This window comes from Pituophis catenifer, unplaced genomic scaffold (assembly GCF_029215685.1).
Source record: "Pituophis catenifer annectens isolate HBS135680 unplaced genomic scaffold, rPitCat1.0.hap2 SCAF_3, whole genome shotgun sequence".
Taxonomy (NCBI): domain Eukaryota; kingdom Metazoa; phylum Chordata; class Lepidosauria; order Squamata; family Colubridae; genus Pituophis; species Pituophis catenifer.
The window spans coordinates 170,884,327-170,956,415 of NW_027256883.1; the positions used below are offsets into that span (position 1 = coordinate 170,884,327).

At 37.6% G+C, this 72,089-nt stretch overlaps 1 protein-coding gene across 1 annotated transcript; it reads right to left on the reverse strand.

Moving 5' to 3' along the window:
* Positions 1-32,553: 32,553 nt before the first annotated feature.
* Positions 32,554-43,113, reverse strand: KLHDC8A (kelch domain containing 8A). The gene is made up of 5 exons (XM_070939782.1): positions 42,723-43,113; positions 41,217-41,381; positions 36,970-37,185; positions 34,074-34,175; positions 32,554-32,747 (listed from the first exon to the last, which is right to left on the reverse strand). Exons 1-5 carry the CDS (start codon positions 43,096-43,098, stop codon positions 32,554-32,556), a joined length of 1,053 nt encoding a protein of 350 aa, XP_070795883.1. The 5' UTR covers positions 43,099-43,113.
* Positions 43,114-72,089: the final 28,976 nt, after the last annotated feature.

Genomic DNA, 72,089 nt, shown 5'->3' on the forward strand with positions numbered 1-72,089 from the left:
TCCTACGGCTGAGAGAAAGGACTAGCCCAAGGTCACCCAGATGACTCTTGCCCAAGGTGGGACTAGAACTCACAGTTTTCTTCCTATGGCATTGAAACCCCACAATGTTCCATATGTTATTAAGCCGAACATAGCTCATTGCTATGCTTATAAACTTAAGCAGAATACTTCTTGTCTACCTGCCATAACATAAAGTTAGTCTTAATCAGAATTCCTTGATGATTCTAATGCAAAACAAGTCTGTGGTATATTTCTAGTAGAAATTTTGAAATCATGCATTGAAAATATCTGCTTCAGTTCCACTGAGACAAGGCCATGTTCCTTGTATTTCAGATGAAATTTTTGTGCCCACTTCTTCTGGATTGCAAAACTCAGGACTTTCACCCCTAAGAATGCTCTTTTCAAAACAGAAACTGCTTGATTGAACTCCCCAACAAAATTCTTATTTCAAGCCACTAAGCTAAAAATTAAATATTGAATGCTAGGAGTTATATAAAAGGGAACTTCAAAGGGGTAGCACCTGTGTCCCATTAGGAACAGATTACACTGGCAGATTGTGGTAGGAAAACAAACAAACATCCCAGCCGGTACCATCTGCTCATAGACTCACTGTGAGCTAGTGGAGACAGAATGACAAACCAGCTCTTGAAATCTCTGGGTGCAGTTGTAACTGCAAGTTGCATCTTGATTTGGCAATACTAAGGATTCTATCTGAAGTCTGTTTGGGCTCTAATTGTGTTTGTCTGTTCCAAAGCCATTCTCTGTTTCTATTAAAGTTGAAATAAAAGACAGGTTTTGTTTGTAACCTTATGTATTATAGTTACAGTCCACTGGAATGAACAAACCTATAAAAACCCATAATTGTTAAATTCAGTCCGTGAATCACAATCAGCCATCTGCATGAGAGGTCAATTACCTCAGCACTGTATCCAGCCAATGCTGTCTGTTCCCAAACTCATCATATATCAATCAACTTCCTGTGTAAGCAGAAGCTATCAGGATGTACAGGATAGCAGGAATCTTCATATCAGATTTTTCTTTGGGACCTTGATCATGTTTGTTGTGGAGAAGCCATGTTTCTATTACTTGCTTTCTTGGGGAAAAAAGTTTTACAAATCTTCAATCCCAGAGAATTGCTTCCAGTTAATAATGAGAGTCTTTCTCCTGTCCTAGACAAAAGCATTTCTTCTATTTTGGATCATGGGAGATAGAAGTTTCTCATTTCTTAAAAATTTTAAACATACTATACCATTGGTCACATTTAATGACATTGTGCCAATATACTTTCTCACACCTGTTGACACTGCCTATGATTCTTTAGCTAGGGTTAGCATGAGATATGAAGATAGGACTTTTGTATCATCTGACACTATAAAATTACAGAACAAGCCCACTGTTCATTTTCAATGTCTTCACGCTCCGTCTTAGTCCAGGCAGATTAAGCCAGAGTCCATTTACATATACTACTTTTGGTTACAGGAATCCTTGACTTAACAACTGTAAAGGAACCCACAATTATAGTTGAGGGTTGTGTCAGTCGTTAATTGGTCATTATGTGACTGTGACTGATTTTAGGACCATTTTTGTGGTGGTCATTAGGCAAACACAGCAGTCATAAACTGATCACCATGGTCATTAAGAAATGCTGCAGTTATTTAGAAATCAAATTATATGAAGTAAATACTGTAAAAATAGGTACACTACATATACTAAACACAAGCACAAGTATGGAAGCACACTCAAGCACAAAGGCCATTCCATATTTATGTGTAAATACATTCTGTCAATACATGAAGTCCAGAGATTTTGCAGAAGCACAATTAGACTATAATCTATCAAATCATCATATCCCAGGTCTTTATGGGTGAGACTTCAGAAGCAACTAGATATGCTTATATCTATATTTTTGGCAGACAGAAGGTTTTTATTTTAATGTTTTATCCTGACAAGCAGTTTCCCATCAACTTCGCAAAGATAACTAACTCTGCCACAATTAGTAATTACGATCAAAGACCCTGTGCAATAGAGCTGGTTTGATCACCAGCTTAAATTGCCTGGTTTATGTTTTCTCCTGTCGCCTTGGGCCTGGTGAGATCCATCAAGTATCATTTTCAAAGATAGGAAATTTCTCTGATCCCACTGCTGAAAAATAGACTTAATTTTCCTCATGGACTTGCAAAAAAGACTCATATAATTTGCCTTAGACATCACCAGCAAGAGGTATATCACTTGTTGGCACTGACAATCATTTATATCAGGTTCCCTCCTGGAGAAAGGCTAGTTGAGCCTCTGTTTGCTATTCCTCTCCAGGATATTCCCACATTTTGTCCTATTTTTACTTTCCGATAAAAGATAAAATTCTATTTATAAAATGAGTCTGAGAGAAAAACTATCAAAGAAAAACCCATTCTACTCTATAAACTTCAATATATAAATTTCAGTGTATGAAGATCCAGGAAACTAAACTGGTTTGCAATAGCATGTGGAAGTGCTTTTATTTAATATATACCTCTCTTACCAACTCTTTCTACCTCATGTATAATTTTATATAATACCCTAATCCTTAATCATTTTCCAAGCTTAATAGCTATATTTTTTTCCTTTGGTTTAATTATGTCTGATTTTCAGAGACTGCCTGCTTGGACAAATTTACAGGTAGCTTTATGCCTACAATGGGACTAGCATTCACCATCTCCCAGTTTCTAGTGGTATTTATTTATTTATTAAACTTATAAGCTGCTTTATTCAACTTACAGTATATACCAGTGGTCCCCAACCTTTTTATCGCCGCGGACCAATCAGCCTTTGATAATTTTACCGTGGCCCGCTGAGCGCGCGCATGCTTCAAGTTATAACAAGGGTGGCGCAGGACTGGAGGCTCAACGTTAAAGAAGCACTAATTATTCTGCACTCACTCCAGACGCCGTCCCCCCCACAACCTCTCTGCTTCACCTGGTCTCCCCAGCGTTCAAAATGCCCTGAAAACTCTTCCAAGCGTCAGCTGAAAGTCCCTGGAGACAGACTCAGCCTACTCTCCCCTCCCTTGTTGTCCCCCTGAAAGCAAGTGGCTCTTACGGGACTTCTGGAGAAAAGATACCCACAAGACCGCACGCAAAGTTAAAGGGCAGATTTTCTCTCTCTCTCTCTCTCTCTCTCAACCCCCCGCTAGAAAACAAACACAGCGCCGCCGGGGTCGGCCAAGCAGCGGCAGCAGCAAGCAGCGGGGTCCGCCTTTTCCCATCCCCGTACTTCTAAAGGGGCACCCCCAGCGACTCCGTCTTGCCGCGGGTGCCTCAGATGCAAGAAACAAGGTCAAGATTCCAAAGCTGCAAGGGGGAAAAGGGAGGTGGGTCGGTGGGAGAGAAGCGGGGGGGGGTTGCTTGCCCCTCTCCTCTCGCGCCCCCGGCCAATAGAACTTACCCCAGGCAGCCTTTCGGCTGTAAGGCAAACGCGCTTCTTTCCAGCGCACGCGCGCGTGCTCAAGGGCCAAGGCGGCACCGCTCTCGGCTCGCCGAATTTACCGGACCCCCCGCAGGGGGCGGCGGAGGCGGAGCAGGGCAACAGGGAGCGAGTTGCGACCCCCCGAAAGCAGCGGCGGCGGCGGCTGTAGCCGCGGCAGGTCCGCCAGCCAAGCCCGTGCAATGGAAAGGAAAAGCGGCGCGCGCGCGCCCTGCAAAAGATCATGGCCCCCGGCCGCTGCATCGATCATGGCCCCCGGCCGCTGCGCGGCCCGGTGCCAGGTACTCCACGGCCCGGCACCGGTCCGTGGACCGGGGGTTGGGGACCACTGGTATATACCACCCATCTTGTCTGGACGTGACTCAGTGCCTTAACCACTATGCCAAACTGGCTCTCTAATACCTGTATACTTTATCCATTTCTCATAGGAAAGCCACTCTTGATCATTTTCATGGCCCTTTTTTGCACCCTGCATTAAAACAATGACACGTTTCCTTTCTCCTCTTTGTAATCATTGTTGAGTAGATATGAAGCAAGATAGCTCTGAGGAGGAAAAGTGGAATTTTTTCTAGCTCCTGCCAAATGAGGCAATCTAAAATCCGCTTCATCATAGATCTGGAGAGCATCAGGTTGGAGAAGGCTGATAATTGCTTGAGTTTTCACTTCATGCTAAACCAGAATCTTGTTTATTTGGATAGGTATGATGTATGATGCCAGACTTTGTGGTTAGCAAGTTATGATTTCTGACTTCACACTGTGTGACCCAGTTCATTGTGGTACTGTATATTCAGTTGTTCAGAAATAAACAATGGCTTATGGTTTAGTGATGGATTAAGGTTTTTATTCCCCTTCAATAAAGGGTAGGTGCAAAGAGAAACAATTATTATGGAATGATCTGAATATAACAAGTTCTTCCTGTTCAAGGTACTGTAGTAAGTGAACCATAGATGTTTACATTGTAATAGGTAAACCTGCATTTGTGATAAGGAACTGGAAACAATGGCCAGGCATAATTACCAGCTGCTGAAATGAACTTAATTCAACTTGGCATGAACCTATAATATGTGAAAGAGCAATAAAAGCATCTCCCCCTAAGCATGTGCAGAGTATCATTCCTATACTGCTAAATTTAAGGAGTCAACTAGTTTAAACATGTTAGACCAGTTTAAAGCTCTTCTCATTGTCAAAAAATTAACAACAGAATGCTGCCATGCGATTCTTATACTATCCTTAAGCCAATTTATTGAAAATAATCTGAGCTGAGGGATTTCCTTGTGTATTTAGTTTAGAGCATACTCGTGAATAAATTCATCTCCTGATTCACTGGATAACAATATTTTTTCAAAAGTTTTGCTTCCTGAAAAACTTTTGGTGATTATGATAAACTCCTTCAAACTGAATACAAATATAGTTTCAGATGGCTAGATAATAAAACATGGAAATGAAATATGAAACATGAAATGAATGTTATAAATATAATATTCAAAAATAATTTTTGAAGCGATAAAGCCATACTTAAATAAATGATAAATGAGGATGTTTATTTGTTTGACAATATGAGAAATTAGATAATTAGTAAACTTTGAATATGGGAATGAAGCACAAAAGATTTGTAACCGACAGACACACTGTTTGCAATTGTAATGGATGATGAATTTATATTTTATCTTTTGTTTAAAAATAAAAAAAATTCAAATATATATATATATATATATATATATATATATATATATATATATATATATATATATATATATTTTTCTCCGGTTTTCGCGGGTGTTTGTATGTAGGTCTTTGGTTATTCGGGTCTTCTCCCACGTAAAATTGGAAGTGTCTTGGCGACGTTTCGACGAAGTCTCATTCGTCATCTTCAGGCTGGTGTTCTCGGCTTCGTGCTTCCAGGAGCGCCCACACAGCATGAACAAACGAGACGATACCTCCCGCCTACCAGCCATTTGGAAACCCGCCCTTATTGACAAACGAGTCCCTAACACGACAAATGACACCAGACCCACACTCACGAGAGCCACACAGGATGTCACCACCACACATCCACGCAGAAAGCAGACTCAAACCCACACTGATAATGAGCCACGACCAAGGACCAGAAGCCAGACCGCAGCTGCATCATTAGCCACTTTAAACCCCTCCAATCCATACATGAAGCAGACTGACACCCACCATGAAGAGCTCGCACGGCCACAAACACGAAGCCAAACAACAACAACGCAGCTCACCAGCTCAAATCCCCCTGCAACTCAGACTAAGCTGAGCACAACCAAGCCCCCACCCAAACAGAACACACCCCCATCCAATCAGAGCACAACCAACCCCCCATCCAATCAGAGCACAGCCAAGCCCCTAACCAATCAGAACACACCTCCACCCAATCAGAACACAGCCAAGTCCCCACCCAATCAGCTCACACACCCACTAGCAGTTAAAAGGAAGAGACAGCTGAGATCTCACATTGCTCCTGGAAGCACGAAGCCGAGAACACCAGCCTGAAGATGACGAATGAGACTTCGTCGAAACGTCGCCAAGACACTTCCAATTTTACGTGGGAGAAGACCCAAATAACCAAAGACTTACATACAAACACCCGCGAAAACCTGAGAAAACAAATATATATATATATATAATATATATATATATATATATATATATATATATATATATATATATATATATATATATATTTTCAGAATGACAGTATCACACAGGAATCAGTGAAATGAACTATTAATGACTATAATGTATAATGTTTTCAACATGCTGCATGAGTTCCACAGGGCCATCCTTGAATGCATGGTGTCAATACATTCCAGGCAATTTTCTCTGACCCCAGTAACAGATCTTGTCACAACTTGGTGACATATTGGATCTGTAGACCAACTAAAATGCCTTCCTTAATCTTGGCATCAGTTATTCTTGGAAATATTTGTCTCAAATAATGAAAGCCTTCGTTTTCCTTGTAGGTGGAGGTTTTCACAATTTTTTTTCACCAAATTTTTCATCAGTCTGAGTTTTATATGAACTGGAGGCAAAAATATCTTTGTTGGGTTTATATGTCATATTTTTCTGTCCCGGAACCAAAGTCTTTCAGAATGGCCATTTTTTTTTCTAATGTGATGTTACTTTCTTGCACGGCTGCTCTATCTGCATATTCAACAAACGTCAGGGTTCCAAGCAATAATCCCATATCAAGTAAAACTCAAGTAAAAAAGGTAGGTGAAGTCCTCAAGGAATAGCTTTAATGGAAAGATCATATTAGCACAGATGTGGTGAAACCGACTCTAAAAGTTCCCATGGTTTTCACCTAATTAAAAGTGAAAGTTTGTCACTTCCCCCAACCCCTCAGTCACATGGTCCAATCAGCATACGGCCCAGTTGCTAGACGACCTCAGTCTCCTCTTCCTGAACACCTGCGGGAATATCCTTGGTTTCCAAGGGAAAGCATTTTGTTTTGGCTACAGCATCCCAGCTACCTCTGTTCCCCCTTCCCTATCCCTCAGCTCCAGTATGTGTCAGCACTGAAGCGGAAAAATAAAAATGGCCTCAGTTCAGCCAACTTCAGGGTTGACAACAATACTACTTGGTATATCCAAGCTGCATTCCAATCAGTGGAACCACTACTTTTAGATCTCCACAGATATTCCAATTGTAGTTAATGTAGTAGATGTGCTTCAACAGCAGTTCCATGTTTTTATATGTTTAAAATTAGTAAATTTAGTAAATTAGTCAAATTTAGTGTTTATACACACATGCACAGACATACTAATGTGACTAATTTACTAAGTATATATACATACATATACATACATACAAACAAACAAACAAATGTGTGTGTGTGATTAGCAGCCAAAAATCTATAATATACACCTAAAAGTTTTCAGGAAGGAAAATCTTAGTGTTCTAATATACTTTCAAGGTGAAGTATGGAAGAATCTAGTCCCCTGTAAATTATAGGGCAATGAAATTTAGGCAGCAAAACCTTGAGAATCATTAAATGGCAGCTAGAGCAGGAGAAGGTGGTGGTGATAGGGATTTTGTATCGCTGAGATAGGGTTAGGGTTCACCCAGATTTTTCCATCTGAGATCTGGTATCCTTAGTAATCTGAATGCATAGATACATTGAATACATAGAGACTGAGGGGTTTAAAAATAGTTGTGAAAGGATTCTAGAAGCTGACATGAAAAACTTAATGTAAAGGCTTCTAATTTTCCTATTGGATATCTGGTGCCCTCTGCTGTCCATGCTAGATAGACCTTGTCTATTCATTTAACACATTTTATGCTGCTTCTGTTCAAGATGTTCCAAAACGCACATCAGTGTTAGAAGGAACTTCAAATGTACCATTAGAAATGTTTTTTTTTAAAAAAAATCTTGTTACTGATTTCTTTATGGTTTTGATTATAAATCCAAGCATACTATCCAGGATGGCTAAGACACTAATTCAGGAATGAATTCCAGAAGTGTCTGAGGAGATTCTCAATTATCCAGATCAAAGTTGTCTCAAAGGTGCTTTTTTTCTTCAAAAGGCTACTGGACTGTTTTTCTTTGAGGAAGAAGAAGAAATAAAACACTACCTATCAGTTTACAATGCAGACTTTGCAGTAGTTCCAAGAAGATTCCACAACCAATTGCACCCTGATTCAGGTGAACCGAAGTGCCCTCAACAGTTCTCAGAGAGTGCTAAGGACCAGATGACTGCAAAGAAATACAATCCTTCCATCCCCACTCCATACTATCAGAACCTATTCTTTCATCCCCCATCAGAACTATCCTTTCACGACATCCCCTCGTCCCCCACCCGGCCAGTCTCAACTGCCAGAACCTATCCTTCCATTCCCCACCCCTAACACCATCAGAACTAATGAAGCTTCTTGGATGAGAAGTGAAACATTTACTTCCTCTTTCTCAAGGAAAAAACAATCCAGTTGCCTTTAGTGGGGGAAAAAAGCACTTTTGAGAATTCCAGAGGTGAGATTGTGTGAATTTTTCTTATAATTTTGTGAATTATATATAGCCACTTAAGCACACATACACATATATATAGCCACTTAAGCACATATATCAAATATAGAAATTGTTGCTATCAGATATGATACCACTGATGTAGCTACTATTTTAAAAGGAGACCAGAAGTTCACAAAGAATCAATCTATCAATTGGCTGCTACTACAATGACATTTACATCTAAGTTTTACATGGCAGCGAATCAGCAAAATTGTATATTAAACATATCAGCATAACAATGATTGAAGAACTTCTGAATGTAGGTCACCTTATATTGCTCTCTATAGGATGCCTCACTAAGCTGCACAATATGTCTATCAAAAGCTTGTATAAAGAAGCACAAATACAGTTGAAATATACACTATTCGCCCTGGTTTGCTGCTTTAGTCTTAAATTATATTCATTTAGATGAAAACACACTATAGTGTTCCATATTCCTGGTTGGTTGCTTGCTTGAATAGTAGTAAGGGTAGAACTTTGATTCTTCTTCCTCAGCAGGAAGTCTATAATAGCTTTAACAGCTGATTGAAATTTCCCTATCATTGTCCCCTTGGTACCTTGTAAAAACTTACTGATTGCCACTTGTAATAAAACTGCGTGAAAGCTACCGTACAGGACCTCTGATAAAGAAATGGACATTTATAATACAGCCCATTCAAATCAGTGTGAAATCCAAGCCGACACAATAATTTTATTAGTATCAACAATTTGTTATTTTTTTTCCAGATATTCAGCTCTCTTTAACAACCACATTATTACAAACAAGATTGTAGAATAGAAAAAGTCAGAAAAAGAAGGAAAGGCAACTTGCTATTAAGTTCATAAATTGCCAAAGGGAAATATTTGTAGAGGAAGGCAAATATTAGTATACTGTTGCTTATGTGAGACTCAGTCTGGTGTAGTGGTTAAGACATTAGGCTAGAAATGGAACCTGAGTTATAATCCTGCCTTAGGTACAAAGCCAGCTAAGTGACTTTAGGCCATTCACTTTCTCTCAGCCCTAGAAAGGAGGCAATGCAAACCACGTCTGAAAAATCTTGCCAAGAAAACTGCAGGGACTTGTCCAGGACATCTCAGAGAATTAGATATGACCAAACAGAAGGGGGGAAAAAAGCCTTAAGATTCTAAGAGTCACAATGTCAGAAAGTTTAATTTAAAATCCTATGAAAGATGTATACATTAAAAGGGATACTAAATGTAAATACTGTTAAGGAAAAGTCAGAGGGACGTAAGATGAATAATGGAGAGGAAAATGCAAAAGGGCAGCTCTATCACATTATTACATAATTATGACATATTTGGATCTGTGGCTGTTTGATTCCTATAAATGACCTTCATGCTACATATGTGTATAAAAGAAGGGATGGACATGGATGAAGGACAAAATGTTTGCAATCCACTCAAAATAGGAAAGAAGACAGAAGGGTTCCTTCAAGAAGATTTTGGAATATGTTACATGTATCTGAATTAAATATCTGAATTAAAATTTCTAAGAAGTTCCTAGAGGCAGCTCTCAAAACAAGCAATCACTTGGGATTTTGAACCAATTATTCTCTCTCAGCCCAACCTATTTCACAGAGCTGTATAGAAAATATGGGAGGGGGAAGATTTTCATCTTGAGCTCTTGAAGAAAAGGTGCAATGTGAATAGAATATATAAATCTGGATAAATAAGAACAAAGGACAACATTGGAACTGTTATAAACACCTCTTCTTTTGAACCTCTGCATGAAACCTCTGTGTCAGTAATTACAACAAAATGTTTAAGTATGTAGATCATGCATGATCTATATAGTCAAACATTTTGTTGTAATCAATGAAGCGGCGTTTCAGAGGGTCAAAAGAAGAGGTTATGAGAATGGCATGGTTGGAAGAAATGATAGCTGGATTCAGAGCTGGGGGCTGAAACACTAATAATGGGAAAAATGGAGATGAAACTGTTGGCAGAAGTAAAAGGGACATGCAAGAGCTCATGAAAATAAAAAGGGAAAGAGAAAATATCAGGTTAATGTTAACTATTAAGCAAAAGGAATGTCATGCTGCATGGTTGTTGAATTTACAATTGCAAGTGAAGAAGTGAATGTGATAGTTTTGTTTTCTTGGGCTCAAGAACAGATGTTTTCTTGGGCTCTTGACTGACAGTGTGCTGAAGAAATAGAGAGGGTATTAATCCTAGGAAAAGATAATGACAAATTTAGACATGGCCATGAAAGATGTGGATATTTCTATAACAACAAACATCAGAATAGTTAAAGCAATATTTTGTCATATTAGTATAGTGTATCACACTGAGAAAGAACAAAAGAAAGCTGCCTTCTAATTATGGGACCAAGATAGTTGCCAGGAACACCAATGACTGCAAGAAGAACTAGTCAGTCAGTCTTGGGTCAAGTAGAGACTTAAAGTTCCCTAATACTATGATCAATGCATACTGTATTTTGGGTATGTGATGCAAGTGGGTGATAGCTTAAAAACAATTATTACACTTGGTAAGGATGAAGGGAGTAGCAAGTAAAGACAACAAGTAATACGGAAGAACAGATCAAAGAAATAATACTAGAATTTGATCAACAACTACAACTTCTAGAGACAGATTCAGAAGTGATCCATCTCTATAAAATCATGAAAAATTAAACCTAACTATACAATGCCTATCTTTAAAAAAAAAAACTTAAAATATTAAAAGTATATGATGTTCCATTTTGTGTGTACATGTATGTGTGCATGCACATCCATTTTCATGTTTGTGCCTTATTTTGTTTACACCATCATTTTTATTTTTTATTATGGATATATATCTCAAGAGTTAAAAGTAGTCTGCCTCCAACCTGAATATTAACACCTATATTATATAGGGGGAAATGCATTGGAATGGAACAGAAGCCTGAAGTTGCACCACTGCCTGACTCCTAATCTGGAGAGCAGCCTTAGAGCCTCTGCAAGAATTTCATTCATTTCTGTGGATGCCAAGTACAGACTTTACTAATTGCAAAGAACCACAATCGGCTCTTCTAAAACTGAATCACAAGAGGGGTAAAAAGTAATTCAAGTTTGGTTGATGAAAATGATAAGAACATAGAAAACTGACACCACTTTGGATAATCAGGATACAACTGGGAGGTCTTATCTGAGAAAGAGAGCAAAATTTTGTTCTTTATAAGGTACAGAAGGTAAATGTTTATTCTTTCTCATTTAGGCTCCTTTTTTGCAGATAGGCAACAGATATTGCACAGGCATGGTTTGCTTTAAGGCCACCCACAGAGTTCAAGGGAATCTGAATTCCAAGTCCAACGCTATCTGCTAGACAACATACTTTCTCAGTGCTGGCCTGAGTATGGATTATCAGATTTATAGATGGAAGATCAAAGAAAATTTAACTTTGAAGTTTGGCATGGCCCAGGTATTCTGTTTATAGGTCATAGGTCTTATACAGGTCATAGACATTCTCTCAAATAAACACTGAAATGTCGTAGGATTTGCAGAAAAAAAAACCAATTAACCTACATTGTGAAGGCATTTCAAAAGCAGACATTGGTCTCATCATACCATTCAAGACAATATGACCATATCACTAGAACTGTTTTGAGGACTTACCACTGGAGAATATTTATTGCTGATATGTGATTTCTGGGTCATTCCTGTCCTCCTCTAAGGAGTCTAAGCAGTTCCCATTGCTTAGATAACTGTTCTCTGAAGAATGATTCTATTTTTCCACCAGTCTTATATTTCATATTCTAAACCACCATGCTGAGCAAAAATTTTTAGTACTGTAACATAGCTTTTTAAAAGGCACTGGATCTTACCAAGAAGAGAATAAATCTCCACAGTCTAAAAAAATCATATCAGATTTTATGTGATAATTTTATATTATATGTGGTGTAATGATAATATGGGACCACAAAGCTCTGCAGTGCTAAAACATAATATGGTATAGTGGTGAAGGTTATGACCAAAATGGGGAAGACCCAGATTCGTAGCACCACCTGCCTGTAAGGTTTTTGGGAAATTTTGGGTCAATCCTTCCTTTTCAGCTCAGCCTACCTTTCAACATTATCGTTGTGGGGAAAAGTTGAGATGGAAGTGCTATTTATACCACCCTGAGTTCCCATAGAGAAGGTGAGATATGAATCTAATCAAAGTAATATAAGATTCTCTGTTGTATTTGCTGCAAAAGTCTAACAGGACTAACCCTCGAGGCAAAATGGATGAAAATCATCAGATGCAGAATGAGAACGAGTATCATGGATTTTGGTGCCTGAGTTGCGTAAAAAAAAAAAAAAAACCATTTCTCAACCCCAGTTCTCTATCTGTAGAAAACAGGATTGTTAGAACTCTAACAATGTAATCAGCAAGAGTCATTTGGTGAGGCCTATCCTGGGAATGAAATGAGGCTTGTCCAAGTTCTCTGAGAACTGGACACAAGTGAATGGAAAGGAAGGGGGTGGGGAAACCCCCTGATAATACCAGGGCTAAGGCTACAAAGATTTAGAGAGAGGGTGGATTTTAATCCATTTTCTATTTTGCAAGTTTTTCAATATTTCTAATGATTTAAAAACATTTTTACACAAATGTAACATTGATATGAAATAGTCATTTTTTTAAAAAAGTAATGCTCCATTTCAGAGTTTAATTGCAATTTGTGTAAACTGTTTTGAGGTATGTGCATATTATTATATATGATTTATAATTGGATTTTTAAAATGTCATTTAAAACAAACAATGTAATAAAGCACCCGTTGAATACTTTCTTTCTAAGAAATGATCTCTGCATATGATGCATAAGAAACAGACACCAGGTACTATTTCAATTTACCATAATTGAGCCCAACATTTCCTTTGCTAAGTAAGACAGTTATTAAGTGAGTTGCACCCCATTTTATGACCTTTTTGGCCACAGTTATTAAGCAAATTAGTGGAGTTGTTAAGTGAATCATGCAGTTGTTCAGTGAATCTGGCTTCCTCCATTGACTTTGCTTGGTGGAAGCCAGCTGGGAGGGTTATGGTGATAATATAACCCCAGGACAGTGCAAGGGTCATAATTACATGCTAATTACAAAACTCCCAAATTTTGATCATGTAAGCATGACGATACTGCAACAGTTGTAAATGTAAAAACTGTCGTAAATCACTTTTTTCAATACTTTTGTAACTCTGGTCACTAAATGAATGGTTGTAAGTTGAGGACTAGCTCTCTCTCTCTATATATATATACTTACACTTGTGATGTATTCTATTATAAATATTTATATCTTCCTCCCCTTCACAAATAAAAAAAATGTTGGACACAATCAAGCAAAATCCAGAGTTTGGTATTCTTCATAATAGAAAGACATCACTTAAATAAATACTTATTCAATTACTTGTGCAATTCCAGATAATTGATGAATACTGAAAAACTGCTAAAAATATGAAATAGTGGACATACACGACTAGTCCCTTTTTAATCCACTTTTTATCTCAATACAATTTTTTCCTTTTCCAAGTTTTACCAACATTAGCAGTAGTCTGATCAGATTTTTGAAATATGTGTCTTTCCTAGGAGATGAATTCAGATAGGTAGTGGCTGAGGATTATTATAATTATGGTGCAACTTTCCTGAAGGATTACGGGTTAGGGGAATGGATTACATTCTTCTGATGTGTGCCTTGGCCTTAGATATCAACAGTTGTATTTCTTTGTTGACAAATGTGTATCAGCATCAGACAGTTTTCTTCTCTCTCTCTCTTGGTATGTTTTACTGATAGGTCTCCTGCTGCTGAACAAACTGACCAGATTGTTGTGATAAGAAGAAGTAGATCAACCTTGGGGGCAGGATAGCTACCTTGAAGGCAGGAGAAAGGATCTGGTTGCCTCTTGTTATTATGAATTGTTCTTTACCAAATATAATGTGGCAATTTCTTTCAGACCTTGACTTATTTTGGGGAGACTACTGTTCAAAGACTTTTTGATCACTTAACCAATTTGCTGTTGATTTGCTGTTGATTGCTTGCCCTTCACAAAGCTAATGGAAAGAAACATTTTGATACATCTTTTGATCTAGGAACATTCCTGTGGAGGGTTTTTTTTTTTTTTTTTAGCGTCTGATCTTTTATTTCTTTTCTCTCCTTTTTGATCCTTTCCTTTCATTCTTAAATTTCAAGGGATAATTTATTTGCCATCCATAGTGCTTGCTGAATTCATGCCTACACTTATTTGTGTCTGGCAATGACACAAATCTCAGTCTTGCTTACTTTTGGTTTTTATTGATAATCTCGTTTTTTTAAAAATGGTGCTTTCACAATTAAAGTTTTGCTACATTAAGTAAAAATCAGCAAAGTCTTGCAGCACCTTTTCTGGCTAACACATTTTACTAAAATGGCATATGCTTTTGTGAGCCATAGTTTCATCAGCTGCATGGAGTGCCATCAGGGAGGACCAATTAAAACCACAAAAATAGATCACACAAGAATCAGAGGTGGCTTCACATATTCTTTGTCTAATGATGTATGACAGTACTGTCCCTCTGGATTCCACATAAGATTCTATTTAAGATATATGGGCCAAATTTTGGGGAAAAAAAATTAATGGACTGAAGTTTGACTCAAAACAAGGACAAAATAATATCAGAGCTTTTGAATTTCCTCAGGACACTCGATTGCACTATTTCACAGTGAATATTTTGGAAAAATTAGACTGCTAGAACCATTAACCATTCTCCAGTCACTTTGCCAAGAAAAGCATCTATATAAATTGAAACTGAAACTGAGTGAGAGATTGCTGAATTCACATCCCTCAAAAGGTTTCAGGCTATCTAAACAAACACAACAGGCTTTTAGCACATTACATTTGTTAATTCATAAAGTACTTGTAATCTGTCTCACATGTACCTTGCATCCACATAACCAATCTTCCCTTCCTCCCACTGTAAAACCCACATCAGTCAAGCTACTCTAGGCATCTGATGAAGTGAGCTACAGATCCTGAAAGCTTAAAAAAAGTTAATAAAAAAAGATGCCACCAGTCTCCTGATTTTTTGCTATCATAGACTAATATGGTTCTCTTCCTACAATGCCTCTAGAAGCAAATGTCTTTGTTTCTAGAAGGATTTGTTGTGCTTTTAACATTTTTGTAGCACTTGCACAATGTTGAATAGGTGATGCTTCTCCATGGAGAAGAATAGTTAGTGAAAGAGATCACATACTGCTGTTAAAACATAAGGAAGCCTTCCTAGAAAAACAATGTTGATCTTACTAGATTTTGATCTACTGGCTTTATTTATTGCACATTTGGGAAATTTAATCTGACACTTAATCCGGAACACATCCTTTCTTGCTTTTATTATGTTCACCTATATGAATGCAATTTTTGCATATTTTTACCATTTTTACGCATACACTTAATCTTATTCTCATACACATACACTATTCATCTCTGCAGACTATTCCCTCCCAGAGGATAAACAGATCTTGAAATGGACATCATCAGCACTAATGGAGGCTAGTCAGAGCCTGATTGTAGAAGAACCAAACAAAAACCAAGTTTGCCAGAACTGTTGTAGAACTGTCAGCAAAGACATTGTATGACTGTTTTGTGTTTCTATTCTTAATTGATCTTAGTAAGTAAAGAGGGAAGAAGCAATGAAAAATATGAATATTTATTCATGAACTATGATCTGTCCTGTCCCCTTTTCAGCTTCCATGAATGTTGGAAAAAGTGCATAATAGAAGATCTATTTGGTAACACCCCTGGAGAAAAACAACATAGAAACATTTGGGGAAATACGTACATGGAGAAGCTTGACAAAAGAGTGTCTAAACAGCCTTTTTCAGTTTGTTGTGCAGTTGCTATCATAATTTTTAAATCATCACAGTAATTTCAAAGTTCCTAAGGATCTAATAAAGCTGAAGTAAGATAGTTTTGTTAGTAGACATGCTATCATATGAATAACCATCACAGCCATTGTTAAAATATACTCTTCTTAGACCAAAAAAATATTGCAGCTCTCTGCACATTATAAAAAAATTAAAATAAGGGAATTGATGATATGCATAAGATTTTCACAATAAATAATGTATTAGTTTATTTTGATTTTGCTAATGAGAAGGAATGCATCCAAGCTGTTCACTGAGTCTCCAACTTTATAGCAGTTCAATTAATTATATTTCAGTAATTGCCTTCAAGCATATCTTTCAAACATAATTCCATCAACCCTGGGATAGCTTCATTGAAAGACCAGAGGATATACAGCAGGTGTCCCTGTTCAGAGATGGAATGCGAGATTTCCATATGGTCCAGTGGGAGGGAAGATTTTTTTTAAAAAAAATTTGATTTATATGCCGCCTTTCTCCGGAGACTCAGGGCGGCTTACAATGCGTTAAACAATAGCCTTCATACTTTTGTATATTTATACAAAGTCAGCTTATTGCCCCCACAAACTGGGTCCTCAATTGATCAATGAGATGGAAGCATAGCTGTGTTGGTTACTATCAGATGATCTAATAGAATTTATTTTTTTTAAAAAAGAAAATACCATGCTACTACTAAACTCTATGATTTCTTTTTGTGTTTCCATCTGCATGCAACACTAGAAGCAGAACAGCCTAGTACTATTATTTATTAATAAGTACAGAAGCCTTCTATCACATCATGTGTATATTCTTCTGTCCAGATCATAGATTGGATTTCTCTGCCCTGGTTTAGTATTCATGAGGCATCAAGACTTTGCTACCTGACAGGTGCTGCTATTTTTAACTTGGGAGATTAGGTTCTACCCTGTAGTTCTCAAGGTAGAATAGGGCTCTTCACCCTTCAGAGTGATGAGGTAGTGTCACATGAGCATAGCACATTTAATTGCTATATTAATTTCTGCTGGAAATTAAAGCAGCATATCTTTTTTTCCAACTTCTGCATGAGTTTAATAATGTTGTCACTTTAAGAATATTTAGTGTGTGATTTCTGAAAATAATAGCAGTTTCCAGGCCTGTGCAGAAGCCTGAAAAACGACATGGCTGCTGTAATTAGTAGCAGAGAGGGATTGCACTTGTGTGAGACCTATATCCTTTTTGCCAAATAATTTTCAAAGTACATGTAATCCTAGCATGAAACTTCATGTAAGTTTCTTTTCTATATATCTATACCATCTCTAATAAGGGAAACAATCACAATAAAAAAACATAGAACCAGACAGCATTTTTGAAGGGAAGGATTAAATACAGGGGTGCTATTCAGCAGGTTCTGACAGGTTCTGGAGAACCAGTAGCAGAAATTTTGAGTAGTTTGGAGAACTACTCAACTCCCACCCCACTCTGGCTGGCCCCAGAGTAGGGTGGGAATGGAGATTTTGCAGTATCCTTTCCCTGCCACGCCTACCAAGCCATGCCCACAGAACTGGTAAGGAAAAATTTTGAATTTCACCCCTGATTAAAAGGATTCAATTCAATTTAAACAGTTCTCTGTTTAAAACTGGCTTAGTGAACAAGGAAAGTCTTAGCTATGAGAGCTTTAATAACCTTTTTTTCTGCCTATGCAAAACTATGACTTAATAGCAAAAAAACAACAACCTAGCCTTGCTAATTTCAAGCTCAACCCTATATATTCTTCTCAACACAAGAAATGTGTATGTTACACAGTTGTATATATGTGCTGAATGTATATATATATAGGCATATGTATATCTGTATATTTCTACTTGCAAAAGCCCAAGTGTCTCCAACCTTAATAGGATTAGAACAAAAACAATGAGCTAAATTAATAGTACAAATTAAAATGAACTGCTTATAAAGTAAGCTTGCTATTTAGATAATTAATTGACCTTTCATCTGCATAGGCCAATCTTTCTCTCATACACAAGTCATTCTCACACTGAGAAATATGTTAACACACACTCTATACATGCATACATACATACATACATACATACACACATACACACATAACCTCTACTCCTTTCTTGTAGCATTACTAACATAGAAGGAAACAAAAATTCAACAGGATCAAGATGAGGTGAAGGGAAGAGGGAGCTCCTTTAAAAGAGAAGGAAAGAGAGAGGGGTGATAGAGAGAGAGAGAGAGAGAAAGACCAGTGCAGGATAGAGATAAAGGCAAAGGGAGAGGGAGAGGGAAAGAGAGGGGGGAGGGAGGGAGAGAGGGAGAGAAACTTGTTTGGGCATTGCAAAAGGGCTTCAATTCTGTGGGCAAGAAGACTCGCCCAGGGAATGGCTAATATTTCAGCAGCAACATCTCCTCTTTGGACCCCATTGTTCTCAGCAATGATTTCTATAAACTACGGCTCATCTTCCTACTGAGTTAATAATAAAACTCTGCTTTAAAAATAAAAGCGATTAGGGTTAAATTCAATTAGATCAATATCCTTGAAGCAGCTTTGAAAAATGCAAAAGCCCAGAAGAACAGATTGTAAGAAAATAATCATCAGAAGATTACTTTTTCAACTATAAGAAAATGCTGGGAAAGATGTCTTGTGAGTCAGTACATCTGCAGGTAGCCCTAGTTTTCCCTCCAGAGGAGAGTCAAGTCTGCCTTCTTGGGAATTGACTTCCAGGTTCTCTTCTCTGAATGTGTGGCAGGCAACTTGGGTGATACTTGACAGCACACAGGCAAACACAAGCGAACAACAACAACAACAAAAGAGAAGCCTGTGTGCTTCATTCAGCAGAAGATCTCATTGTAAATCTAATGAGAAAAGGCAGAAGTACAGAAGGCACAGCCTCCTGCAAACAAGGTCCTTTCAGGACAAAGGGGGATATTTTATTCTGTGCAGATAAATTGAAAGAGGGAAGAAAAGCTTAGAATCTGGCTTTACTGTTGGGAGAAGAAAAAAAAGAAGATAAAGCAATTCTTTGGCTAAGCAGATTTATTATTTAATAAGTTCTTTTGACTAATGATGCTTTGTTGCCAAGCCAACATAGCATGGTCACTGCAATGTAATGCGTCAACTATGACACAACTGGGTTGTCATTTTTTTCTTCACCGATTCTAGTATGCACGCATGAGGAAGTGGTGGTTACTGCTGCCTTTTCGCTTTTTTGTTTTGTCTCTATCAGCATGATGGAATTAGAAAGGTATCCTGGGGTTTGTCTCTATCAGTAAAGAATCTTACATGCATCATTCATTTTCTTTCTGTCTCTATCTCTCTGTCTCTCTGTGTCTCTCTCCCTCTCTCCCTCTCTCCTTGTCTTTCTCTCTTTCTCCTTCCGTCCCTCCTTTTTTTTTTTTTTTTTGCATACACACACACAGACACTGGTATTCCATCATAGGAGGCTATAGTGTCCAAGTCCAGCTCACCATGTCTCTCTGAGAAGTAATTGCCATCCAATGATGACCTTTACTTGAAGGAATCTTTCCTTTTTAAAAGCAATGAATACAAAATATTTTGTAAGACGTTGTTTTACTAACAAGACATACAAAATATGTGGAAAATCTGCCTTACAAAAGGTTTCACTTAATCTCAATAATTACAGTCGCAATGTATGTGAACAGACGAATTAACACTTTTAAGTTATTTATCTAGCCCAGCCATTCCTATGCACAGGGGTACTTTAAAAAAACCCCAGAAGCTTGATATATTCTTGATCACACTCCAATACACATTCCATAAGTCATTAAGAATTGTAGGAAAAGGTATTTATTTTAACAGCATTCAATCTTCCCACCTTTCAATTAAGTGAAACGAGTAGAATGAATATGTCTCAGTGTCTTGGGAAATTCTGCCTAATCACATGAATCATGGAATTTTTAGCCCATTAGAATTTGGAAGCAAATATACTTTGCTTAGCCGCATTATAATTACTTTTTACCTATTTATCCTACTTAAATATAATGCTAAAATGGGATAAGTTTTAAATGGGAAAAAACAAACCAATGACAGACAAGATTTATAAATCATATTAAACCATTAACTTAGTGTATTGTATAAAACCATTTATTGTGATTGGAAAATCACTGTGACTCTACACTGTTTGAATCTGGCTATTTCTGGTTTTGTGGTTAATCCATGAATAACATAATACTATTAGGAATCAGAAATAATGTTAAGTGATCAAATGGATCCTTGAATATTCGGCCTAGTGGTAGGTTTCAAAATTTTTTACTCCTGTGATGTGTTTACTTCTGTGGGTGTGGCTTACTGGGCATGGCATGGCTTGGTGGGTGTAGCATGGGACGGATACTGTAATATCTCCATTCCCACCTCACTCCAGGGGAAGGTTACTGCAAAATCCCCATTTCCTCTCGATCAGCTCGGACTTAAGAGGCAGAGAATAGATGAGGGCGGGGCCAGTCAGAGGTGGTATTTACCGGTTCTCCAAACTACTCAAAATTTCCGCTACCAGTTCTCCAGAACTGGTCAGAACCTGCTGAAACCCATCTTTGATTCGGTCCATGCCTGTTTTCTTTTTTTTCTGTCAAATTGCCAAATGGAAGTTGCCAATCCATTCTCAAATCATAATTTGAAATTGTATATTGCAAAGAATACATTTCTTTCTCAATATATTTGCATATCACTGTACGAACAAGTTATAATTTAAAGTTCCTTGTGAACCTTCCCATGCTTCTCCTCAGAGAGCTTCGTATCTACAGACAAACTTTTAAATTTAGCATAGGTTTCTACTTATAATTATGGTAGGGGGATTTAGCCTTACAATGAACACAGCACTTTTTTTTTTTTACCCTTTCATGAAAATAGAAGAACCATCTTGCTGGGTCAGGCTAAAGATTCATCCACTTCATGTTAATTCCTTTGTTGTTGGTTGAGAAGATGTGGCTGAGAAGCTTTCAAGTAGATCTAGAACAGGGCTGGGCAATTAGTTTTCCCAAGTGGCCACAGGAGAAACGGGGACTAAAGATGCATAGGCACATACACACATAAGTAAATTGAAAGAAAAATATGGCAGTCACTTTTAAAATAAAAACAATGCAGTTATATTGTGTGCAGGGCATACATGTATTTACATTTGATTTCTAATTTTCAATTTATCTCAGGTTGGACAGGGTACCAAAGGGCTGTAAAATGCCTAGGTCTGATGGAGCATTAAAAATCTTTCTGTATCTTTAATTATGTACATGCCTAATAGATATTTCCTAGCTATGAATTTTTTTTTGTAAGAATAAGGGTTCTGTAAAAAGCACTTGATGGGGATAAATATGCCCATATTAGCTTAGACATTGATGCCAGACTTGTCTATCATTTCAATGATTACCTGTAACTCTCTACATGGTTATTTATGGCTCCCATTAACCCCTGGATATCTGCCCTGAGGTCTAGCCTTTGTTAAGAAAGTCAGGATATTTTTAGCAACCGGAAGACATTCCAAAGAGTGTTTTGCAAAACAAATCTTGGGTGACTCAGACAATGACATTGCAACTTTAGAGGTGGGAAGATGGAAAAAGCAATGAGTAATATGACCCATGTGAATTTCAGATCTGATTTGAAATTTTGAGAGATGTAGATTCTAACATTTTCACAATTCTTAGATTATAATTTGAAGAGTAATTGTAAGTACTGCCTCCCACCCCTAGAAAATATACAGAGAAAACTTGTTCCAGGACTTCCTGGAGACATGCAGAAATACATGTTTATGTTAAGGCTTTGAGGGCTTCTAAGTCTTTGTAAGTAAAGGGACATGGCGGCTCAATGGCTAAGACGCTGAGCTTGTCAATCGAAAGATCGGCAGTTCAGCGGTTCGAATCCCTAGTGCAACGTAACGGAGTGAGCTCCTATTACTTGTCCCAGCTTCTGCCAACCTAGCTGTTCGAAAGCACATAAAAAATGCAAGTAGAAAAATAGGGACCACTTTTGGTAACAGTGTTCCATGCGCCTTTGGAATTTAGTCATGCTGGCCACATGACCACGGAGACATCTTCAGACAGCACTGGCTCATCGGCTTTGAAACAGAGATGAGCACCGCCCCCTAGAGTTGGGAATGACTAGCGCATGTGCAAGGGGAACCTTTACCTTTACTTTTAAGTCCTTTGAAATGAATGAGGATATGAATATAGCATCTGTTTCTTACAATAGTCATGACTTTCTCCCATGATCTTGCAATGTACTTGCAGACAGAATTGCAGACAGGAACAATATTCACATTTCCATGGTGTCCACAGCAGTTTTTGGGAACTGAATCCAAAACATTGCATAGATGTCAATTCATATATTACTATAAGTTACAGAAGAGGCTTGTTAAAGTTTTTGAAGAATTTTATGAGAAGAGACAAAGAAAACAAAGAAAGAAATTAAGTTCTAATCTAGGACATTATTTGGCTGGATTAAAAATCAGGATTGTTAGAAGTAAAAGGAAGGAATATAAACTTTATTTGATCAAGATTAAAATACATATGTTATCTCTCGTGACCCTTAAGGGACATCAGGTTGGAAATGATGTGGTTTTATGGATTTATTTATTGATGAGAGATTGATATGGGAATAAGAAATCATTTGCTGTATTTTAAGAGAAGATAAGTTACTAAAATTGTTTATTTTGATGAAGGTGGGAAGCCACTTCTTTATATATTTTTCTTTTTAATATATTCTTTTTTTCTTTTCTCCTTTTTCCTGCAACTTTTATTTTTATTCTTGCTTTTTTCAATTTGCATTAATTTTTTACTGTTGCAATTCTTAATAAAATTACTATAAAAACAAATTTCTTAATAAAATTACTATAAAAACACATTTCCAGTATTTATTTAGAGAAGGAATATCTGATCAATTCACATATTATGTAACAAATTAGAATCATAGGTTCTCAGCACAACTACATCTAAATAGTCACCTCTGTACTTTTCTTCTTGCAGCTTTACAAACTATCCCCATTTTATCTTAAATAATTTGTTGACATTTGTCTCCCCTTTCCCATGATATTGTCTATACAGGAGACAGCTTGAGAACTCATCATTTTGGGGTAGTGCAATTGTGTCTACTCAGAGCTTGCCTTCTGATCCTATGGTTGGTTCTATGGAAGTAAAATCTCATTAAACCCAAATGAGTACACTAGTTGTTGTCTAGGCTTTAACAATTATTACTAGTTTGGTAACCTTCAAATCTATTGAAGCTCTCCAGAGTAAATTACTCTAAATTTGATAGTATCTCTCTGCATCACATATATGCCAGGGAAGAATCACCCAAAAAAGTAGCAGTGTTTTTAATCTCTTCATTTCCCATATTTATTGGGATATATGCCACTTGGAGTCAATCATGACTGGAGCAGTTTATAAGTAAAATACCACTATATACACATATATTTCCAGCTTCTGGCTACTTTTGAAATATGTAGCACACTAATCCAACCAAGATTAAACTATATTTATCTAAATTACAGAGTAACTACTTGTCACAGTTATTGATGCCTCTGTCCTGGACTTAATAAGATACATAATTTAGACCACAATATAATTTTATCATACACTGGAAGAATCTATGATGGTTTTTTTAACCCAAAACATTTTCTACTGTGCTTCTATTTTATAACATAGCAATATCACATGCACTTAGACTTATATACTATTTCACAGTATTTTACAGCCCTCTCTAAACGGTTTACAGAGCCAGCATAATGCCACCAACAATCTGGGTCTTCATTTTATCGACCTCGGAAGGATGGAAGGCTGAGTCTATCATGAGCTGTTCAGGATTGAACTCCTGGCATTTGGCAGAATTAGCAGGCAATACTGCATTCTAACCTTTGTGTCACCACAGTTCATCTAATATACCCTTTTTCTCTTCATTGCTTGTTTAATTCCCCCCCCCCACACACACACACACATTTATCCCCAAAGTCTAGTTGGATAAGGAAAAGGGGCGCAAACTTGGATGGAACTGGTGTGAATGCCAAGTAAAGGGTTACTTTGCCCATTAACCTGAACAGCCTGGCACATACATGATTGCCCTCCATTTTATGACAAGAGGAAGTTTCCTACTGTTTGAGAACCTGAATCCCTACTTTATCCAAACATCTCATTTCCATTTCGTTCCTACCGAATTCTTTTCAAGACTTTATGGGGACAATTGTCTGATCATTTCTAGTAAGTTAAAAGGATGAGAACATAACTTGGTACCCCAGGTGTGGAAACAAGGGAATCATCTGCTGTCAGTTTACTTAACTAAAGCCAAGCAGGTGGGATATAAATAAGGGCTGATTGTGTTGTCAGCTGCAGAGTAAACGTCTTGTGCCTTTCATCCATGTGAGGTGTCAGGTCAAGATCAGAGAGAAACACCATTTCACAGCTGTTGCTGCAGCAGCATATCAAGGGGCTTCTTGGTGACAAAAACAAATAGAGTGGAATGCTTCACCCTCTCCTACATGCTGTGAACTATGATTTTCAAGGATGGGAATCTGCAATATTTATTTCTACCTCTACCAGCTTTTTCAGGGTCACAATCAATTTACTTCAATGACTAAGCTGGAAGACTTACTATAAGGTTAATTCATTATCATGGATTTAACTCTTCAGTAAACCACTTAAAAAAAAAAGCTAGGGAGCCTTGTTTTTCCAAGCATGTTTCAGACATTCCAAAACTGTGGCTTAAAGAAGTACTAAACTAAAATAGCTTTTATTCAAGCTAGCATAATCAGTGGGTACATGGCTGGAAGCCTTTGCAAAGCACCAGTTTAAGGAAAAGTGGCCTACTGTACTTTTATACCTTCTCTTTAGATTACAGATAGTTTCTTGATCTGGGCAGTTGGAAATGAATATCTCCACTAAATGGCTGTTTAATTATTAGCCAAAAGAAGATTAACAAGTAAAGGTAAATTAAGCAGAAGTTGAACATGGCAGGAAGAGCTAGTGAAAACTAGTTAGAACAGCAAATTTGAATAAGAACAGATCAAACCAGTTTTTAAAATTCAGTTTCCAGCTGCTGCTGCTGCATCCGTTGTCAACATGAACTCTTGTCCTGTCTTTATATATATGTTATATAATAAAATGCCACTCAGAGTCACTTTCTGTGAGGTGGATAGCCATATAAATTTGCTAAATAAAGTAGTGAAATGTAAACTTTAGGTATATAAACATCTAATTCAGGGGAGGGGCAAATGTCCCTTATAATGCCAGGGTCTTTGACATATGCAACTCTTTCCCCCATATATATCATGTCATGTATAATGCTGAACATTGTGCTAAGTGACAATACATCTGGTCTTGTATGAATTATAAGATAGCAGGGAGTCCCAGCTTTTAGCACTTAGCATTAGCACAGTCCTCTCTAAGTGGTTTACAGAGTCAGCATATTGCCCCCAACAATCTGGCTCCTCATTTTACCGACCTCAGAAGGATGGAAGGATGAGTCAACCTTGAGCCTGGTAAGATTCGACCTATCAAACTGCTGGCAGCTGGTGATCAGCAAAAGTAGCCTGCAGTACTGCACTCGAACCACTGCTCCACTGCGGCTCTCATTTTTGTTATAAATGTAAAAAGGATATTTGTTATTGTTGAAATATTGCTGTGGAATGCAAAGTGATCTTGCTAACTGTTCTTTCCTGAACTAGAAATAAAAAAGCAAAGTCTCATTTCAGTCACAATTCTAGATGATTTCACAGACAAGCCCATGTAGATTTCTAGGCACTGATGTGCAAATAGTTGACCATTAATTTCTTCTGAGTTGCTTATTTCAATTCCCAGGCTAATCTAAAGCCGGGAGAGCTCTCCCCTCTTCAAATATTAAATACTAGGTCTGACTTTAATTTTTCTTGAGCTATGGTTGGATAGATGCTGCCATCTGCTGTTCCAGATATGAGATAAATTTCAACTGTTGTTAGCAAGAAAATCCACAAGATGTCCTATGTGCTTCACAAGAATGCAATCTCGGAGCCACCTTGTTCTTTTGAGTTTTTCCTATTTTTTAGCTACCAATATGAATATCTACGACTATATGCATTTATTATACATTATTCAATGCCTGTTTATACAACAAAGTTATAATAGAGTTAAGGCACTACAACAGAATGGAAAACTTCCATAAATTGAATTACAGCCCAACATCCTGACCATTTGCCATGCTGGCTGGCATTGCTGAAATTTTAATTCCGCAAAATCCCACCACTATATTAAAATAACAGATTGGCCAAAGTGCCATTAGTATCCTATGATCTGCCAGGATTTTTTATATCATCCAGGTAATACTAGTTATTATTCTATTATTCTTCATGGCAAGACCAAACCAACTAATTCCAATGTCTAATATTTATGTTACTAGCAGAAAACTCCTTTAATAAGCTTCTTAGCTCTAATTTACCTTGAGGAAAGAAGATGTGGCAGTCAATGTGCCGACAGCTCTTATGTGCCTTAATTTGAAATTAATCTGTGTGGCCAAACTCAGCTGATTATACACAATTTGACTAATATATAGTTCATTATTTTAATCAATAATTTCTTCCCTTATTGTAATGACAAAATATATCTGAATTCTTCTAAAAATGTGTATCTTTAGCACATTAGAAAGAGATGTTTCAGTCTGACCTAATTAGAAAACATAGCTAATACTCTGTTCTCCTCCTATTTTCCCCAAAACAACAAACCCATGACATCGGCTGGAGTGAGAGAAAGTGATTGGCCCAAAGTCACCCAGCTGGCTTTCATGCCTAAAATGGGCTTAGAAGTTACACCTCCCATTTCTAGCCTTTATAGTAGAGTTGTATTTAATACATAACATTGGGGCAAAGCAGTTTTTGCTTGCCATGATAGGGATCTGTACAGTAAAGGATTGCATATAGAAATATTATACATTCTTTTGTTGCTTAATGTATAGTTACTTTTGCTTGAAATAGTGAAAGGTCTGCTTAGCAGGGCTTCAGTGCTATTTAGGATACTTGATAGTCATTGGGCTTTTGATTCACAATTCATCAAAATCTATATTGTTTCATCTTATTCTGAATTTCGTTGATGTTATTCACAACCGAGCCCTTTGTTTTCCAATTGTCTTTGCAACTCATGCTGTTGTCATCTAAGAATTCTTTCATTTATTATATCCTCCCTAAATCTGTGCTCACGGTTATCCACCTTGCAATTAGATCATTGGATATATCAATGTTGGACTATCAGAAGAAAACTTCAGAAAGAATGTTCATGCCAAAGCCTTTGATGTTTGAGAAAGGATTAGTGTGTGCTGTATTCTATGAAATTATATACATTTGATTAATATGACTTCAAACGTATTGTATGGACCTATATTCTAAAAATATGCATGTTAAGATAGGAAAATATGATTGGTCTTATAGAAGTCTTAAAAGAGATCAGATTCGGCCTTGTATTGAAGCATTCTAAAATCTTTCACATATATGAAAATAATTTTAAAAATTGTTGTTTTTCCTACTTTCCCCAGTTAAAATTTTGTTTTAATCTGTTGTTACCTAAATATGTGAAGATTTTTGTTTCATTTCTTCTTTATGGTCACTACACATTGGTTCAATTGGGCCTATAAGAAACATTTTCTGTTGATTCAGCTACATCTCATAAGAAAACATAAACTTATTGAGCCATTGAGAAGTTCCACCACTGAAAAACCATGGTAACTGGTAGATTTCCCAACATCTGTATGCTTGTCACAAGAAACATATAACATCTGCAATGCTTCTAGATAGTTTCTGGAATACAAGTACAAAGCACATTGCAAAATTATTCTGCCCTGGCCTGTCTAATGAATTTTTGTACAGGGAAAAAAGATGGACAACAGTTGGAAAATATGGGAATGCTATAAATGAAAATCACTGTCAATTAAAACTTGGGAAATGATTGCAGAGCAATCCCTAGCCTGGACATGTTGTCAGATGGATTTTGTCTGCTGATGTGTTTGTGTGCTAAGCAGCCTTAAATATTTTTTTAAGCTAAGGATATTCATCTTTTTAACTCCCTCGCTCTGATGTGTGGGTTGCAAAAGATTTGCAGCAGGAAAGGGGCTTTTCAGAGGCTTCCCTGCTAGTATTTGCGTCATCTGCTGATGCTGCCAGCTCTTTATGGGCAGAAGATTATCACAGATGGTTCCACCCACTTGCCAGAGGAAAGTCTGCCTTTGTGTACTGCATCCTGAGCTCTTGTTATAGCTCTTACCAGTTTGAAAGAAGAATAAAACCAACCACAGCAAGCAGTCAGTTTGCACTGTATTAAAGCTGCCATGCAATTTCTTGTGTCTTCTTTCATTCCCAATATGTTTTACTAAATCCAGGCTGAGATTGCAACTCTGTCAGGCCAAGAGGCTTCTAGACGTGCAATTGCAAAAGACCAACTACTATTGCATAAGAAAATTAGAAGAGGTATTCTGATAGCAGCATTACAATTAGAAGAAGTGGATTTTTAAAAAAACTTAGCTGTAAGTTGTGCTTACTCTTGTATAGCAGCACTTTGACAATTCTCTCTGGGCTTTGAATCTAGAACAGGATTAGGATAGGCAATCATCAAAGGCTTTCAAATTAAAGCAGTCTGAGAAGCTGAAAGAAGGCAGAAGAAGGTAGTGGCAATTCACTTCAATACAGTTGCAAAGTAAAACACACGGATATTTCCTTTAAATGAGCCTGATCTAAAGGGCACTCTTTTTCATGTTTGCTTCCAGTGCTTTGGATATTTCTGGTACCCTTTTTATACTCTGTCCACAAACCTGATAAAGTAAGCAAACCCCATTTATTCCAGTAGGAACAAATGTAACCTTATATTTAATTTTGCACATAAAATCAAGCCAGTGTTGCTGGAACAGAGTTGGACTGTGATGTGTTCTTTTAATCTAGTTTTGTTTCCTGTACACTCTGTCAAAGAACATCTTTGTAACACAGGGGGAAAAAGGACAAACTTCCAAATTTTTAAATAATTATGATGTGCTCTCATGTTTTTGCAAATTTTATGTGATATACATGGAAAGTATCTTAGGTCAGAAAGCTGCAGAGACTACTTATACTAGCCAGAGATAATTGAAGTCTCCTGGACGATGACATTATGCCACTGAATTGCTTTATATACAGTGCTGCTTTTTTAAGCCTCTCAAAGCAACTAGTTGATAATTGTCAGTGGTTAATTAAGTTACCTGATAGAAACAGTGGTTTCCAAGGTTTCTGCTTTGATTGTTACCATAACAGAAAGTGGGGCATACATTCAAAACAATAAATAAATCTTGAAAATCAAAAAAACTGGATGCTTACTTTTAACAACCTGCATTGCTTCAAACCCAAGTATTTGAAGGATTATATCATCCCAAGTGAGTCAGTCTGAGCACAAAGATAATCTCTTCCGAAAATCCCTAGTTTCTGGAAATGAGATAAATGGCAGGGAAACACTATGGGTTTTCAACTATTGTGTCCCTCAGTTGGAATGTTCTTCCAAGACAATTTCACCTGGCATCCCAATTTTTATGTTTTTGATGCCATTCAGAGATCTTTTATTTTTTCAGTATCTTACTCTGTTCACAAAGACTGATGTCATGCAAGAATTGTTCCTTGCAGTTTTCATTCCTGTGGGCTTTTTATTTTGTTGTCATCTGTTTTTACCGTCTGGCTGATTTAGTTACCTGATGGAAACTGGGCTTTCCAGAGGACCACTATGGCGAGAGCTGTGTTGATATGTAGAATTTTTAAAAATCCTATGAAATTTAAAAAGCAAAATAGTACTACCAAGCTACCTAATCATAATTAAAAAGCCAGTGTCACAAGGAGGTTAAAAAAAATCGTGGCTGAAAGATGCTGATATTTTTGTCTTTGTGTTTGCTTATCTGAGGATGGGACATCCTTCCAGGATAACATGCACATGCATTAAAACGATAAAATCTCTCATGCTAGTCCCGAGTGACTGTATCATCTCATCTAAAGCTTCCTTTAGGCCTTCACTGTGGGGGTAGCAATATGACTTCTTTACAGGTCACATGATGGGAGCAGTGACTGAGACTGGTTTACAGAGCAACACAGGTTTTCCCATCATGAATATAAGCCATTGGCTGTTTCTTCAGAGCAGGAATGCACAGTCTCGTTCTCAATACTTAAAAGTAGTGTTTTCTGACTTGTGTCATTTTGTTCAACTGCACCCTGGATTTCAATGTGCTTAAATTGCCCACTCCGCACAATTCCCATGCACCCTTCCTTTCAGTGTCTTCTGAGCTGCTCACCCTCCTGCCTCCTCCTACAAGGACCAGAATGGTGAACTACTGTTTCTTTTCTTACTTCATTTTTTTACTAGTTCACAGTCAGATTGGTGAAATGTGACTCCCCCCCCTTTTTTTTTTTTTTGTTTAACCAGGTGAACTTGATAAGAGTTCTGCCAGTTTTCCCTTGCAGCCAAGTGAAGCAGGAATGATAAAAATGTAATGTCTTCTTTTTAAGTGGTGGCTGTACCAGACAGGAAAGGGAAGGGGAGTCAATGAGGCTGGGGGGAGGCTCACACAAAACTACAGAATCTCAAATTCTGTTGCCCACAGTAAGGAAAGCAATTTGCAGTATATTCCTGGAATGGGAGGGGAGGGATAAAGAAAGTAGGAATCCACCAATCAGGGCCAGTGGTAACTACAACCCAAATAAGACACCTGGCCATCATTATAACCAAAGAGGATGAAAGGTTGAAATTTGAAAATGGATTTCTTAAGCCTGCTTCATTTCCAGATAGTATGTACAGAAGAGCTAAGCCGCTTAAGGCTGCAGTGCAGAAAAACCCTTAGTGTATGCGTATGATTGCTCTATAGTAGCTAAATCAACACTAGGAATAGTATTCTTATAAACGTTAGGCTCTGTGTTTTTTTCTGTATAAGAACAGAACACTAACTGCCCATAGGAATTATTCAAGTTACAATATGAACATAGATTTTAATTGTGTTGCTTGTTAATAACTAACCATAACTGATCAATAATCAAACTGACAATTTCACCCTACAGGTTAAGTAAAATAAACAATATATGAAACAGATTTTTTTAAAAAAAAAAAAAGACAGGCAAGACTGCACCCAAGTGTTACTGTTGCCATGGGACATGTGAAAGTGGCTATGAGCCAAGTCCATAACTTCCCTGCTACTCAGACATAAATTATATTAAACTCAACCACACCTTGTGTGCCTTAGATGGAACCAACAGTGGAGTTGAAGAATGTGTGAATGGTAGATAGATGCACACACAAAGAGGGGGGGAGGGAGGGAGGGAGGGAGGGAGGGAGGGAGGAAGGAAGGAAGGAAGGAAGGAAGGAAGGAAGGAAGGAAGGAAGGAAGGAAGGAAGGAAGGAAGGCTCATGGAAGGGAGAAATATTTTGGTTCCTGGGACAGAGGCATTCTTCTCCTGAAATTGATTCTTCACCTTTAACCTTTTGTTTTCAGATCCTTGGACAAAACAAACTGCTATTCTAATGACAGAATATACTGCTAATATGTTTGTTGCTCTCACACAAATTGAGGTGACTTCAATATCATAATCGGCATGATTGGAAGACATTCAAGCAAGATGTTTTGAATGCCTGTATGTCCAATACCACAGTAGGGAATTTTGAAGATTACAAACTCTTCAAGTTTTTTCCCCACAGAAAAACATTAAATTCATTACGATAATGGCAGTATTTAAGAGCTCAGGAACGCTGGGGCACACTGCACTCTAGCTCTGTGAGATTCCCTTCGTTGTTTCCATTGTTACTTTTCAAAAAGTATTTGGAAAAGCCCAGCACAGAATCTTAAGGATTTTGTTCAACAGCTGTTACTAGTACATGATATTTCAGAGGAAGGCAAAATCTTCTCACAGTCCTATGATATGCTTCCTCATCTTTGGATGAAACTTCTTGTTGCTATGAACCTTGACCGCTCCATTACAAAACTGGCCTGTTTTTCAGCCATTCAGAGTTGACAATGGAAGTGCCCTATAAACTCATGAGTCAGTGGTGCTCCATAATGCTTGCAGAAATGACATCATCCTAGGAAAGAGCTTCTGCCAGCTGACAGAACCACAAAGTTGTGCAGCTACATGGAGTGAGAATTTGTTGTCTCCAAAGGACATCATGAAGGAAATTAGAGGAAAGCAAGGCAGTGCAAGAGATGGTGAAGGAAAACTCTTCACATACTGAAGACACTGGCCCAGCTTTAAAGGCTGCAGAGCTATTTCTTGGTCTGTAGATCACTGTGAATGATGAGCATCCAATGACATACCAGCTAGGAATCAGAGACACATAATGCTTCTACTGCGTCGCTCAAACCCTGATTCACTCCACCTACTGCTAGAAGGCAGTTTTTTACCACGATGGTGGAGCAAGCACACCGTGGAGTAGGCATAGGTGGTAAACTTTCCCATTTATTCTTTCCAGGGTGAAAGGCCTCAGCAGATTCCAGAACAGTTGGCTGATTTCCTGGTTAGAGAAAAATATGATTTCAGACGGATTAAAAAAATGCACAGAATTCCAAAGTCATTCAATAAACATTCTACTGATCACTTATTTTAAAAAGGATATACATGTATATGTGTTAATGTGTTAATGTGTTTATGTGTTTATGTATGCATATTTGGGGAAAATATATTCTTTGGGATATATGCTTGGAAACTTTAAGATATGTGGATTTCAACTCCCAGAATTCTTCAGCCAGCCTGGTGTGAGCTGAAGTCCACACATCTTCAAGTTCCCAAACTTGAAAAAACTGCTATTGGAACTGTAATTTTTGGAAAAATTATTGCTGTTTCTTAACTAATTGATTTTAAGAAACCACAGAAAGCAAGTTAAATCAGCTGGATTTCTAATGCTGTTATTCTCCTAGACAGAAAACAGAATTAATTACATGCCATGTTCAAAGAGCAGTTTCAGAAAAAGGTGATTTTCTTCCTCTGCTTTGATATAAATACAGGCATACAAACCCACACTCCTCTTATCCCTGAATATAGATTTGGTTGTCTCTCTCACTTTACAGAAGAAATTAATTTGATTTGTCCTGTATCATATTCACAGCTGCACAAATAATTGTGAATTTAAACGTTTCTTCAGATAGTTTGGCTATCATAGCTGTCCACAGTATAAGCTTTTAAAGATTTGTGTGGATTTTTTTTCCCGCTTTAACTATTTCTAGTTTTTCTATTTTAAATCTTGTATATCTCTCTTCCCAGACCCAAACTTCACACAATTAAAACATACAATTTTCCAGTTCATTTTGTAATTAAGAATATTTTAGCTATAATTTTAGTTTAGCATTACTAAGTTTTATTCCTGATAATTATAGACGTAAAGATATGCTTGATGCCTAGACTTTTATAATAATACAAAGCTCTTCTAAGGAAATTCCATCCATCCATCTTTCTTTTTTTTTTTTCTATTTCCCTCAACCTTGCCTAGAATAATCATTTTTTTTCTAGACCATCGTCTGCTGCCTTGGACATATTTATCTGAAGTTTGTGACTTTCTACTCAGAAATCATCACTTGAGTTCTCTAACCTGCACTTTCTGGGTTTCATGCTTAGGAAGGAACTCATTTCAAGACTAACTGCTTCCCTATTGGCTCCATAGGCATGGAATGGGCAGGGTGTCACTAATAAGAGCAGGACTATTGGAGACGTTTTGAGGTAGACTCATGGACAGGCCTATTTCCTATTCACAATATAAAGAAAACTGGAAGTAACTGTTTCAGGAAAATATAGTTCAAACTGGAATTCACTTCAAAGGGATTGGGGAGGGGGTGGAAATCCTCACCTAGTCCTCCTGCAACAACAATTCTTCCTTTTAAATATCCAGAAACGAAATCTGCCCGTCGTTTCTTCAGAAAAAATGAGCGATCGATCTTCATCCAGCCCCCTGAAAATTAACCTGATTCAATATTAAATGATCTTGACTTTTTTCATAGCTAATAACATGTTAGATGTCTATAACTCAATATATTTTTTTCCACTGATACATTCTGTTATATCCTATTTCCCTCCCCCTTATACTTGTTTTACTGTTTGGTACAGACATGATTACCAAGTCTTTCAGTTGACTTCCCGCCCTTTGCCATTGTAACTTCTGCAGAGTGCAATGATGTGCAAAAATGGACATTGTTTTCTGGGGAAATTATTATGGTAATAATAGTTAGTGCAGCAATGTAGGGGCCCTGTTTAGTCAACCCCATTGAATATATACTATTATTGGAGAAATTCTGCTCCTTTGAGGCAGGCCTGAGGAAAGATACCAGTTTGCTGAGGAATGGGGAGAATCAACATACAATTTATCCTGGGTTTCTTTTTTTAATAATAATTTTAATAAACAGTTTAGAAATAACAATAAAACATAATGCAAACTAAAAAAAGAAATGAAAGAAAAAAGTGCAAGAAGGCAAAAAGGAAAAATTATTATTATTATTTATTTATTTTTATTATTAATCATATTTCTATGCCGCCCATTCTCCGAGGATTCTGGGTGGCTTACAACAATCGACAGTATACTAAATAGCATATTGCCTCCAACAATCTGGGTCTTCATTTTACCCACCTTGGAAGGATGGAAGGCTGAGTTAACCTTGAGCCGGTGAGATTTGATCTGCTGATCTGCTGAACTAGCAGTCAGCTGAAGTAGCTGCAGTACAGCACTCTAACCACTGTGCCACCTCAGCTCTTATAAGAGCCCCCCTTTAAAAAAGCAGCACCCTCATCACAACAAATATTTTAAAAATTCATAATCTCGTCTTCTCTCAATTAATAAATATAAAACTTCATCTCATAACCATCTCTTAGCAATTTAAAAAAAAGGTAAAGGAGTCACTGTGGGTTATACTCCACTAGTCGTTGCTGACTATGGGGGGCAGTACTCATCTCTGTTTCAAGGCCATTGAGCCAGCATTCTCCAAAGACATTTCTGCAGTCATGTGGCCAGCATGACATCATAGAGCGCTTTTACTTTCCCACAAAAATGGTACCTATTTATCTACTCGCATTTGCATGCTTTTGAACTGCTAGGCTGGCAGGAGCTGGGGCAAGGACAGGAGCTCACCCCATCATGTGCTGCTCAGGTCTCGAACCTGGTCTGCCGGCTTTAAAGCCAACAAGCCCAACTTCCTAACTTTTGAGCCACCACACTGCCCCTTTTTCTCAACAATAGGCAAATCAAATAAGTAACATCTCCTTATCCAATTACCAGTAAAATTCCACACAGAGCTCTAAAATATTAAGGTTCATTAACATATAAAAGTTAACATTCCACATCCACCTCTTCCTGGCTTTCAGCAAATTTGGAGCCCATGGCATTAGAAAAGCATGACAATCTGAAGTTCAAGAGAATCTCATAAAAGGCTGCTCCCCTCCATTAACTCAATAATATGTGGGGCCCTCTCTCTGGTGTGTAGTTACTGTTCACAGTAAGATGATAAATTGTTTCACTTCTACGCAGACTCATCTCCTCCATTAAGTTAAAACTGACTTCTGGACTTGTGAATTTCACATAAAGGTTTTACATCTGAACTTTAAAGCTTAATATAAATTTAGGAACAATTGGCAGTACAATTGGAACAATGAGTTTTCTGGCACCTGGAGAAACTATTTTTGCTATAAATAAGATTCTTGAAATACTTGAAGGGGCAGTCAGCAAGCTGAATACAAATGTTTGCTACTTAAACTATTACATTTGTTATCACATTAACTAATGAAGGCCTTGCTATGCAAACACTTGGTTTGAAAAGATAATTTAGATGGCGGGCTTCTCAAATATTTTGGGATCAGTATACAACAGGATTCAACTTGGGTTGTGAAATCAAAAGCTGCAATCCAGGGTTTTTACTATTATATTACATACCTTAATTCCCTTATTACATCAGAGATGCATAACATTTTGGGACGTGGGCTGCTTTTTACTTTTGTGTGTTTTGCTAGAGACAAGTAGGTAGAATAAGAATGGAAGTACATTTTATTTTAATTGAAATTAATATTAATGATAAATACATTTCATATATTTATTCTTCATGCGTTTAGCAATTTTCTTTTCTGCCCAGTTCAAAGTAACAATTTAATAATGGCAATTTGGCAGTAATTTCTTTAGGAACAATAGGACAGATCCCAAACTTTGTAGAGGTTAAATGCAAACCAGGGAACACAGATTGTACACCCCATTATAAGGCTTGGGTAAGCAACCTTCAGTTGATTAGGTACATACCAGTGGTGAGTTTCAAAATTTTTTACTAACGGTTCTATGGGTGTGGCTTGGTGGGAGTGGCATGCTTGGTGGGCATGGCAGGGGAAGGATACTGTAAAATCTCCATTCCCACCCCACTCCAAGGGAAGGTTACTGCAAAAGCCCCTTTTCCTCCCAATCAGCTGGGACTCAGGAGGCAGAGAATAGATGGGGGTGGGGCCAGTCAGAGATGGTATTTACTGGTTCTCCAAACTACTCAAAATTTCCACTACCGGTTCTCCAGAACTGGTCAGAACCTGCTGAAACCCACCTCTGGTATATACAGCCGCTTTTTATGCTTTCAGAATCTTCCCAAACTGTATTGCTGAATATCCCTAGTAAACCACAGAGAAAAAGAGGAATCATTTTACTAGTTATAAAAAAGCTTGTTCTCCCCCATCTTAATGCCTAGCCACATTGGAATTTGGAGGGCAATTGCAGAAGAACTCACCTTGCTCGATGTCAAAAACATCCACATTTTTCATGAACTTGGGCTGACGGTACAATCTGCCCTGCCGCAACCCCCCAAGGCTAAAGATGTTGTTCTCTGTGCAAACGAAGGTGGAGAAAGCCCTTTTGCTGGGAATGTTGGGGAATTTGGTCCAAGATCTGGTCTCAATATCAAAGACTTCAAAGGCATTCACAGCATACTTGGACTGCCTTCCACCTTCAGTAAAGAAAAGCAGATACTGTAGTGAAAGATCAGCTTGGCTTCATCCCAAGATTATTTCTTCATCATTTTGAAAGCAGCAGGGAATGGGAACCGAGGAAAATCAGGTAAAGAGATGCTATCAGAAGTGAGGGGAAAGGGATTCTCTGGGCTACTGAAAAACCAACTCAGTTTTATGTCCTTTTATTCCTCATCAGTGGTGGGTTCCCCCGGTTCGGATCGGTTCACAAGAACTGGTAGTAAAACCGGTGGGAGGCTCTGCCCACCACCTCAGATGTCATCATAGGCGATCTGCGCATGCTCAGAAGCGATCCCGTTGTGAACCGGTAGTAAAAGTAAGTAGAACCCACCCCTGTTCCTCATCCTACCAGTATTAGGAAATAACAAGACCCAACTACCTATGAAATATTTGGAAAAAAATTTATAAATATTGATGTATAGAAAGAGCAGACCGCTGTGTATAGCTGAAAGAAAAGTGATATTTTTCTTTTTTGTGTTACTTTTTGTTGTATGTATATGTTTGATTTTTAATGTGTTTTTAATGTGTTTAAAATAAAAAACTTTTTAAAAATAAAAAAAAGAAATATTTGGAAAAAGAATTACTCCTCATTAAGCAATTTTCTCTGGATAGTCACTCAGCTGAACAGATTTTTCTGCTACTCTTCAACATTTCCGTTATAAAGCTAACGTATTACATGGCACAACTGATCATTATGATTACTCTTAGAACTGTTAGTCTTTAAATTCATAAATCAGACAAACCACTATCTGTATATTTGGCATAAAGTATGTGATGTTGCAGGATAATAAATTTATTCCATAGAAGTCCTATCAATTATGCTTCAAAAGGATTGCATATTTTCTTCAAGGTTACAGTTATGATCATTAAGCATGTCATAGTAGCTTCCACCAATATACAATATTACATTTTGATTAGCAACATTTTAATCTTTGATAATAGATTTTATTTTCTGATCTGTTGGGGGGGGTGCCAGTGGTGATGTTATTCTTTTATATTTACAGTTGGCCTTAACTAAAATGATTATCAAGACATGGTGGGTAATCACTCCCTCAACACAGAACTGGAGCCAAAAGGGAGCAATAAAAAAGTAAGAAATGAGAGGGAGCTGTCAGCACATCTGGGAGATCTTGAGATTTGTAGAAATATATCTGCTTTAAAATCATCCAAGAAGGATTAAGCATGCTTACCAGCTGCAGGAAGAATGAACAAACGAAAGCCAGAAGAGCCTTTTACTGCAAGTTCTGTTTATGTAACTACTTTAGTAATTTTTTTTAAACTCACTTCCTCTCCTATTGCTCTTGCTCTCCCCTTGCAGGAAGCTTGATAACTATTGTCTGCTCATTTTCAAACTGGACAAGTTTAAGAGGTGTGGACCAAGTCCCAGATTTCCCCAGCCAGCACTTATCTACTCATGCTTAGTACCAGTGATGGGTTGCCCCCGGTTCAGACCGGGTCTGGTAGTAAAACCAGTGGGAGGCCCTGCCCATTGACCCGGACCTCATAATAGGTGATCTGTGCATATGCAGAAGCGGGCGCGATGCAAACCGGTAGTAAAGGTAAGTAAAACCCAGCCCTGCTTGGTACTCAGAACAGTGTGTTAGCTCTGGTGTAGATGGGAACAGAATTTACTCTCATTCTAAGACCATACTGAAGTGTATAAGAAGTTGACAAAATTTGCTTCTATTAATCAAGAAGACAACTTACTTACTCATCAAAACCCACGAGACAGAGATTGCAGATAGATGGCATCCTGTTTCAGTGATGAAATTCATTTTTTTTTACTACCGATTCTGTGGGCATGGCTTGGTGGGCATGGTGCGGCTTTGTGGGCGTGGCTTTGTGGGCATGGCAGGGGAAGGATATTGAAAAATTTCCATTCCCACCCCACTCTGGGGTCAGCCAGAGGTGGTATTTGCTGGTTCTCTGAACTACTCAAAATTTCCGCTACCGGTTCTCCAGAACCTGTCAGAACCTGCTGATTTCACCCCTGTCCTATTTAGAACTGCCAGGGGAAAATGTGGGATTTTCTGCCTCAGGGGCCCAAGAACTAACTTTGGGTATTATGTATCAGGACTTATGAAGAGGGTGATAGATTTCCTGTTCCATGCAGGTCATAGAAGATCATGGCCCAACTTTGGAAGTTTTAGAACATACTTTTTTTTTCTTGTCTTAGAATGAGAACAGTTAGATCAAAATAGAAATGCCTTTTATTATTTCACTCTGCTCAGATCTTATCACCCTTTGATTTAATCTTTGTAAAAAGCAGGTATTTTGGGTGTAGGGGAGATACTGCAGTCACTGAATGCTTTTTATTAGCTATATTATCAATGTTCAAATTCAATTTTGTGTGTACCAACCTTCTGTATTGATAACATGACTGACCTTTGAGGCAATAGATATAGTGAGAATGAAGGGGGACTCCCATTTCCTTGCCTAAAGTGCTTTGATATCTTCTTAACTGCTATTCTCAGGTTTCCATCACTTTCTTCTCTCTCAGTTTTGCCTTCTTTCTATACTGTCTCTGACCTGTATGGTTCATCTGATTTGCTATCACTCCATAATGGACAAGAGCATTCTACAGTATTTTAGCTGAAGACAGACTAAAGCAGGAGTCTGCAACCTTAAACACTCAAAAAGCCATTTGGACCCGTTTCCCACAGAAAAGAAAAGACCGGGAGCCACAAAACCCTTCCCGTGCCTGACTATTTCTTGAGCAGCCACAAAACTAGAATATGTAGTTGAATTAAATGATCTGTTTTCTTCTGAAACTTTTCTTTTCCTGGATTTATCCATGGTTGGCCTACCAGGGCTATTGAAAAGCTCAATAAATTGCGTGCTGGCAGGTGTCGCACATTGGTGGTTGTGACACATACTTTGAGTGACAGGGAGCCGCAGCAGAGGGGTGAAAGAGTCACATGCGGCTCCAGAGCTGCAGGTTGCTGACTCCTGGACTAAAGTAACTCAGAGTTTCCTATCACCATGTTATTTCCTAAATAAAGATTATATTTCAAGCACTAGACTCAGGAATTCTTTCTTGCAAAGGTTTTTCTCTTTATATATTCTTTCCACTCTATAATGCTAGCTGCTATCCAGCAAGCAAAATGCCTGCCCTTCAAGCAAGGGATTTCTTGATGGAAACAACAATCCTGAAATACCCTGCCACGAGAAAGTTGCTAATTGGTAATGAAGAGAGGAGAGGGACTTAGATAATGTGCAAGCTCTGACTTCCTGACTAATTTGTGAGCCCAGGGAGGTAGGGCAGAGGCAGCAAACTGACTTTAGCTAATGAATGAGGGGCACTTGTGATGGAATTAGCCGAAGGACCACTGTGGACCACAGTTGGTTTGAAGCATACAATCTGAACATGTGACAGCAAACCCTATATTAGCTGGACACCATGTGAAAAAAAAATGTTAAGTCTTTCCAGTTTCTCTTGAGGTTGGTAGAACTGAAGAACATAGTAATCTTGATCTTACATAAAGTGGTTTTTTAAAAAGAGCTAAAATTGTCTTATTTTTTGCAGAAACAAGACTAATAATTGGTTCTATTTTTTTTTTACCTTTCTGAGGACATAACAAATATTAGATTTTCTGCCACAGATGTCATCAACAATGACTGAAACCGATGGATACACTATTCACAAGAGTTTCTTATTTTATTTGTGACTGATGATTTTGAAATGTCACCTCAGTATTTTTTTCTGAGAGCCTATTTGTGGGTTCTTGCTCCTTAATCTCACAATATCGCACAGGGAAAGTGACATTCATGTAAAAGCTATTTCCCTCCACTATGAGGGAGAGATGCAGCCACGTACCCGTGGCTTCAGTAGAAAACCTGACAGTTACTGCTCAGACATTTTTACTCAAAAGACATTTCCAGCACTGTATATTTTAAGCAGATGTCAGAGGAAGAAGAAACAGGTTTTTGAACTATGTATGTGGAGACAAATTAAAGTAAGGGTTAGAGTTATCTGCAAAATGGGAAGATGCTTGAGGTGTAGTCTTACCCAGAACATAGATCTTGGTGCCCCGCAGAAAGGAGGTGGCAGCATACCTGGGTGTAGGCATGGTTGCCAAGGACACCCAAATATCTTTAAGCATATCATAATGTTGCATATAATTGTGAGGACGTAGATCTGCTCCCATTCCACCAGCTGCATAGATTCGGTAGTCTGGAACAGGAAGAGAAAAGGAAACAAAATATGAAATTGTTGTTAGAGTTTCAGCAGGCCAGGAAGAGTTTATCCCATTGTATATGTGGAGATGTAAGGACAAAGTTATTAGGTAGAAATATATCTGAGCTATAATCCATGCATTTTAAAGGTAAAATCTGAATAATCCCTGAATGGAAACACATCAGTGATGGTTGCTCCCGGTGCTGTCCGGTTCTTTAGAACCGGTAGTAAAAGCGGCGGGAGGCTCTGCCTACCCGCCCGGACATCATAATTGATGATCTGCGCATGCGCAGAAGCTTCTGTGCATGTGTAGAAGAGCGCATGCGTGAGCGAGCAAAGCAAGAGCGTGCACGCGCTTTTGTTGCGAACCGGTAGTAAAGGTAAGTAGAACCCACCCCTGAAACACATCCATTGTTATCATGTTCCACAGATCGAAGAGCCTGACTATTGCTTTAAGGGTAAAACTTCCACCAAGTTCTGCTATAAATTTATTTATGGCTTTAGTTGCATTTAATAAGAGTTGTTCACATGCAGAACAGCAATGATAAATGTGTGTTCATTGCACTTGGCTACATTTCAACAAATACTTCTTCTCTAAGCCATGTCTCTCCTGCAGTCAAGCTCCCATTTAAGCAGGTAAATGCTTGTTCGGGTAAAAGGAAGCTTCTGGCTTTCTATTTCATAACAGTAATTTGATACTTTTCATTGCAAATAGTCATCTAAAACGATTCAAGCATTCAAAAGCAGGTTGTAATGTGAGGGTAAAAATACTGAAGGGAAAAAAGAGTGACGCTCGACTGCACACATTCACCTTCCTATATAAATTCCTGCTGAATGATCTTGGCAATCCATGCTTTGCAAAAACCTTCAGCCTGTCACATGCCCTAGAAAGCACTGATTTATCTGTCCTTTGAGAGCTATAAAAACTTCACCAAAGCAAACAGAATAAACAACGACTTCCATATTTGGCAGGAATACAGAACGTGCCTGGCTGTGTGTGGGTTTAAAAAGAAAAAGAAGAAAAGGTCAGGCCATACTGCAATTACAAGACAGACTTCACAGCAAGTTCTAGGCCAGATGGTTGAAAACCACATAAACTCAACCAGAGCAATTCATTGATGGTTATTCCAACAATTCAGGTGAAAGGGTCAAAATGAGACAATAGTGGCTGTATAAAAGAAGTTGATAGCTTCTTGCTGACTAGACTAGGCCTCTGTATTTGAAAAAAGCATTCAACCCACCAATTACAAACAGAAATATATCCAAGGACGGGGTATTGCCTTCAAAGCTAAAGTTGTTTCTACTACACACTTTATTTTAGTTTTTTAAGTTTCTTGCCTTTTACTGACACAGAAATGCCCATCGAGGCTTCTCTCAAAGAGTTTCTTTTCTTCCACTTGCCCTCATCTATGTTGTACATCTCCACAATCTTCAAAGGCATCTGATGGGCTCCCACGCCTCCAATCACCATTATCCTCTTGCCCAGTGTAGCTACTGCCACCCCAGCCCTGGCTGTAGGCATTGGAGGCAGAGAATTCCATTGGTTTGCTTCTGGAGAATACACTTCAAAGCTGTCCATTGGCACACCATTGTCATCACAGCCCCCGATGGCAAACACCTGTCCACCAGCCTCTACCAGGGAAGAATAGACTCTTGGACTGGGCAAAGGTGCTAGGGTTTTCCACTGAAAGTCTTTGATGCTTGGCACTTCCATCTCAGGGACAGGGAAACATCTGCTTAGTAATCCATGTATACTGCAACAAAACATAAGAAAGTTTCAGCAAACAAGATGTTCAAACATAGGGATGCAGATTTCACAAGGCTTGAGAATTTCATGGGTGCATCTCTCTGTCCTACAGCTAACTTTTCTATGACTTTTCTACCATCTCTAGCCTTTCCCCCCCTCTCTATTCAATCATATCCAATTCTTGGAGACTGCCTAAAAAACTCTCGGCAGGTTTCTTGGCAAGTTGTTTTCAGAAGTGGTTTGCTATTGTCTCCTTCCTAGATCTGAGATAAGTGACTGATTCAAGGTCACGTCACTGGCTTTGGCAGAGCTAGAACTGCTGGTCTCCATATTTCTAGTCCAATGCTTTAACCACTACACTAAACAGGTTCTATAGCCTAGGGCCCATCAAATACTAATGTTAGACCACAGCTCCTATAACCTCTGGCTCTGGGTATTATGCTGATTGTGGGATCAATCTGGAAGGCCTAAAATCAAGAGGAGGTTGTCCCCTTTGCTCTATAGATACACAAATAACTCTCATACCTTTTATTGGGTCTTCTCATTTAATCCTCCATTTCTTTGTCTGCTGGGTATTGATCCTAAATAATAAGATAAGTTATACTTATTCCTTTTGTTCTTGCATCCCCAAAATTCCATGCAGATCAGAGCTATCTAGCTTTGAAGATTTTCCTCCAGTCAATTTTGCTTCTTTCTTGGGCCCCTCCTTCGAAGCCCCTATTTCTTGTCTTCCTGGTTCATTCACACCTACTTCATCTCCTATAAATTGTTGCTGCCTCGTGCAGCACAGCCCTGAGCTGTGAGCACCAGGAAACGGTGCACTAATTAGGGCACAGTCAAAATTGCGAACTCCTATGACAAGCAAAGGGATTATTTTTCCCGTCTTGCTCTGAACAGCTGAGAAGTATGTAAATGAGGTTAGGAAGAAATGGACCCAGCTGCTTATGCTTACAGCGAGCAGCAGCTGCTCCAATGTCCCCATGTGAGCATAAACAGGCTCAGGCTGAATGCTTTCTTCCCAGACAAGATTTTTTTTTCTTTAGGATGGAAGAAATTAAGTGGCTTTAAAGAAATAAGCAAATACATGTGTGTAACTGGGGTTCCCACCAAGTTGGCATGCAACTGTTCTTGCAGGTAAGATAAAGGAAAAGCTTCATACATGTAATCCAGAAAAAATGAGTAAACTGTAGAACCGAAATTTAAATAGATCATGAAAAAACAAGGATGGCAGTGAGGTATTTTTAAAAAGACAGCCCTGTTGGGCTATGACAATAATATCTAATCCCCGGCCTCTTAGATAGCACATTTATTATTCCATACACTCAGGAACCAGAACTCATTTCATTAAATGAAGTAGATTGGTTTATAGCAGAATAAGCATTGGCCCAGATTATATATTGCTCTGTATCCAACAATCACACAATGGTTTATTAAAAAAAGCACCAGACTTTTCATGTTTTCAAAAATGAGAAGATAAATTGGCATGTGCTTGATAGTTTTTGTTGATGTTAACAAATAAATTAGTCTAGTGCTCCTGTTTTTTTCTATTTTGCAAAGGGAATGTTATATCACTGTAAAACTAACTGCAGGATGAATAGAATAATTCATTTTAATTTCCAGTGTTTTAACCAAATTACTTTCTGATAGAAGAGTATTCCTGTTAGCCACACCCACCAAGACAACAATTTTTCAAGAATTTCCACAATATGATCTCAACATGTGCTATTGTGTCAACTGATGTGCCTTTTGGCTCCAAATCTGTTTTAGGGTGAACTGTTTATTTTAAATAAATTTAACAACTTGGGCAGAAATCTGGCCTTAAGCAGTGGTATTCTGTTTATAAAGTAAGTATAAGATTGGGAAAAAAACAATTAAATTCTTTGTTTGCTTTTTAAATTCAATTACTGTACAATAAAAACTCAGTTTAACAAACTCCTATTCAGCACGTTTCAGATGCAATGGATAAAATATCAGTGGAAATTTCACCCCCAAATAACACACCAAGTCTATTCTTTCCACAGCAGTTCAAACAATTGATGGCATTTAAGTCCTATCTGCCAATCAGATAAATAATGTGAAATACAAAATTGTTCAAATTATGTAAATTGATGCAAATATCAGTTATGTCAGTTTGAATGGACATTTGCTTTAATAGATACCCCTTCCCCCCCTCAAATGACTTCTTAAACTGAAGTTGTACCATACTGCTAACTACAATACTATAGTCACACATGGAGAAGAGATCCTTCTTACAAGTAGAATAGATGGCATTACTAAATATTAACTTCCTCCGATAAGAAAATTCATTTTGACTGGTCTGTGGGATTTTGACAATTTTAATATGATAAAATCTATAAACATTTAAATAAAATCCATAGATAAATTAATTAGGCTTTGTTGCTATCATCAGCCGCTATTTGGCTTGGCTTATTTGATTTCTGAATTTGTATTTTACCTCTTCCTCCTGAAAAAAAAATCAAGAACACTCACAAATACAGATGTATAACAACATTGTATATAATATCACTTTTTAATTGACAATTGCTAAACTATAATTCACAAAAAAGCACATATTTTCCTCACTGCCCCTTCCAAATATCTCTCTTATACCAAAATATAATGGGAATATTATTACGTTTTTCTTACCAGGGAAGAACCTCTATCAACACTTCCTTACCTGTTGTGACCCTGAAAAAATAAACACAATCCCAGTTCTAAGCCATGCAGTATTTTCAGGACTCAGAACACATCCTTAACTGATAGCCAGTGGCAAACTAATGAAAACACCATAAATAACACCATAGAAATGTAACATGTTGAATGTAAAATGCTTTTAAGATAGATTTTTCCAAGGCTTGTTCCAAAGATACTTTGTGGGCTGATCCAAGATGCTTTTATATTATTGGTAAGTAAGAATTAGAGTACGCATATAATATTTTGATAAATTAGCATGTCTGACTTCATGGAAACCTGCCCACATTTGTACCCATAGACAAATTTGGAGACTCTATAAATTCTTACTTGATGGAATATTATAAATTGCTGATTTTCCAGCAGTTATGTGCATCAGATATAAGTTACTAATTCATAAGTAAAGATGCATTAACACTGAAGAACTTGTTGGCTATATTGGCAGGAATTGTTAGGGTTATTGTTTACAACATATGGAAGATCATCTCTTCTTCTTCCCATCTCCAAAAAAGATAATGTGGTAAACTAGAATGAAAGTGAGTAGATTAACAGCATACTTTATAGATATAGACTTCTGTTTTCACTTTGTCATTATGGGGTACTGAGTGTAGATTAATGAGAGAGAAAAATGAATTTCAACAAGTGTAGAATCAGGCTGCAGGATAACACAATTGACAAAAGTGAAGGGGGTCTGAATACTTTCTGAATGCACTATATATAAAAGCACTTAACAGAATGACAGAGTTGGAAGGGACCATGGAGGTCTTCTAGTCCATCCCCCTACTCAAGCAGGAAACCATATACCATTTCAGAGAAGTGGTTCTCCAATTGCTCCTTAAAACCTCCGGTGTAGGAGCACCCTAACATTTGGACACATACATATCATTTCTGGCAACATTACTGAAGTAATTTATGAACATTTTCTTCTGAGATTTTTTTTTAAAAAAAACTTCCCGGTATAACAATAGCACTCAAATTCCCCAGTGTTCCCATCCAACTATTAGTTAGATCCAAATTACCTTAGTTTTAAATACTAAAGTATGTGAAAACTGCTCTCCTAACCATCCATCTTCTGCAAAGTATATTCCCAATGCCCAAGAAGATCCAGGTGTTTGATAACATTCTTAACCAAGCACCTAGAAACATCCTAGAATAAATTCATCCCAATGATTAAGTCAGAGAGTAACATAGAACAGAGGAAAGGCCTATATTAAAAGGATTAACTATGTGTACATACATTCATACATATATATGAATTCATACATACATATGAATTTGATGAACAATGTTTTAAACTTTGAAATATTAGTGGGGCTTTTTTCCCTTGCAGAATACTTCATTTGCCTATAATGCAATAATTGGGATTTTCAACCCAAACTGGGAAAAGAATGGCTAGGGAAGAAGGCCAGTTCAATTATCAAATTCATTTGTTCTTAATGAAAAAAAAATCAAATAACAAAGTGTTAAAATAAAAGAATGTCCAATGTGTTTGTCTGTTATTAGATCAAAGGTTTGAACAAGCCAAGTTTGTCTAGCTTTAGTGGGATGGTTTGGCCGGGTTAGTACTTAGATGGAGGAGAAAGCAATAGGGTAGGTCAAAAATCATTGCAAAAATGGTCCCATGCTGTGGTGGATGTATTGTGTCAATCAGTACATCAATACAGCCATGAAATCACTTGAAATCAACCTCAAAGGAGTTTCCTTTTTAATTTATAAGAGGAAAACAAAATAATGGCCATGAAAATAAGAGGGAAAATCAAACTTAAAACAGGGTATTATTTTGAAGTGTAGAAACCAAACCCAGTGATCATTCACAGTGCATTTATAAGGAACCTTTCACTGCTGAATTAATTAACACCTACAGTGGGGTTAAAAATAAGTCTCTAGGTTGAAGCCTTAAATAGCAGAATTAAACACTTGATAAGTTACAACTCACCTTTTCTCCAACCTGACTTTCTTTTTTAAAAAAGGGCTGAAACAGAATGTCATGGGAAGGTTGACATTTTCTCCTGCTTGCCTCTTAAGTATTGCTTCTGATGCTAATTTTGTGACCATTCTTTTGCATAAGGATTTATCTATCTGGACTATATAATATTATCTCACTCTGGTATAACTCCTTTCTCATGTAAACATACAGGGAAGTAACCATAGAACAATGTATTTAAGTACATACTCTGCATGCAAAAGATCATAAAATATATTTATAGTTTTAAAATACCAGGTATAAAGATAGCTCTTGCCAGTTAGAACTCAAAATACTCAGTATGGCAGTTCAGGTCAATCTATCTTGTACCTGAAGCCACTTCAGTATCTTTTCTTTTATGTACACTGAGAGCATATGCACCAAGACAAATTCCTTGTGTGTCCAATCACACTCGGCCAATAAATATTCTATTCTATTCTATTCTATTCTATTCTATTCTATTCTATTCTATTCTATTCTATTCTATTCACAAGAGGCGCAGGCTCATAAGATTTGCTGTCAGGTGCCATTTCCAACCAAGGTCTGTTTCCATAGCTAGGAATCATTTATTCCTATTTTGATATTCTTTCAATACTGAATATGATCAGATTATTTAATTCTTCCTATAGTTTATTTGTATATCTTAGACATGCAATTCCTTCTGCGAGAAAATTTGGCTTTTTTTTTTTCATGACTACCAATAACATTCCTAGCCTGGTATTTTCTGCCTCTTTCTCTCACATCTCTTGAAAGCACTGCAGTAACACTTTTTGCAAGGACTGTACTTTGCTTGAAATCGCCCTTGGAGAAAATTCACCCTGGGTAGCAAATGTTTTTTTTAAAAAAAAGATATTGCATCCCAACTGCATATCCAATGCATCTCTTTCTTGGCTTGTAAACTCAGCTTGGCATGCTTAAATGCAATTTCCTCAGTTATAGCATGCATATCTATATTCCCGAATGTTTAAAATATAGAATGACTTTCGACAAATCAAGGATACAGCTTGCCAAACCAAGTCACGTTTTTCTTTTCAGTAACTACTAAGGAATATTACGATGAATCGCTGATAACATTTATGCTTAAATTAATCTAAGATCTCATGAAAGTTGTGCACAAAAAAAAAAGATGCTCCACAGGCAAAGAAAAAAAAGAGAGAGAGAAATGCAAAAATAACAGCATGGAGTTTGTGTTTGTTGCTTCAAAAAGCCTTCCCCCCCCCATATAATATTGAAGAGCCAGCTGTTATATATATCCTTGTGAAATGAGACCTTTCGCAAAAGAAAAAGATAGCAAGTTGAACTCCAAAATCTCTCTGTCATTCTCTCATTTGCCCCCTTAATCCCTCCAACTGCATTTATGGATGGTTACTCACATCTGTGCTCTGTTTTCCCTGGAGGCTGCAGTCCTTTATAAGTGAGAAGTAAATCCAAAAGTGATGCAGATTATATGTTGGTAGAAGAAAAGGTGCAGAAAAAAATCCCCCAGCTAAATAAATCCAGCCCTTTGGTTTTGCTCTGGAATACAGTCATATGTAAAAGTATTCCCAATGACTAAGATGACCTGTATTTTCTCAGTTCCTAGGCTAGAATCAACTAAAGAAGAGGGAGGGAGGGAGGGAGTGAAGGAGCAAGCGAGAAGAGAAAAAAAAAAAACCCACTGAATTACAAGAGCCAGAATAAGCCTTTTATGGCTCCCATGCGTGCACAGGAAGTTTTCCAGCAGGCTCTTGCGTGGCAAATTGCAAGGAGGAGGGGTACTCCATTTGGAATGCAAGGCAGGGTTGGGTGAAAATGGAAGAAATGCTGATGAAAAAAAATCACGAAGAGCTTTCAAACCATAAGAAGTTCTATTCAGCCTTAGAATAAATATGTACAAATCCAGTTATAACAATTATAGCAGCTTAGACCAATTACTTGTGTACAATTCAATTAGTTCCCAAGATTAAAATGTATTCTACTGGAGGTATTCTGCAATTACTTTACCAACTGTACATTCAAATTACACAGAAACTATTATTTGATATGTCACAGGTATTCCAGGACCCAAAGCATGCTTTAGTAATAGTGTCTACAACATGAGATCTAAGACACTGTCATATCTCCGAGCAAATAATCTTCCATTTCGGCCCATAGTTCTTTATTTGGTGATGTTAATCAATGCCTGCCAAGAAGTTACCAAAATGCCCTTTTCAATCACTTTTCAAGGTCACCGGAAATGCTTAGCTCACCTGAGGCTCCCTTAGTGCTATAATGAAGAATTATATATCTCTTCCTGTCCCCCTTTACATTGTGCTAAACAGTGCAAAAACAACAGACAGGATCCAAAGGCCACGGAACAAGTTTTCTCTCAAACTCTCACTAGATCTACTGCATTGACTGACCTACCTTCCACATCTCTTTTCTTGGTTCATGATTTTTTGATCCCTGAAAAGGAATGCTAAATGTTGCAGCCTGGGGACTGCCTGAATCTCTTTCATTTCCTCAATATTCCAAGAGGAATGGCTCTTATACACCTCTGAGCCATCCCAGCAAGCCTCTCAGACCATAGTGAAGCCTTATCACAAAGTTAGATTCTTAATTGCCAAGATGGAGTGAACTATAGGCTGTTGGCCTTTTGGCTAAAAGTAGATATACAGCAAGTTATAGATAACCAAGTTAGAAGAGCTATATTTGGTGCTGTGGCATTAATAATCATCATTTTCTCTATCATAAATAATGTTATAAAAATGAAATGTATGGGGGGACTATTCAAAATATATTCCTGAAGACAGTAGGTAGTCTCACATAGTGATCTGCACATATGCATTGATAAAAGATAGAATTATCTTTTGTGCTCTCCTATATATTCATCCTAGAGCCATTTTCATGTAAAATTTTTAAAAGTCAAACTTGAATATTAAATCTCTATAACAGATTAATAGTTGCAATGGATGGAACATATAGTAATTACCAGGCATTACTGTTCTAATGCAAATGTTTTTTTTTAGCCAATTGGTAACTGGAATTTTTAGATTTCATCCTATACAGGCAGTTCTCACTTAATGACCATTCATTTAGCATCCATTCAAAATTATGATAACACTGAAAAAGCAGATTTACAACCAATCCTCAAAGATGTGGCTGTCACAGTGTCCCTGTAATCAGGTGTTTGTGATTTTTGGTGCTTAGCATTTATAATGGTCACAGCACATAGCAATCACCATTTGTGACCTTCCCAGCAGGCTTCTGACCAGCAAAGTCAGTGGGAAAACTAGCAGGTGGTTGAAAATCACATATGTGTTATATTGCACATAAGGACCTGTGGTTATTCATTCAATGACTGTAACCAGATCTGCTAGAACTGCTATTGTAAATCAGCATAGTCATAATTTTTTACTTTACAAGTCTGTCAGTTAGCAATGGGTTTGCCAGTCCCAATTAGGGGCATTAAATGGTTACTACATGTTCTGCATTTTCTATACTATATGCAATCCACTCACTGCTATTAGTAGAATCTATTTCTACTAAGTAAGTTTAACACATGCACCGAATTATGCATTTAAATGAAATCTGGACATTTGTTGCCCTCCAGGTCAGTGGTGGGTTTCATTTTTTGTTTACTACCGGTTCCGTGGATGTGGCTTGGTGGACGTGGCTTGGTGGGCATGGCAGGGGAAGGATTCTGTAAAATCTCCATTCCCTCCCCACTCCAGGGGAAGGTTACTGCAATCCCCATTTCGTACTGATCAACTGGGACTTGGCAGGCAGAGAATAGATGGGGGCGGGACCAGTCAGAATTTTTACTACCGGTTCTCCGAACCACTCAAAATTTCTGCTACTGGTTCTCCAGAACTGGTCAGAACCTGCTGAAACCCACCTCTGCTCCAGGTGTTGCTAAATTACAATTCTCAGAGTTACAATTACCCACAGTATCTGGGATGGGAATGGGACAACTTGCTGTGGCAAACTTGCCATGGCCAACTCACCACGGCCAACTTTCAGCAAGTGAACTTGCTATGGCCAACTCGTTGCAAGACAACTCACTGTGGGACAATTTAACAATTCTATTTAATTATTTAAAATAAATAAAAATGATTTTAATTTTTGCCATTCACATTTCATTCTGTCCCTCTTTTTTCATCCTTTCTTTAATGATTCTATTCCATCATTTCTTTGATATTAATGTAACTCTTGTCCCTCAGCAAGTTTTCCTACAGCAAGTTGGCCATGGTGAGTTGGCTGTGGCAGTTGGTCATGGCAAGCAGACTGCGGCAAATTGCCATTCTGAGCACAAATAGCATTTTGAAGTTCTTCTCCAAATATATGGGTAGAGAAAATAGAACATTTCTCCAAGTTATTCCAGCTGACTCTCCTTTATTGGGAACACAGGTACTGCTACTCAAAAGGCAATGGGGAAAGTTTCATTCTGGAGTTTTCTATAAAGATTTAGGTTAAACATGGGAGGCTACATATCACTGGGGAGATAGGGACCTGGTGGCTCAGCAGACTGAAAGCATTGTGATTAACACCAGCTGTCTGCAATTACTGTAAGTTCGAATCTCACCAGGCTCAAGGTTGACTCAGCCTTCCATCCTTTCTAAGGTAGGTAAATTGAGGACCCAGTTTGTGGGGGCAATAAGCTGACTTTGTATAAATATACAAAAAGTATGAAGGCTATTGCTTAATGCATTGTAAGCCGCCGTGAGTCTCCGGAGAATAGTGGCATATAAATCAAATTTTTTAAAAAAATTGTATAAGGGAAGGACAGGACAATGAGATATACACCTGTCACACTGTAGGTATATAATGCAAATACTGTACATGACATTCTATCCACAAGAATTTCAATTACTTGCTTCTCCTCTGCAATACTTTTTTTAAACTATTTTCAAAAATCAAATTGAATGTGAATTAGTTGAAAAACACAGGAGGCTTCTTTTGTCTTCCATTAATCTGAAGAATCAGAGGTTCTCATACTATAAATATAATAAATCTTCAATTGAATAGCCAGGGGATGGAATGTCCATTAATTCCAAATGTCCATTCCATTGCAAATTGGATTTTTTTTTAGCTGCAAAACCTGTCCATACATGAAGAAAAAACCCTTACCTTTAGTATCTGTTGTGGAGATACTGGTTTCCATTGATGATGATGATATTGGACAACCTATTAACTTGAAGAAAGCATTCAGCTTTAGCTAAGTCTTCACTTTAAAATGAAGCATATGCAGAAGCATGGGCACATTTTAGGAGAAGCAGCAAATATTGTTCTGATTGTCTCACCAAACCACAGACTTGGTCTCTTGTTTGGGGTAAAATCAGCTATTGCCTGAAATTCAGATGTTATCCATTACATCCAGATTCTGTGGAATCAAGGTCTGTAAAATCAAGAGTTTACCAAATGAGAAATTGGTTCTTATGTGTCAGAAAATGTTATTACAATAGTTGAATAATTCTTTTATTTTTTTAAAGAGAAAAGTAATAATCTTTAATGATCAAATACTTGGTTGGTGCTTTTCATGAAGCATTTTGATAGATACAGATTATCTAAATTCACTTCCTTGGGAAAAAATAATTTTATGACAGCTGAACCTGATTAATTGACAAATAATACCCAGGAGCCCCCTGGTGTTATGATTTTTAAAAAGCAGACATGTACGGTATTTGTTACATTCTTATCTTCATCTTTGACTGTAAAAATGGGGATGGCATAATGCATGTCTCTCTTCCTCCAGGATGTCAATACTGTCCTTTTCCACAATGCTAGACTGCAGGAAGGAATTGTGAAGTACTTGTAAGAAGAATCCAAATAAAAATGTATGCCCAATAAGTGATTGATTTCATGGGACTTATTTCAATTGCTCCCAAAGCAGTTAGGTGATGAAAGTTAATGGGAAAATGATATTTTATAAAATATATTCAGAGTCTTATGTGCAATTCACTTTTTCAATTCTTGTTCATAAGCTATTGGGCATGAGTATGAAGACTCTTCCTGGCAATTTTAACATTGCTCTTTGAGAAGTCAGGAAGATGCTATCTCAGATTTTAATATTCCCTGTTGTAGCTTTTCAGTCAGCAAGAGTGAGATCATCAATCTGGGCACTCAGAGTAGTCCATGAGAGGCATTTGAGGACCACATGTAACTTATGGGCTATAGATCATCTACTTATGAAATTTGTCATTGGATAGTTTAGATTCGTAATTGGAGTTTTAGAGAAGTTGATTTCTTTTATGTCAATATTGGTTTTTTGCTTAGAGAAGGTGCTAACTTTCTAAAGTTAACTAAACTAGTTAATTTTAAGTTAAATGGCTAAGTGCCATGTAGACTCTAAGGTCTAAATGGCTTATGACAGGATACCTATCTAGTTGCCTAGCTTATCTTTTTATAAGTATATATTGAGTAATTTTATCATATAAAATACATATTGCATCACTAGATAAGAACAGCTTTCTTTAAATTCTCTAAAGTTGCATTTCAAAAAGGACGATATGCCAGACATTGGAGACTGAACTATAAGGTTTCAGCAGTATTAAGCTGAGAAGAAATGTTTTGGTTTGATTTTGATATCAAGAATTACCTGTTCAAAAATGGAACATAAAAGCATAACTGGTTTGCTCATTCCCTAAGTGACAATTATAAAACTTATAAATATTATAAAATTATGAAGTCCTGCATAAAAAGTGTCACACTAGCTCATAGGAAATTTTTGCTTAATCAAGGTAAAGGTAAACTTTGAGGGAGGTATAAACATTAACTCAGAGAGGCAAGTAACTGTTAGGGTGTTGGTGAAACTCCTTGTAGACAAGATTTTGGGTCTAAGACTGGAACTATAGTAACAGTTTTGAACAGGTGAAAATAGAATAGAATAGAATAGAATAGAATAGAATAGAATAGAATAGAATAGAATAGAATAGAATAGAATAGAATAGAATAGAATAGCAGAGTTGGAAGGTACCTTAGAGGTCTTCTAGTCCAACCCCCTGCCCAGGCAGAAACCCCTACACCACTTCAGACCAATGGTTATCCAACATCTTCTTAAGAATTTCCAGTGTTGGAGCATTCGTAACTTCTGTAGGCAAGTTGTTCCACTTATTAATTGTTCTAACTGTCAGGAAATTTCTCCTTAGTTCTAAATTGCTTCTCTCCTTGATTAGTTTCCACCCATTGCTTCTTGCATGAATGGAAATTTTTCATTTATGATGAATGGAAGTTTTTCATTTATAGCAATGCTACTGAAATAATTTTGGCACAGCACCACAATTGCAGTCTAATCACATAGTCTGTTTAAAACATAGGTCCCCAACCCCTGGGCTGAAGCCCACTACTGGGCCATGGCCTATTTGGAATTGGGCCATGCAAGTGGCTGGCTAGAGTATGCACGCATGCATGCATGCAGCTCAAATTGCATGAGTGGCGGGCCCTCGTGTGCATGCACACCAGCCCGCCACACATATAAATCGAGCTGCGTATGTGCATGCTGGCCTGCCACTTGCTCAAGGGCTGCATGTGCAAACAACCAGTGCCAGCCAGTCCATTTCCCCTCCCCCGCAGTTGGGCCACCAAGCTCCAAAGGTTGGGGACCGCTGGTTTAAAATACCCCATATGATAGCATGAAATACATGACACTTTGGCCTCTAAAGAAATTTAAGATTTACATATTTACTCTAGCTTACTGCAAGACTTTTGCATATTCACATATTAACTTTCCATGAGATTTTAGGCTAATGCTGAATTTAGGATGTAGTCAAAGGCATAAATGATTCTGTGCAGTTATGGTCAATAATGAAAAGGATTTTTTAAAAAAATTGAGAAACAAATGTAACTATTTCCCCCTTATCTATATAGCTTATTTAGAAAGTTTTTGGCAATGTTTAAAATAGCTCTGGTTTTGATAGCAACTAATCTAAGTTAAAATGCTAAAATACGAATTAAAGCCCCATTTGCAAATATAAAATTATGGAATAGAAAACACAATAGAATTTATATGTTCTTAAACTGTTGTTCTACAATGGCTTATTCAGGTGTATTGGTGAAATAATTGTATTGTCCACAATATAGAGAATTCCAGAGTCCTTTTGCCTGTCACATTGACACTGTAATTGAAGTGGCAAGACTTTGCAAACACAAAGGCTATGTTCACATTATATTTCTCCTACCCCAGCCAGGTAACAGTAAATTGGATTAAACATCAGTAGCTATTATATAAGGTTCATAAAAATGGCAGTGAAGACTAAGATCTTAAGTTAGTGATAGAAATGTTTCTATTTAACTTCCACGTTGCTTTTTTAAACAATTTCAGAGCCACCGCAGAACTGCTGGACAGCTCCTGCAAGCTATACCAAAAGCTATTTAAAATACTGTTTTGATAATTCTTTAGGTCTATGCTTAGTTTTCAAAGACTCAGAACCCTTTATTTTAGTCTGAATCCAGTACCCAGATATGCGTACTTAACCCTGTATGACGGGCAACAGTATTGCTTTAACAACTGCAGAAAACTATAAGGTCTTTCTTTTATGTTCTCCTTTCCTTAAAATAGTATTGATATCACCAGTGAAACCCACATGACTGAGAAACAATTCATTACCAATCACCAGTGTTTCCAGTGAGCTGGGCAACACAGAATAACAAATAGAAATGCTTTCAGAAGGGACAATGTCAAATTGCTGAAGTCTCCACATGTGTTCAATTTAAAATAATGTATTAGTCATACAAACGCTTAGCATATTAAGTAGTGCGATCAATTGTTTCACTAAATTCCTATCAGAATGTAAAAGTGAGTTTGCCGTATATGAGTCCACTCTAGGATTCTAACAATTGATAGAATCCAGGACTTTAACCTTTATTCATCACAGAGCCCTGACAGGAAAAAAAAGGAGGGGATGGGAGAACACATTAGCTTTAATAGATCCCTCCATTTTACAGTTCAAAATTTATCAGGAGCTATAATATATCTGTATATTTGTATTGCCATTATATTTAGCATGCATAGTATAAATTTGATTTTTCCTATGTGCATATATAAAATCACACATCATAGTTCCATATTTAAAAGATGAACAGGAATGAGCCCTAGCATTTTCTCCATAAATTCCTGTGATGAATTTGCTCATTGTCAGAACAAAATGCTTAGGCATTTCATCTACAAGAAATTTCCACAATTGTTTCTAAATGATCTAACCTTATTTCTAGTTACCCATAATGGACATAAACATAGAAGTAGAAAATAAAAAGAAACTCTTGGTAAAGGCATCTTAATGGCTTCCTCAAATTCCATTTTATATATTGTGCCAGGTCGGTAAAATTAGAAATCTGCTTAATCACATTCTATCCTAAAGAAACCAGACCCCAATGTCCAATTCTGCAGCATCTTGAAATTTAGGCCACACAAGAGGGGGAAACTTGCAGAGAGCCTTGTTTGCAAAATAATAATAATAATCAATCTATGTTTGAATCGATGGTAAAGATTATTCTAGTCTTTGCTTTTATAAGCAACTATCTCATTTCAGGTAAAACATATCATTAAATGTTATCGCCAGTGAAATTGAGGGCGATAGGTCCTTGACAATTTATTTAAATGAGCTTACCTTACCATGAAGAGAAATGCCAGCTCAAAATATAAATGAGGGAAAAAGGAGGACAGTACCAAATAAAAGGCTGAATCACATGGGAAGACAATCATCTCAGTCACGATACAAAAATCCAAGGTGTGCAGTGCAGGACTGATGTTTTCCCGATGCCTGGCTCGGTGCTGACAAACAAGAGCTGTCACTTAAGAGCCATGCCGCTATAATATTAGACACTTGACACAAAGGAAGGGGAAAAAGAGAAAAAGGACTTTGGGTAGCTGGTCCTTTTCAACAGATAACATGGACACGCAGAAGTGAGCCTCCTTTGCCTTCACTGGTAGCTGGGTGTGGGAAAGGGGAAGCTTTGTGTAGGGATGGATAACAGTTAGTGCCATGGAAACACCTCCAACCCAAAGATTTAAGAGTCAGATTATTAAAGGGGAAAAGGGAGAGAGAACGAGTGCACTGTGTGTGGCAGGGAAATGTTTGGATGGCAGCTTATTAAGCTGAAACACTATCAGGATAGTTGCATGTAGCTAAGAAGGCAGATTTCATTGTCTCCAGCTGCTGTATAGCTCTCACAGAAAGCTCATGCTTCACTGTGACACTGAGACACTGAGACAGGGATGTGATGCACTGGCTGAACAAAAGAGGCTCTGTGGTTTCCAGAGCTAGCTCTTGCACAACGTGGTGTGTGTGTGTGTGTGTGTGTGTGTGTGTGTGTGTGTGTGTGTGTGTGAAACTCACAGATTGGTGAAAGTAGAGCTAAATTATAGCTATGTTAAATATTTGTGGCTTGCCATGTGCAAAAATGAAAGGATTGTGGGTTTCTTAAAAGACCAGCATTTGTTTCCATGGGAATAGGAGCAAAAGAATGTATTGGATTTGTAAATTAAACATGAATTGCATGCTGTACATTGCATATTCCTTCCCCAGAGATCATTCTGGATTAACAGCATAGTTGACTTCTAACATACAATCTGTATGGTCAAAAGTTAATGATCGTAATAGCATAAACTAGCTTGTGTGCATAACAATATTCAAGCATATATATTTGGCATCTGCCAGACTGCTTGTCCCAACTCTCCCTCTTTTTTAAATGTGGTTTCAAATTGAAAGGAAAAAAGAATTGTAAATAGAAAGTTGGCATGCCGCAGAGCTGCCAGCCTCTGTATTATTTTTATTTCCAAGAAAGTTTCTGGACCATGCACCCAGGCCTCAGGTATACATTGAAAAGTAACAGTGACAAGCTATGCAATCCAGTCTAAGGGTTTGAATGGTAGCATGGTCGCCCACCCAGTTAAAATTGGGTAGTGATGCCAGACAGTCTCCTGAGGTTTTATGATATTTTTGGGGCAATTGAGCAAACACCATGACTATTAAGTGAACATCATGGTTGTTAAGCAAATCCATTTTATCCAATGGGCATTTTTTAAAATCAGAAACTGGAAGTAAACACCTGAAACCAGCAAAAAACGTTGACAATCATGGTCAGGTGGTCTCAGGATGCTACAAATAGCCAGAAATGCATGCCAGTTGCCAAGGGTCCAAAATGCAATCACATGCACATATTTTTGATGCCATTTTTTCTTATCGTTATTAGAAATAAGAGGTTAAGTGGACTTACTTATTTATGAATTTGATGTATATACAACCCATCTCACTATTCAGAATCACCCCAAGCAGCTTACAATGGCATTAAAGCATTAGAAACATTAAAACTAACAATTAAATAAAAATTAAAAACCAAGAGCCCTGACCATATGAGGGTAGGCTTTTGTCTCTCATTCAATCAATCACCTCCAGCCAGGGGTGGGATTGAAAAATGTTAGCAACCGGTTCTCTGACCAGTTGCTGGGTGGGCGTGGACATGGGGGCGTGGCCTAGTTGGCTTCCTGAATCACCGTGGGCACTGGTAAAGATGAGCTCCATTGTTATTAACATCTACTCTTCTTTCTTAGCCAGTTTGATTTTTAATTTTTTTTCCTTGTAATTGTTTTAATTAATTGTTGTACCCACCTAGAGTCACTTTTATGCGAGATGGGCAGCCATATAACATTGATGAATAAATAAATAAAAATTAGATTTAAACTCATTTATATTTTCTCTATTCTTGTATGTACATTATTACAGTGCCATAGTATATTATCATTAGTATGGAAATGTAAAGATGTGTCAAACAGTCTCTCCTTCTCACTAAATCTTATGTCAAGAGGTAATCATAGGAAGCATTCACTGGAAATCTATGACAACTAGATTGCTGCTTGTGCTTTTATTGCTACAGAATAAAGCCACAAGGTGTGCAATTTAGAAAGATGGGAGGAGAGAAGCATAATAAAGCACCTCATTAGATACTGTAGAAATTGCACAAAGAACCTGGCACATTTTCAGAGAGTAACTTTTCAGCTCTTCTCATCTATGAGTTCCTGTGATTATATTTTCAACTTTGTAATATCAACTTTGTATTTCAATTTCTTTTACCAATTAAAATAAAAAAGGATGAACTGAACCTTAAGGTGATGTTTTTAGTTTTAAAAGGTAGTTTTAAAAAGCTTAAGTCTAAGTTTGTAAAGCTGGTAGGCAATTATGAATACAGTTTTCATGCATTTAAGATCAAAATCTGAGTCCAGAATGGACAATATCACCATAGTACAAGTAACTTTTTAAGAAAAAAACTTTTCTGAAATTAAATCCTTATGCCAAATTTAGAATACTAATCACAAAACGAAACAAGCAAGCAAGCAATAAAGCTTACTCTGTGTTGAGTTTGGTGAATTAAAACAATGCCTGCAAACCTTAACAAGAATGTTTTCTCATAGAGTAAGTTTATTATCTCTCTGAGGTAACCTAGGAGGCTTCTTCCTTTGAGATCCAGCCAGAGTAGCCTGTACCAGGGGTGAAATCCAGCAGGTTCTGGAGAAACGGTAGTGGAAATTTTGAGTAGTTCGGAGAACCGGCGAATACCACTTCTGGCTGCCCCCAGAGTGGGGTGGGAATGAAGATTTTGCAATATCCTTCCCCCAGGAGTGGGGAGGGAATGGGGATTTTGCAGTGTCCTTCCCCTGGAGTGGGGTGGGAATGGAGATTTTGCCGTATCCTTCCCCTGCCATGCCCACCAAGCCACGCTGAAGCCACACCATGCCCACCAAGCCACGCCCACAGAACCGGTAGTAAAAAAAAATTGGATTTCACCACTGGCCTGCACCCTTATCCAATACAAAGTGAGGAATGCTCTTGCTAAAGCTTGAAGAGCCATGGTGGCACAGTGGTTAGAATGCAGTACTGCAGGCTAATTTTGCCGACTGCCAGTTCAATTCTGATCAGCTCAAAGTTGACTCAGCTTTCCATCCTTCTGAAGTCAGTAAAATGAGGACCCAGATTGTTGAGGCAATATGCTGACTCTGTAAACCACTTAGAGAGGGCTGTAAAGCATATGAAGCAGTATGTGCTATTGCTATTGAGCTAAGAAATCAAGGCGAACCTTATTGGACCTAACCTCATTCTCTAGTAGAATAACCTACAGCATCCTAAATGGGCAATATGTCAGCCACAACCACACAATTGGATCTCTGGCCCCTTTTTACATGTCACACACATCAGAGTGGTGGGCCGTTGGTTGAGTGGTTGCAATAGTGACTTTTTTTGACAGCTCTCTGCACTGGGGGACAAGAAGACCTCTTCATATATTACAGATAAGGATGGGAGAAGGGAGAAATTACTAAGAGAATCGTTCATGTGGTAGAATGTAGTCCGGATTCACAGGAGGGAGGGAGTGCATTCGAGAGGACCAAAAGACAGCGAGGTATAGATACCGGTAGTATGTGTGGAGGAAGAGAGGTTAAGAGGGTTCCTTCTTAGGATTTCTCAGACTATGTGTTTAATGGTGCAAGCAGTCTGCTTTAATTTGGAAAGGTTTTTGTCTATAGGCAAGGAATAATAAAGGAAACTGCTTAGAAGAACCTCAGCATGTCTTTCTTAATTTATGGAACCTGGCAGTTCTAAATTAAGAATTAATTCTAAATTAAGAATTAATTCTAAATTTAGAATTAATTCTAAATTTAGAATTAAATTCTAAATTAAAATAGGGACAAAATACCAGATGAAGTGCTTTCATAAAACTAATTAAGAATCTCCCTGCAAATTATGCAGTTAAGACAGAAATAGTAAAGAATCAAATGCTGCCTCATCTTCTAGTTTAGAGAAACTTTTTTTTTATTTAAAAAAAATGCTTTAAAACACACACACACACAAACTGGATTAGCCCAATTGCTGTTTAATGAGTTACTGAAATCACTTGTTCCTAAACAGCTAACCAAATTGCCTTCCTTGGTCTTCCACCCATCTCTCAAGAAGGGTGGCACTCATTTTCTGCTAAAGACAGTTGTGAATGGATTGGTTTCCATAGTTACATACGCAAAGAGAAGGAAAACAACTAAACAAAACACAGCAATCTTTATCCGTATTGGTATAAGTCCTTCAGCTGGTTTTTCACATGTTTTCTGTGGTTTGTTTTCAGGACATTTCTTAAGCAAAGGAGGAGTCTCTCTTAATGTTCTTCTTCGAGAACTAAAAACACAAAAGGCAGTATATTAGCTGATTATACTTTTAAAATCCAAAAGGAAAAAATGCTAATATTTTTCTGTTGAGATATGTAGTGTCTGACTAGGCCAATATTTGCCTAACCTGGAAAACAGGCATATTAGAGAACTTCAGCTGCTGCAAATCAGAACATGTTTATGAAAGGATAAACAAATAACTAATATTTCAGTAATTCACAATAGGTTGAAAATTAACATAATAGCACATAACACAAAGAAACTGGGGCCGCAGAATTTTAATGAGGCTTGTACATAACAGGCACAAGTTAGTGACAGGAACTCCTATACAACAAAAGAAAAAAAAAATCATGCAAAGTGACAGTTTTTGGTCCTATTTTTAACAGCATTTATGGCCTTTTATCTAGCAATTGTTTTGTTAAGCTAATTGCTGAAGCACTGAATATCTCAACTAGCCTTTAGCTTACATTTGCCTTCTTCTCATTAGAAAGTCATTCCCACCATCTTACTCATTTTTAGTCTAAAATATTATAAATTCACTCCTTGGAGCTTTTCTTGACCCTCTCTTTTTTAATTCACATGGAAGCTTGTAATCATCAACTAGACAAATTGTTTTTAATATTTTCAGAGTATAAAATAGTTGCTTTTCAGAGCAACTAGCTATAGCTGATTTCTGTGGAAATCATATTTTGTTTCAGTAAAATAGGTTTGTTGAGAGGATTGCCTAATGGGCAGTAGTTTTTCTTCATTATGGCTGAGGATACTTGGAAAGGCATTGAAGAACTTCTTGGGCTTTCTTCACTGATAAGATAATTCTCAAGAACTTTACCTAGTTCCTACGGTGCTTGCATCGGGACGACCATAATCAATGTGCAGTTTATCACTTTTCTGAAAAAGAATGATGGATTTATGAATTGTTGTGACTATAAAAACATGATGTTAGGGTGTGTGTAAAAAGTATTTGTTGCTTGTGCAACGAGCAGAGCAGAAACACACAGGGAAGGAGATAAACGTGCAGCTCGTGTGAGAAAAATACTTTATATACAAGATAATAAGCAGTCTCGGTGTAGATAAAACAGTCCAAGGTCATAAACAGTAATATCAGTCCAGTAAGTATCTTCCCTTACCAAAGCAAACAGACTTTAGTAACTCTCGGTATACAGTACCATATAACAATCCAGTCTAACACCAATCAGCAGAAAGACGCAGGAAGCAACAGGAACAGGAACAATCAGGAACAAAGAACGCTTCTCTGCGCTGCTTATGTATGCACTGTAGCCTAATTACAGGGTTCAGTAAACCCTGATTACGTGGCTCAGTTGTTTCTTAAAGAAACAGATATATTGCCTGACCAACAAGTTAGGAGTAAGCTACAAGCTGAACGTAACATTCTCCCCATTGGGCAGGACAATATACACAATAGATACAGAAATAAAAATACACATCCAAATCATACATTGTACAGTGGTATCAGTTACATTTCAGATTCTTAATCCAAATCTTTCACAACAATTGGTGTGTTTAATGGCACCTTGCGCTTTGGTAAAATTATCGGCAATATTGTCCTCTGATGCGCAATATTCCAATGTAATCATGTTATCCTTAACACATTGCCGAACATTCAGATAACGTATATCAGTGTATTTAGTCCTTGTCTTTACAGCAAGATTCGTTGCCATTGTAATGGCTGCCTGGTTATCTTCATAAACCGTAATAGGATAGTCCATTTTGAATCCAATATCTTCCATCAACTGTTTATAATAAATCAGTTCAGTACATGTAAGTGATAGACAAGAAAACTCCGCTTCCATGGTGGACAAACTGATGTGTTTCTGGCGAATTGATCTCCATCCAATCAGGCAGTTATCCAACATGATTGCTATTCCAGACGTAGATTTTCTGGCAAAACTGGCATCAGCATATGCCTTTAACACCATATTGGCATTTGGTTTTAAATACATAGCAAAATGTAACGTTCTTTTAAGATATCTAAGAATACGTTTTGCAGCTTGCCAATGCCTATCAGTAGGCTCTGAACTATATTGTGCTAGTTGATTAACACTAAAAGCTATATCAGGCCATGTCCAGTTGCTCAAATACGACAAACTGCCTATTAATGATTGATACAGTTCTTTACTGAACTGTGGACTCTGCAAACTATCCTGCTGGAATTCTTGTGTCATAGGAGTCTTGGCAGGTTTACATAATTCCATCCCATATTTTTTCAACAATTTGCAGATTTTATTAGATTGTGAAATTTTAAATCCTCTAGATGTTTTCAGGATATCCAGCCCTAGATAATGCCGTATATGTCCTAGATTTCTAAGTTTAAATTTTGTTTGCAACTGACCGATAATCTCTCTGGCCTCAGCGTCAGTTCTGGTAATTATGGCAATGTCGTCTGTAAAGAGTAACAAGAATGAAACACATCCATCCTGTTCTTTTTTAAACAGACATTTATCTGCTACGCCCTCATAGAACCCAATGTTATGTAATTCCTGCACTATACATTGGTTCCACTCGTAACCTGATTGCCTTAAACCATATAGGCTTTTTTGTAGCCTCCAACACTCAGTGCTATCCTGTGTATCATAACCAGGAGGTTTCTTCATATATATTGTATGCCTCAACGGAGCGTTCAAGTAAGCTGTCTCAACATCTATATGAGTAATAGAGCATTTATTTCTAGCTGCCCAAACCAGCATCGTTCTCAAAGTGCTCGCTCGTAAACTTGGAGCAAAAACCTCATCATAGTCTCTATCTGTCTGTGAGAACCCTTGTGCAACAAGCCGAGCTTTATGGGTTACTACCCCATCTACACTTTTCTTTACCTTGTAGACCCACCTACAGCCTATAAGTTTCTCATTTGGTGGTATTCTTACAACTTCATAGACACCAAGCCTCTTCAATGAAACAATTTCTCTATCCATTGCCTCTTGCCAGGCTTTTTGCTCCTTTTCTGGATATAATTTTATATCATGATAACTGGATGGTTCGATATCTACTTGGCAAACCACTGTGGCTTTATAGCGATCTGGTGGATGCCGGTCCCTGGAAGATCGTCTAGGCATAACAGGACTAACATCAGGTATATTGGGTTCATCCTCCCCTAACCCTGATTCCTGTTCCTGTTCTTCAACCTTAATAGATGGTTTATCATCCATCTCAGATGAACTATCATCAGGAATATGGTCTACCTTAAAATCCACATCTGTAAAACCATAGTCTGCTTTTTCTAACCTGTCCCAGCCTTCATGTTCTAGGAATTAGCACTAGCGCTACACAAAACTTTTGTTGTTCCTTTTTCCCAGAACCTATAGGACCTATGGTTAGCCTCATAGCCAACAAAAATCATTTTCTTTGCTCTCTGTTGGTCCTTCCTTCTCTGACTAACCGGTATATGCACCCAGGCTGGTGCACCAAAAGTATGTATATAACTTAAATCAGGCTTCCTCCCGTGCCATAAAGTAAAAGGAATTTTTCCTGTAGAGGAGTGCACCACATTATTTAAAATATGATTGGCACATAGTATTGCTTCTTCCCACAATTTATCAGGTAAACAAGCATCAGCCAGCATAGTCCTAGTCATAGCTCATAGGGTCTGGCCTATTCGTTCTATATATGCATTATGTTCCAGCCGAAAAGGGGCAGAACGTTTATGCTGTATCCCAGCATCCTTCAAAAACTTAGCCAACTGATGGTTAGTAAACTCAGTTCCATTGTCAGTAACAATGCATTTCACCTTAAACCTCTGCTTCCTTTCTACAAAACGAAGCCAGTTTGTGATACATTGGAACGTATCACTTTTGGACTTCATAAGGTAGCAAAAACCATATCTGGTAAAGTGATCAACTATACTCAAAATATAGCATGCTCCCCCTAAACTGGGTTTCTTTGGCCCTATTAAGTCTAAAAAGACTACCTCCAAAGGTTTAGTTGTTTTAAACCCATTGCAGCGGTTTGCAGGTGTAACTGTACTTTTATGCTGGTTACAAGTATTACAGTTCAGGTATTTGCTGCAAGCCCTTAACTTAATGCCTTTAGACTGCTTAACAGTCGAATGCAACAACCTGAAATTCAGATGACCAAGCCTTCTATGTAGTAAATGTACACATTCATCATGCGGCTTTACATTTCCAAATTTAGCTTTTGACTGAACTAACAGTAATGACTTATCCCTAATGACAAATAAGTCGTTTTCTAATTCTGCAGTAACTACAGTGCCTTCACATTCCAGCAAACATTTGTTGTTTTTAAAAGTTACTGTAAACCCAGAATGTAGTAATGACTTTACAGATAAAAGGTTATATTTCAAACTAGAGATATAAAGCATGGGTAAAGGGTGCTTACTAATAGAACATTGAACAAGTCCCTCCCCAGCTACAGTCACATTCCAGCCATTAGCTAATTTGACCTTTTTAGTACTTTTCTTCATGTTTAGAAACAGTTTTCTGTTTTTTGTTATGGATTGAGAGGCACCGCTATCAATCACCCACCAATCATCTTTTATATTATTAGATGAACTGGTTGCTAAATTACACCCTTTCCTGGGTTTAGCAGAGTTTCTAGCAGACTCTTTCTTATTTTTACAATATTTTGCAATGTGCCCCTTAGCCCCACATGCATAACAGCGTTTAACAATATTGACATTCTCATATACAGCTTCCACTTTTGGTTGCTGTTGCATCCTTAACTGGTCTCGTTCTTGCCTACGTTTGGCCTCATCCAGTAACCTACCAGTTATACTGGCCAATGTTAGTTCATCTCTAGACAATACTTCTAATGATGAAACAAAAGAGTCATAACTGTCATCCAACGATGAAAGAATAATATAAACTTGCTGCAGTTCAGTAAACACAAGGTCTTTCTCATGTAGCTCCTGGAAAAGCCCTGTCATGGAGTCCAGGTGAGCCATCATGTCTCCTCCTTTCTGAAGATGTAAGCGAAATAATTTCCGTGTCAGGTAGATATGGACACCCACAGAGTCACGAACGTAGAGATTCTTTAGCTTTGTCCAACACCTCGCAGCAGACTCTTCGCCCCAGAAATGGACAAGTTGCTGGTCTCCCAGTGTCAGGCCAATGATGCATAAAGCACGCTCGTTGTCCCTGTGAAACTTCGCTATCTTTTTGGCATCTTCTTCGTCAGCAGTATTCAATGCAGTTATGTCCGGTGGATTATTAACCATGTCCCACAGTCCTTCTTTTCGCAAAAGTAGACAGCATTTTGTGGACCAGGTAACATAGTTTGTACCATCCAACCGGGTTATGGTAGAATAATTTGTACCTTGCTCAAAAGCCATCATCTTGACTACTACACCCACTGCCTGCACTTCTCACTTCCGCAAAAACAAATTAAAGAGCCCTGGAACGTTCTGGGCCCATAACCAATGTTAGGGTGTGTGTAAAAAGTATTTGTTGCTTGTGCAATGAGCAGAGCAGAAACACACAGGGAAGGAGATAAACGTGCAGCTCGTGTGAGAAAAATACTTTATATACAAGATAATAAGCAGTCTCGGTGTAGATAAAACAGTCCAAGGTCATAAACAGTAATATCAGTCCAGTAAGTATCTTCCCTTACCAAAGCAAACAGACTTTAGTAACTCTCGGTATACAGTACCATATAACAATCCAGTCTAACACCAATCAGCAGAAAGACGCAGGAAGCAACAGGAACAGGAACAATCAGGAACAAAGAACGCTTCTCTGCGCTGCTTATGTATGCACTGTAGCCTAATTACAGGGTTCAGCAAACCCTGATTACGTGGCTCAGTTGTTTCTTAAAGAAACAGATATATTGCCTGACCAACAAGTTAGGAGTAAGCTACAAGCTGAACCTAACACATGAAATGCACATTCTTTTTCTTGTAAACGGAAGGAACTATCAATGGATTTGACAATTCCTTCAACACAATTTAAGAACAATAAAAACATAAACAACTATAAAAATCATACAACAAAACCCATAGCCAAGGTATTCTTACATGGATCAACCGCACGAAGTATAGATTCTACTCCACTTCCAGGTTCTCACAACGGATGGCAAAACCACATTTTCAGACTCTTACAAAAAGCCAGCAGGATTGGGGCCAATCTGATCTCTTAGGGTATAATCCATATCTCTCCTGACTATTTTGGGAGAGTGGGGGATTATGATAATTCTGGTCCTGGAAACAGTTCTCTTCACTGAGAAAGACATGTTTTCACTGGCCTTGAAAGAAACAATGATGCACCTTCTCCTCAAAAAGCCACCCTTTGATCCAATAATTCTGGAGAATTATCATACTTTTCCTTTTTAGGGAAGGCTGTTGGGACTCATACATTTACCACTACCAATTTGTATTACAGCAATGTGCTTCATATGAGGCAGCCTTTAAAGACCACTCAGAAATTGCAATGAATACAAAACATAACAAGCCACATTCTGGCAAATCAAAGTCATCATAGTTAAGCAACATTTGTTCTAGGGTTGCTGCAATCTTAGTCAATAGGTTTCTGGGTGCAATTCAAAATCCTTGTTTTAACCTATAAAGCATTCCTTCTGTGGAAGTCTGGCTAGCACCCTCATTGTTTCCTTTGGGAAAGTATTTAAGACCATTCCAAGGGCATCTGAGGAATGAATAGTCAACATAGTATATTAGTGCCTTTGTATTACAGTAGAATGGAGAATGGAATGGAATGGAATGGAATGGAATGGAGAAAGGAGAATGGAGAAAGGAGAATGGAATATGAACAGGAAGAGGAACGGAATGGAATGGAACAGTACAGAACAGAATAGAATAATAGGTTTATTGGCAAAGTATAATAGGATACACAAGTAATTTGTCTCTGGTGCAAAAGTTGTCAGTGTACATACACACAACAAAGTAATATAATCATAAGATACCAATAAAAGGTAGTAGAAAAGATGAGAAGGATAATAGTAACACAGCCATACTACATGGGTAAACATCCTTAGATATAAGATTATGGTATTCATCTTGGTTTTATTAATTATTTTTAATGTTGATTTGTTTTTAAGATGTCAAGCAATCTTGTTCTGTGCCAGGCACTACAAAATACACATGTGCAGTACTTTGAAGGATTGCCCAAAATTACTCAATCTTATTGTCCTCCAGTTTATTAATCATGTGCCAGGAAGCCATGGGAAAGTGAAGTAATTTGTAAAAAATGCAGAAAAGTAATAGAGAAAACGAAAGCTTATTACAGAAGCTAACCGCCTAATAAATTATCTTTAAATATATAATCCTCTTTTTTGTTAAAAGCATGTCCAACATAAGAAAGGCAATAAATATATATTCTAAAAATGATTTGAAGCCCAGTACCAAATACTGTGGCAATACTAGACCATCATTGGGAAGATTCATTTACAACAGAGCTTATTCAGTGACTTTGGATGAATCAGTCCCAGTGCCCAAATTTACCAAAATGGATTATTATTGGGAGATGAATGAAAGGAAAGTTCCTTAGCTGCCAGGGATAAGGCAAAATATATATCCAGTTAATAAAATGCAGTCCTTGATTAACCGCCACTATTCCAACTGACATATTCACTATAGTTTTCAAATCTGATGTTGGTCCCTAGGAGGAAATATATTGCTTTCATCTTAAGAAAGGACCTATCTCTTGCTCACTATCTAAGGTTTGTCCTTAGATGTAGATTCAGAGCTAAATCTTGTCTTTTTACTGGATGCAATTTTTTTCTTCCTGCTCTTGAGTACCTTTTTCTCAGTATACTGTTTTGTCTCACTGAGCTCTCCAAATTCTAGCTTGAGCTTTGAAATACATACTTGCCTACCCTAAAATAACATAATAGAAATGCCAATCCTAATGAACACAAACCGCAGCCTTCAGGCATGAAAAGAAAATAAACAATGAAGTGAAGGCCTCAAGGAGATTGCCTAGAATACTTGGTGGCTGATGAAAGAATTATTAGAAGAGCTGCTGTTGTTTCTCTTTTCAATCTTAACAAGATGCCTGGACTTCAACTCCCAGAATTCCATAAGAGTTGTTCTGCTTTGGGATCTAACTTAATGTAGTTACAGAACTGACTGTCTGTGCCGGATTCGCCATTGTATGTACAAACTTTTCAACCAATTTAGTATTAATCTGCAACAATCCATAATAAGACTCTACTACAAAGACATCAAAAATCTTCAATATCTCATCCAAAGGATACTATACTAACACTATAAACTAAGCATGCCACACATTTCCCTGAGATAGAAAAAGGAAACCATAAAAGAACATGCAAAAGTCTTTAGATACAACCACAGTGTTTCACCTTTTGGAGGAAGTGGATTGGAATTAATCATTCAGGGTTTTATCTTTTATCATCATCCATGGTCACAAAAGCCAATAGAGAAAAATGTGTTAAAAATCATTTCTGCCTAATATTTCAGAAATTATCAGCTACATTAAGGATGACTTTTATCTCATATTTTAAAGCATTCTTCAAGTGAAAATGCTTTTCAAACAAAGCCATTCTTATTCCTTATGATCTAAAGTCTCTTGTGCCATTAAAGCCTTCAGCAACGCTGCTATTTTTATCCTCTCTATACAAGAAGAAATAAGAGGTCAGGAGGGACAACAATGAAGCACTTAAAGTGAAGTTAAAGAATAACTAAAAAGGTCAGCTCCCTGTAGCTTACTCTGTTTTAAACACATTTAAGGCCTCTAGAATATTATTAATTCCTTGTTAAAGAAGGGAGTTCAATACAATAAATGGGTTTAACATAGAGGAAAAACAAGGACCTATACATATTTTGGATGGTTTGTAAAGTTTTCTCAGCTATGTCATTTCTGTAGCCTGGCTAGGTGGCTCAGTGGCTAAGATGCTGAGCTTATCAATCAGAAAGGTCGGCAGTTCAGCGGTTTGAATCCCTAGTATAGATCTCCTGCATGAGCAGGGGGTTGGACTAGATGACCTCCAAGATCCCTTCCAACTCTGTTACTGTTACTGTAAGCTTAAAAAAAGTTTAGTGTTTAAGAGGGCTTCCAGAAGTTGTTAGCACATGGTTTTATGAAAATTGTAGACATTGTCATCTTCTATTTGTAATTCTCTTCTGTTTTCTCCACTCTTCTATAGTTTTCATCACAAGTGAAATGGAAATGATACAAAATGCTTAACAAATAGCATTAGGAGCCTTCTGTCTTGAAGCACCTTTAGAGCACTTTGTAAGACTCACCTTTATGGTAAAGTGTATGAAAAGATTTTGAGTAATGATGAAAAAGAAAAAGGCAGGGATTTTTCCCTATCTACTTGGAAAATCCACTTGGAAAAAAAGAGCCTTGGTAGTACAGTGGTTTAAAGCACCCTGTTATTAACACAGCTGCCTGCAATTACTGCAGGTTCGAATCTTACCAGGCTCAAGGTTGACTCAGCCTTCCATCCTTTCTAAGGTAGGTTAAATGAGGACCCAGTTTGTGGGGGCAATAAGCTGACTTTGTATAAAATATACAAAAGTATGAAGGCTATGCTTAACGCATTGTAAGCCACTCTGAGTCTCCGGAGAAGGGCGGCATATAAATCAAATTAAAAAAAATAAAATAAATAAACACTGTCGAGACTGGTGTGTAAACCTGGATCTGAGCAGTTTATTGCGATATAGTGTGTTTCTGGAGAGTGGGAATGAAAAAAAGGTGCAGTCATTCAGCCCCAAGCTGAATTCCCCCCAAAAAACCCCAGAATATCTTCTACTGCTCTGCAAGCCTACACAGTACTATAAGGATGCTTCAGATGGAGAAAGAATAGTGAACCTCCCATCTGAAAGTAGCCCAGATTATATGTAAATAAAAAAAGGAGTACTTTAATGATGCTTCCTCAGCGCCTACAATATTTTAATCCAAAATCTTCAATTTGAGGGAGCTAGATTTGGCTACCATATGCCAAGTCAAGTGTGACCAAATCAGATAACTTCTTTTGATCTGAATGTTAAATTGATCTGAATGTTAAATTGCTGCTGATGCAGGGTTTTTTAGTTTTGGTCTAGTTGAGTTCAAAGTCACCCTGAGTCTCCGGAGAAGGGCGGCATATAAATCAAACTAATAAAATAAAGAAAGTTCTAGCAACTGGACCATTTTCAAGAGAAACGTATCATTTGACTTGTTTAGAGCTATGTGCTATTCCTAAATAATCATTTCTTTTATGTTTTGTTCCAAAATTCTACCTTAACAAATTATATGTTTAATAAAAATATATAAG

Excerpts from the sequence above, each read along its gene's own strand:
- KLHDC8A (XM_070939782.1), bottom strand. The coding sequence starts at position 43,098 with ATGGAAGTGCCAAGCATCAAAGACTTTCAGTGGAAAACCCTAGCACCT. Across the intron at positions 37,186-41,216 it reads CACCAAGATCTATGTTCTGG|GTGGAAGGCAGTCCAAGTAT; the intron begins GTAAGACTACAC and ends TCTTTACTGAAG. Across the intron at positions 32,748-34,073 it reads TGTTGTTGCAGGAGGACTAG|GAAATCAGCCAACTGTTCTG; the intron begins GTGAGGATTTCC and ends TTCTCTAACCAG.